At 30.6% G+C, this 72,089-nt stretch overlaps 5 protein-coding genes across 5 annotated transcripts; 3 read left to right on the plus strand and 2 right to left on the minus strand.

Annotated features, from left to right (window-relative positions):
* Positions 1-1,767: 1,767 nt before the first annotated feature.
* ColSpa_09001 (uncharacterized protein) lies at positions 1,768-4,143 on the plus strand (the record flags this gene model as incomplete). Its single annotated transcript, XM_049275213.1, has 1 exon — positions 1,768-4,143. The coding sequence occupies one exon, from the start codon at positions 1,768-1,770 to the stop codon at positions 4,141-4,143; it is 2,376 nt and encodes a 791-aa protein (XP_049131170.1).
* A 2,015-nt stretch (positions 4,144-6,158) lies between these two features.
* On the plus strand, positions 6,159-7,217 carry ColSpa_09002 (tRNA(His) guanylyltransferase; the record flags this gene model as incomplete). Its single annotated transcript, XM_049275214.1, has 3 exons — positions 6,159-6,179; positions 6,248-6,983; positions 7,036-7,217. 3 exons carry the CDS (start codon positions 6,159-6,161, stop codon positions 7,215-7,217), a joined length of 939 nt encoding a protein of 312 aa, XP_049131171.1.
* A 241-nt stretch (positions 7,218-7,458) lies between these two features.
* Positions 7,459-9,347, minus strand: ColSpa_09003 (putative xanthine/uracil permease; the record flags this gene model as incomplete). The annotated part of the gene is made up of 2 exons (XM_049275215.1): positions 7,459-9,129; positions 9,267-9,347. The coding sequence occupies 2 exons, from the start codon at positions 9,345-9,347 to the stop codon at positions 7,459-7,461; spliced, it is 1,752 nt and encodes a 583-aa protein (XP_049131172.1).
* An 8,576-nt stretch (positions 9,348-17,923) lies between these two features.
* On the plus strand, positions 17,924-19,186 carry ColSpa_09004 (uncharacterized protein; the record flags this gene model as incomplete). Its single annotated transcript, XM_049275216.1, has 1 exon — positions 17,924-19,186. One exon carries the CDS (start codon positions 17,924-17,926, stop codon positions 19,184-19,186), a length of 1,263 nt encoding a protein of 420 aa, XP_049131173.1.
* Positions 19,187-19,767: 581 nt separating this feature from the next.
* ColSpa_09005 (K(+)/H(+) antiporter 1) lies at positions 19,768-22,678 on the minus strand (the record flags this gene model as incomplete). The annotated part of the gene is made up of 4 exons (XM_049275217.1): positions 19,768-21,821; positions 21,881-21,980; positions 22,043-22,459; positions 22,517-22,678. 4 exons carry the CDS (start codon positions 22,676-22,678, stop codon positions 19,768-19,770), a joined length of 2,733 nt encoding a protein of 910 aa, XP_049131174.1.
* Positions 22,679-72,089: the final 49,411 nt, after the last annotated feature.

The following is a 72,089-nucleotide window of genomic DNA, read 5'->3' on the forward strand; positions in this document are numbered from 1 at the left end:
TATGCCTTTGGTACGGGAAAGTACCGTGCTTGGCCTAGTTATGGATGAAAATGTCCAGTTGAGGTTAGCTTCCTGGTTGCCTTGCGCCAGCATAGCCTGCTACCTTTTTTCACAATGCGGGCAGGTTCCGTTACATTTGTGGCGGTCTCAGCAAGTGTAAGCAGTGGCAGGGAGAGATGCAAAGCTTCTGGTTGAGCGGTAGATACCGACGCAAACCACCGCTCCGCCCAGCCGCATACAAATGGCGTAACAATACTTGCGCCTTATTCAGGCTGATGCGTGTACTCTGTAGTACTCATGGGTTTGCGCTACGCCCTATGTGCTCGCACGCTTGGCACAAGGAAGACGAAGCTTGACGGGCTGGAGGCGGGGCTAACCAGAGTGAGGTGGGCTGCGTGCGGGGTTGGCGGCGCATCATCACACCCAAAAGACCCAAAGGATCCATCGTTCCATATCGTTCAGGTCTGGGAAGGTCTGACTGAAGGCGGAAATGGTCCTACATCAAGTTCTTGAAGTTTTGCCATCATGGAGGGGGGCGCTCCATCCCATCCTTCTCCCTCAAGATATTTTGGTACAGTCAAGGAGTGGTACGTATGTAAGGATACGTTACTTGCGGAGAACTCACAAGTCGCTCAAGGGTGAGATGGTGTCAGCAAAGCCATCTACAAAGAGCAGGTTAAGATAGGTGACTGATGAAGAGAGACTTCAAACGGACTATGACTGGTCGTCTGAATTAGTAGGCGACCGCTATTGGCTGCATGTTGACTCACTTATATCACGTGATAGCTACTCAGCCTTCCATTGACCAATAAGGCCCGAGAACACTCGCCGAAAACCAGCAGGTCTGGCTCGCAGTATGTGGGTCCCACGAACCAATAGCACTGACTATAGTGGGTCTTTCTACTCTCAGAAGCATTGTTGATTGGCTGTAGTACGAAACGACGTTAAAGGTACGCTAAGCCGTTTTCATCTCGCCGACGAGCTCAATCAAAACCACCTGCTGCGCCATGCTGGGGGTACCGACGCGCAGCCATCAGCGGCCTCACAAGGTGAAATAACATCCATGACTCCCGCCCGACCATCCCGCCCGCGTTCCTCCTGACTTTTTCTCTTTTTCTCTCCCAACCAACATCACAATATCAGACACGCCGAGTGACAGATTCGACCGAAGCTACTCCAAAGCTGGAGCAACTTCCCCTCGTCCCATCTCCAGTCATCCGCGAACTCTCCCCCCATCGACACTGGTCAGTTCACCAACGAAACCAGTTGCTGACAACTTTCTGCTCGCTGCATACAACTTATCCTCTGAGGCAGCAGCTACGTCTTGCCTGAACACGATCCTCGCTATCTTGCGTTGTAACTCAAGACTGCCAAAAGTTGCTTCTTGTCAAGGTAGGCTTTGCCTCCGTCTTGCATAGTTTCCCTATCACCTTCAGCCCCAAGTAGCTCTTGAACGTACAAGTCTGGGGCATAAAGTAATCTTCCTCGTTCATTGGATGCATCTTTCTACCTCTACCTCTCCCATGTACACGCAACCCCTTATCCCCTATCCCTCTCTCTCTACTTCTGCTTCATCAACCGACAAATGCGAGAGTCATGGACATACTGAGATAGAAAACAACATATACTCACTATCAACAGCAGTAGAAATCAATCACAAACATCCACCATTAACATCCTACAATTGGCCGCCACAGGGACTCGATCCCCGTCATCATATCCTTCACCTTCCGCCGCATTCCTTCAGTGATCAACATCGTAAACGCAATGTCCGGTGTAATACACAACAACACGGCTGCGGCCTTCCAAGGCTTCTCAATCTCGCAGCCCTTCCTCGGCGCTGCTCTGCAGTTCTACCCGGAGATGGGTACTCAGCAACTGGACGACCTCATTAATGCTTACGTCCCGGGCTCTGCCTCCATCTTGGAGAAGCGTGCTACTGTTTCCATGGACTTCTTCGCCTACTCCCAGCTCACAGGAGAGACCTTCAAGTACTACGCCATCGCTGGCCAGTCCTTCAGCTCCACGACTTCGTCCGCCGGGTCCAGCCCCATGCAGGACTCCAGCTATAGCTCCAGCTTCGTCTCCCCCGTCATCTCCGACTGGAGCTGGTCTCAGTCGACCCCCAGCTCGGCTTCCGCATCAACTCCAGCCTCGGTAACCCACGAGGCAATGTCTTCCAAGCCCTCGAAGAAGGCTGCCTCGTCGGCGGCAAAGTCTCAAGCCGGCGACTTCTCTCATCTCCCTGGCATGAAGATCATGACCAAGGATGGCCGCGATGTCACGAACTCTGCCTCCCGTGGTTGCAAGACCAAGGAGCAGCGTGATCACGCCCATCTGATGCGCATTATCAAGGCTTGCGACGCTTGTAAGAAGAAGAAAGTCCGCTGCGACCCCAGCCATAAGAAGCGCAATGCCACTCAGTCTCAGGGTACCAGTACTAGTGCCACTCCGGCGCGTTTGGCGAAGAAGTTTAAGAAGTCTGCAAAGGATTCACAGGCTGTTACTGAAAAGTCACCACAACGGAACACAGTATCTACAGCACTATCGTTGGTTTCAGAACAGCCATTTGCCGGTCTTGAGATTCCTGACATGTCAATCGACCTTCCCGAGTCATGGGAGTCTTTCGTTCAGTTTGATGAAGAGTCTATCGACTTTGCATCTAGCAACTACGATTTCTTCTTCGACCCAGCTGGCCACCTCAGTCCCAACTCGAACCAATCTCCCACCACGCCCTCAAAGGAATTCGCCCAGCCGCAGGGTAGCCTCAACACCCAGCCGAACCCCGATGTCAGCAAACCATTCCCCGACGAGCTCGATGCTCGGCCTCCCACTCTCCCGTACCTGGAGTACTCTGTGCCTGCGAACAACTACGTCGACTTCAATCTTTACTCGCCGGAGCCAAGCTTCTTGGATGACGATGTCGCGCTGCTTACCGATATTGGTTCTGCCTTCGGCAGGGACCAGGACACTCTTTCTCCGCGTAGTCGCCTGGCTCAAGGTCGCCAGTCATCATCCTCACCGGAAGCGCATATCGATCCTTCGCCTGTGGCACCATATGATCAGCTGGTTGACTACGGTGCAACATCGAGTGGAAGCTTCCTGGGAGGACCCAACCTTGAGGGTAGTCATCGTCGTTCGATTCCACGTAGCGGTGTACGTCTGGCTTCAACGGCATTCCTTGGAGGGTCAGAGAACTTAGATCCATCCACTGGTGAACAGAGCGTCTCACAGGTGCGTTTCGTTTGGTTGACGCAGCAACAACTTATATTGACCATCGAACAGAGCGATTCCGTGTCTCAGACCAGTGTTTTCAACAGCTTCTCATCGGCCCAAACCGTTCGCTTATCACACGGGACGGATGGAAACCTTCAACCAACCCAATCCCATGTACCACTTCCACATGTCACATCTTCCCCAGATGGCGTACGGCAAGGGGCAACTGCAACACATGCGATTATATCCGGAGCAACTAGTCGCATACCAGCGTCCTCGGTATCCGCACCTTCAGGCTTCTCGAGCTCGCTCGAGGAGCTGTCTTATTACGCGCAGACTACAATGACAGCAACTGGTAGCGGCGATTGCGGAGTTACCGAAAGTGGAGCGACTGGCACTTCATCGACTGTCCACCTACAGGCATCTGCCCCGAGGTTGTCAGGAAGCCGTAACACTGCCGCGCCACTCAGCTTTGAGTACTACGTCTCTCCAGTCTTCGGACTAAGCGGAGTGCAATCCCTCGCAGCATTTGTAACGGGCGAGAGCTTCGACTGGAAGCGCCACGCCCGTGTCAACAAGTCGTCCAACTCGCAGTTACTCATTTGTACGGTATTGCTTGTGGCGACGTTCGGCATGTTTGCCAGTTGGCTTGAGGCGCAAGCAGCTGTATACGGATTCCTCCAAATCGCTCTTGGTTTGGCCATTTACAAGGCCTACCAATTCACCTCTAGTCATCCTGACTCGAGACCGCAACAGAGCCGTCTCAGTACCACGCCAGAGCCGCAGGGCTTTAGCGACGGCGCGAGGCTACTCTCCTGTGTCAGCACGAGATTGCGACATACCTGTCGCCAGAACCAGGGCACCCATTGCTGGGTTATACCGGCAAGGATGCCAAGGATTCTGGGCCTCGCACAAGGGTTCGTATGAGCTCTTGCGTCGACCTGCAGCTTGGGATTGATGGTCCTGGCCTGTATGGATGGGAAAATGTGTTGTAATTTTCTTTGCTGATGTTTTGGGAGCGTTGGTTACTGAGATACCCCTCTGTTTTGTTGATAAGATGCGCAATCCCCGGCGATGGGAGGCGTGTCGGCTATATCATCGGGTAAGGTTTTGTTGTGTGCTGCGCAAGCAGGGACAAGACACTGGGATTTCTGCAAATGCGTCCGATTGTAGATCAGCCAAATTTCTCTCTAGTGTTGCTCTTGTGCACGTACAATACACTGCCTTGCTCACATATTCGTGCCACCTTGACTACGTGGTATTCTGTGTAGAATGAAATACGTAGAGTGCTTTAAGTGTTCATGGGAGATCGAGTTTGTCCCATATCTAGAGAAATGGCCCCTATCATGATGTCACTGCGCCCACGACTTATAAAGCGTCCCTTTAATATGGTCTATGCCAAACTTCGATTTCAAACATAAGGGGTAGCCTTTGAGGATGTAGACACACTGTATACGTTACCTACCGACTTGATCTCTGGGATGGCTGACGTGGTCAGTGCCACCACATGGTGGGTGGTGTCACGTGATGGGGCATATTCCCACTCAAATGCAAACTTCACTCCAGCACATGCTGAACAAGACATCTCTATCTTCCCTCCAAGGCCCAAGAAGACACGTGGTTGACACTCTTCATAATAGTGAGTAATACAAAGATGAACACTTGCAAGCAGGCCTTTTTTTATTACACGCAATCGATTTGAGCTGACAATGCTGAGTCATTGCTGTCTCTCTTGGATTCTACGTGGTCTTCGTGATCCATTGTATAAGGCCATAGTTTCAGCAATCTTCGGCAACTCTCTTTTTCTTTTTTCTTTTTTTGCACTAAACTGCAAGCTCTTTGTTTGTTTGTTTTTGGTTTGGGGCTAATGTTCTGCGATTTCTGGCAAGGCGGCCGATTAGTTAGAATCTTGTCCTGACTGTGAGCAAACGACACTCAGACAGATCAGAGACAGATCATAGACAGTGTCAAAGCACAGTGACTCTGTTAGAGCCCCGAGATAACTACAGATCTGAAAACGAAACTCAGAGTCTTCAGTAAAAGTAAACTAGAAAATCTTCTCTTCTGAAACCCGCACGGTTTGGCAACAGCAAAGAGACTAGCGACAACAAACGACATTCGAGCCAGCGAAGTTCTCTACAAGAGAAATTAACGGATCTTCGCAAGTTTCGCTCAGAAGCAGCGAAACAATTTATTGTGCCTTCCGCTGTACTAATGCCAACGTCCAACCATTCGTCACAAGACTTATCACTCCAGGCAACCATTCTACGGAAGTGATCCGGAGAAGGAAGAGTCGCCTCTCGTTCCAGAAGGATCTCAATCACTCAGAAGACGAAGGAAGGCTCAAAGTCGTACTCCTCTCAGGTGAAGTGTACCGAATGGCGAGCACCGAGGAGGCTCCTTCCAGCCCAGTCAATATGAAGGCACCTGCCCCTTCAGATCCGCTCGCAGGCGGGTCTAAATCTGAGTCTGGGCATGCGTCTCAAGGGAAGGAGGAAGCAAAGCGGCTTTCCTCAACAAGCAGGTTTCTACAGAACATCTTCTGCCGCCTCATCCCCCCAATCTCTCTTAACTCCAAACACTCTTCCTCCTCTCCCACATCGCCACCAATCGCCGACACCACGACTACTCCAACGTTTCCGCAACCTAGGCAGCCACCTCAGCAACCACAGTCACCGTCTTTACCAAAAGACCCAGAAATGACTGCCGCTCCTGCTCAGTCCAGGGAGTCCGTTGTTCCCTTGGCGCATGCTTCCATTCCCGTGGCATCGGAAAACAACAAGCAAAAGAACCAACCCCAAGATCCCATTAGTATCGCTGCTACCCCAGCGGTGACTCCGGGCCGAATAAGTCTTGAATCCACTGGTCGACCACGGTCATCGACTTCTATCCCACAGGCATCTCTGACACCTCCTGGCGAGAGGCCTATGCATCAAGCCTTCATGGACCAGGCCTTGGACATGGTAAGCTGAATCCGTGGGCTGTCTTGTTCCAAAGACGAAATGGAAAGGTATTCTAACCGCCTATCCAGGCTCGTCTCGCCCTGAGAACCAATGAAACGCCGGTAGGCTGTGTTCTCGTCTACAACGGATCTGTCATCGCGAGAGGCATGAACGCGACCAACGTGACGCGGAATGGCACCCGACACGCCGAATTCATGGCATTATCTGCTCTACTGTCCTATCGACCCAACAATAGCGAAGAGGCAATCGATGCTCAGCTTCGCCAGCAAGCCAGCGAACGGTCTAAAGGAGACGTGCCAGACGACGAATCGGACTTGTTCCCTATGGACGATGACTATGTCAGAAAGGGTCATTTGTATCCCTATGGACAGAAGCTCCATCGTGCCACGCGAGTTGACCGCTCTGTTGTGAGGGAGTGCACTCTCTACGTCACGGTCGAACCTTGTGTCATGTGCGCCGGTCTCCTTCGACAACTCGGTATCAAGAAGGTCTACTTTGGTGCCGTCAACGACAAGTTTGGCGGCACGGGAGGTGTCTTTAGCATCCATAAGAACTCGACAGACACTCGCCAGGATCCCAACCCCGTCACTGTTCTTAGACCCCTCCAGACTTCCACAAACGCTTGCAACTTGCCCCGACCGGTAAGCTCGTCATCTGGCAAGAGTTCGTTGAATAACGGTCGCCCAACAAGCCAAAGGGGCGATGGCGGCAATGTCGAGCCGGGCTTCGAAGCAGAGGGTGGCTGGGGTCGAGACGAAGCTGTTAGCTTGCTTCGACGTTTCTATGTCCAGGAAAACGGCAGAGGTACGTCGAAGTAGTATCACCCCTCCGATACATGTCGCTAACATTTGCCTAGCACCTGTGCCTCGTAAAAAAGAGGGTCGTGCCGCCAGACTTGCCGCGATGGAACAGGGTGACAGCGACGCCGGAACACCCATGCCTCCTCAGTCTTCCGACGGCGATGCTAATGAGGGAACTGAAGCCCACAATAATGATATCGCTGCTCCTAATGAGGATGATGACACTGTCAAGACTTGAGAGTAACACATCCCTTGTGGACAAAAACACATCCCATATTGCCACCTACTTCATCATCATAAGCAACACTGGTGGGCGAGACTGTTCACGTTTTCCATTAAACTGCCTTTACTGTAAATCCAACGCAAAGCAAATAAATGGACCTGCTTTCTCACTCGGGTATCCTTTCCAATTCCTTTTAGAGTAACATGTGATAGTAATAACCCGCCAAACCCACTTCTCGACCATGCTCTTGCTCTGGTTATGATGATCTGTCGCCGTGGGGAGTGATAGTCTCACCAACGCCCTTGTCCTTGCCGTTCACAGAGCCGCCCTGCTCGGAGCTGACAGTCTTCTCCAGGGGCCGAGACTCGGCATTGCTGATAGATTTCTGCTCGTCGGCGCGCCAGAAGTCCTTCTTGCCCTTGAGAAGACGGCGAACCCAAGGAGGGAGAATACCGCCAGGGATACGCCAGGTCCAGGGGTCCTTCTCGTGCTTGTTGTGGGGAACAATGCGGCCGCCGGAGGCCTTCTCAATGACCCAAACAAGAGTGTTGATGAGGATGTAGCTGCACACGCCACCGATAAGACCATCGGCAATAGAGTAGGTGAAAGGCATAAGAGCCAAAGTGATAAAGGCGGGAATAGCATCACCCATGTATCTCCAGTTGATTTCGGTAACGGCGCGAACCATCATGGATCCAACAAGGATCAGTACGCAACCAGTGGCCCATGGGGGAATGGAAGCGAAGATGGGAGCAAAGAAGATCGAGATGAAGAAGCAGAGTCCCGTAGCCATGGCGGTCAAGCCTGTCTTGCCTCCCTCGGAGATTCCAGCTCCAGACTCGACAAAGGCTGTAACAGGAGGGGTTCCGAAGATAGCGCCAATAGAGATGCTGAGAGCATCAACCATGTAGGCGACAGATGATCCCTCAAAATCCTGGGTTTCCTCATCGATGAGGTTCGCGAAGCGGGCCATGGAGTAGAGAGTGCCGGTGCAATCGAGAATGTCGACGTACAAGAAGGTGATAAGAGCGAGACCAAAGGCGCCGCTGTATCCTCCAACATTCCACTCCTGAACATTGAGGGTCCTCTGAATGGGGTGGAAGTCGACAACCTTCTTGAAGAAGTCAAAGTTGGAGTCCCCAACAGGGGTGTATGGGAAGTAGGTGACGTCGGTACCGCGAGGCCAGGAGATGATGCTGACGAGAATAATACCGGCGAGGATTGCGCCCTTGAAGCGGTACATCATCAGCATGACGGTTAGGATACCGCCGCAGAAGATACCGATCCACATCATCGGGCTGCGCATTTTGGTAGATGAAGGGCACAGGCCATCGACGAGCTCACTCTGCAAGCAACCGGCCAGCTCAAGGGGGGTCGAAGTGGCACCAACGATCAGGCCAATACCTTCACTGTAGGTCAACCCGATCAGGGTAAGGAAGAGGCCGATACCGACACCGGTGGCAAGCTTAATGCAACGGGGTATGGCACGGGCAAGCCACTGGCGCATGCCGAGGAGGGCAAGCCCGAAGAAAATGAAGCCCTCGATGAAGATGGCGGTAAGGGCGACCTGATAGGGCACGGCGCCGGTTCCATGATACCCGACGACGGTGTAGGCAAAGTAAGCGTTCAAGCCCATACCCGGGGCGACACCAACGGGCATGTTGGCGAGGAGTCCCATGAAGAAGGTGGCCAGTGCGGAAATGGCTGCGGTGGCAGTTACGATGTCGCGCTTGACCTCATTGAGGCACAACAGATAGTCCTGATCCTTGTCGCAAGTGAAGTCCTCCTCGGTACGCGGGCAGACGCAGGTTCCGCCCGAATCGGCCACGATGGACGAGTTGACGGCGATAATGTAGGCCATGGCAAAGAAGGCGACGAGGCCGGCGCGGAGCTCGGTGAAGAAGAGTGATCCCTTGCGCTCACGGGGCTTAATTCCGGCTGATTGTCAGTGAACTGAGCATCATACATGGTGCCTCTTCATCGCCTGCATTTGCGCATGCCGTTTGAATGGGCATGCCGTGTGAGGGCTTCCGGGACGCGGGGCGGGACGGGACCTGGACTTACATGGCCGGAGCCTTCGAGCTGGAACCATCGGCCAACCGGGCCGGCGGCGATCTTAGCGTTCCAGGTTTGGACGAACCCCATTTTTGCACAATTTTTTTCCTCTTTCCCTCTGTAAAATAGCTCGTGTTCAAATTCAGACAATGATAAGTATGTCCAGATGAGGAGGGACACGACCAAAAGATTCGAGAAAAGTGTAGCCCGAAAGAAGTGGTCGGCTTGATGGATATGAGAGAGGTTATGTAACTCAATCGGCACCAAAAAGCAAGGCCGAGACCGGATCAGGATGTTGACGATGAACCGCAAAAGCAAGTACAAGGACGACTAGGCAAGCCTCAACTTGGTTTTGTGACAGCAACAAGAAACAAGGGACAATATAGGGATGGGTTGGATAGAAAGGCCAATGCGGCGCCGATAGGCATATGGCGACAGCGGCAGCGACGACGGAGAACGACGACGAGGGATGTACGGAGGGCAAGCCTAGAGGAACGACATCGCGACCGAGGGAGCGGAACGGTGGATGGTTTTTATCGATGGCCGGGGGACCAGCGACTGGTTACGGGCAAGGCAACCCAAAAAAAAAAGGGCAACGGGCCAAAAGGCGAATGACAATGGCCAGTCGCGTTATCAGAGAAAATCTCGAGCCATTATTTATTAGTGTGAAGGGTTATCATTTGCCTAGATTTCTTCGGGGGGGCGTGGAATGGGCTTCTGGTGGATGAACAAGGGTGGGCCGGAGGAGGGACTCAGAACGGCCGGGGCCAGTCCGACGATGATGGATGGGAGGGTCCATGGTTGTTCCACTTAGGATTGGTGGATCACGCCGGCGGCATGGCAACTGCACCATTTTTTGGGACTGGACTGCGTGAGTGGGCGTGTGTGTGCTGCGTGCGTCTCTCTCTCTCCCCCTCTTGCTAGGGCGACTTGGTCGCTTGGCTGGGAGCTGGGATGAGGGATCAGAGTGACCGGAAAGCGTGAGCAAGTGAGATGGGACGGGAGGCCAATGGGGTTCCAGGGTGACTTTGTGAGAGGTGCATCGATGGGCAAGGCGAGGCTAAGAGCCCCAAAGGTGTCCAGGCCCCCAGGACTAGCGCGAAGCCCTTATCCTGGTCTCCATATTTATTTTCTCTCTTTGGTACTGTACCATATATGTACTCTTGCATGTGGTGGTGCTTCGTACGGGGAGTAATTAGTGCGTAGTCTCGAACAAGAAAAAGATACATTAACTGAATATGCATTGGCGATGGAACCCTTTGCAGCAAGCCCCCCTCTGCCGAAGAAGCCAGCTGCCGAAGAAGTGGGAGGAGGGGAGCCAAGCTGAGTAGGCCAGGCCGGGTCGCTTTCACACGCTCAATGATTCTGCCTCTATGGCCGCCCAGCTGCCTAGCTGTTGATCGAGGTCAACACCTTGTGAGCCACATTTGAAGAAGCTGCCCTCCCCCAGGCGGATGTGGATGCGCCGAGAGGTGATGGATGGGGTGGTAATGGCGAAAGAAAAAACAGAGGAAACGGCGCTGGGGCTGACTAACAGGCATCTGGCACCTCAGTCTAGTTCACCGTAGTCGATACCTTTACTCGGCTCAAAGCCCGAGCACTCGGTAACCATCCATATGGTCGATTGAGAGAGCCTGTAGGTAGAGATACAGTAGAATGAGCTCAAGCGGACCGCTTACGGAGTGGAGAAGTGATCGGTGTGGCCTCTTAGAGATTGAGACGGTCCGTCAGTGATTCTCGTCTACTCGTCCCAGGGTTTGATCTCGTGCCATGTCACGTCAGGAATGTCCTGTGCCGGACGCCGGGGAGGTGTCATGCAAGGACCAGCAAGCAAGCCTACAATGCTTGATGTGTGAGATGGTGATACACAAAGGAGGCAGGCGGCGCTTAAGCACAACGTTGGCCAATGCAATGGGGGTCGGAATACAGGCACCACAGGTAGAAGCCGCATGTTACGCAGGCACGGGCATGGATTGAGGTCGGTATGGAGAGGTTGTCCAGAGTGAGCAGCTGGGCAACATGGTTCATAATGGCTGTGACGGGATGATCTTACCACATAAAATCCCCATAAAACGGACCGGAAAAAGACGCGTCGTAACAAAAGTGCGTGCAGCCGGGGGTGAGTTATGGGTCCTGGTAGGGCAGGGGCATATGTCAAATTAAGACGATAGAGGCAAGATGCGTCGATGGGGAACAGGACCAAGGCAGTGTAATAAAGTTGCGGATGCACTCCGGCTACTCTAACAGGCGGAAACGCATTGGACTGAGCTAGACTGACCAGTGCTAAGGCAAGGAGCCTTGGATTTGGTTTGGGATGTCGGTGAGAACAGCTGCAAATGCAAATGCAACCTGCAACATGCAACTGCAATGGCAACCGTAACAGCCAATACAGCCGACCGACCGCGCATTTGGTTTCAACCAAAGGGACTTTGCCTGTCTCTAATTACTTGTGCCTTGCAAGCCCTGGCCTGGCCTGCCTCAGCTAGGCTGGCTTCGGTGGCGACATGCATACCCGTTGACTGAAGGTGCCTTAGCCTGTCTAGGTCGTTGCAATTGCGACAGTTTATTTCCTCTACTCATGCATCCAAGCCCAAGATGGAAACACCTCAACGTTACAGGCTCTTTTCTTATTCCTCCTCAGCTGTCTATTTCTGTCCATTTCCCCTCTTCTCCTTTCCATCCTTTGCCTCCATGTCATCATGCCTCTTCCCGCTGTCGTCTTTGCAGAGAAGGTGGGGCTGGGCGGCTTGATCACCGGCTGCACTATCGAACTTGGAGTCTCCCCTCTCGCAGTGTGGGAAGCTAGACACGTTCCGTGAGACCTTCCCAAACCGGACCCCGACTGTCAGCTTCGGAAATGGGTGCAATTGGCGACTCTGATTGGTCAACAGTCTTCCGAAGCTAGGCCCTTCTCGGGGCGACCGGCCGTGGCCGAGTGGGGCCGTATCTGCCACTTGCGATAACACTGATCTCACAGGCCCTCAAGGGTCTGGCTTTTTGCATTCGCAACCTCATGCTCACTCACCTCACTTCTCTTGCTTACCCTGCCTAGTAACCACAACCCGCTGAATCCCTCCGGATTCCTCCTCCCCCCCCGGATCTAGCCTGGGTTCTTTCTTGGGTTTTTAGGGCATACCACTAATAAGTGCCTATCGCTCCTGGAAATTCTTCTTCGCCGCGTTTGCCTTTGGGAACTGCAAACCGCCATACCATCACAGTATTCGCGCCCTGCCCGACTGATGAACGCAACTCAGCCTCCCACCCCAGACTAGCATAGAGATATCTAATGACCAAAGGCCACGTCCCGATTTCCGCCAAGCCGGCTGCATCCACCGCTGCAAGATGTCTTGCCCAGGACGCTTCAGCTCTTAGCCTCGTTCCAGCCTGTACTCACCTGTGGCGGTGTTGGCTCCCGAAGATCACCGCTCCTCAAGGGGGGGCCCTAGCTTGTCCTAGTCGTTGTCACTGTTCGCACCCCGCCGCCGGCCGCTGCCTCAGTTCGGACAGCGGCGTCTCTCCCCACCAAAGACAATATCGCCGGCAATACAGTTATCTTTGTCAGAGCTCTCACGCATCCCAGCCGTAATCTGACGAATCCAGGACCATGCATAAGGTCTACTCCACTGATCGGTCAGATGCGCGTGTAGCTTGCTTTGGCCGGTAGCCAATCTGTCACCTGTCATTCGTCTGGGCGATAGGAATCCTCCGACTCCCCGGGCTTCTGCGATTCCTACTATCATTTCCAGCGCAATCCACAGTGTCCCACCCCCGCGAAATCGGGGTAAGGGGGATTGCGGACGATGGCACTAGTGCTCTACAACCATTGTAAGAACCATCCGCCTGGCATACCCACACCAGATCATGTCTGTGCCACAGAAAGCCAGCCTAATTGTCGAAAACAAACAATTGCCGTTGCAGGGACCCTTAAGAATGCCAATCTCGACTCTGGTGCAGCCAGTTGTAAGTTGGTCACCTGTCTGATGTGCCGGTTTATTGACCTGCCATTGATATCCCATCCATGTACTTTTATGGTGTGACAGGTGACAATGTAGCAGCAGTTTTCATTCTCGCACGGCTTGTTACAACGACATCTGCCACACAATATCATATGACTCGTTCGTAGCTAACTGATATGGCTTCTCCTCAAGCGGGTGATCTAGAGTGCTTCTGTCGAAATGGGCGAGGCTTATAGGGTGACTTCACTGATAATGGCAAATATCGAGCACTGGCGTCGTCTCGATCCAGGAATGGATTCATGAGCACAGATCAGTGAGGCCCTTCGCGGATTAAGACATGCCGTAGGACGTGGGTCTCGAGCTCGTGGAAACAGACTTTAGGCTACGGTCTGTTTCCTATAGACGGTTCATCTCAGCCCAATGCAGCTCAGCTCAATGCAGCATTACAGTCGTGCCTCGGAGCACAGCTTATGTGCAACTTGTAGGAGTGTGGCTGCATGATAGTGTTGTAATGTCCCTTAGGACCGCATGAGGCATGATTGGATGCTATTCCAGGGGCTGTGGCGCTCTTCAAAGGACGACAATGCGATTCGGAAGCTGCTACTCCCCGCGATCACACATCAGCAGGCACCCCAATCCAGACAGATGGAACCAATCGGAATGGGAAAGTCTAAGCTTGGGTTGGCAACGGAACAGCTGGAGCGAGTACGACAGAACAGCTACTGTAATTTCAGGACACAGTTTACGTATCCCAAATAGACCTTTCTTACCTTCCGTCCAGTCCCAAGTAAATAACCGTTGGAGGGAAGGAGATGGTTGAATAGATCTACTAGCTTTAGGAGATGTTAGAATGCGCTTTCCGGGACCAACATTGGGCACCCGACCAAGGTCACATACCACTGTTTGACCCTGGAATTCCCGAGGTCAAGAAAAGAAAAGCCACCCGCCAACTTGGTCCGTGGCGCGATCGGGACGACTGCTGAACAGCGATAAGGGACTGACCGGCGGTATCTTTTTATTGAGCCACAACTGAACTGAGGCGCACTTTGCCCCCTCACACAACGTTGGGCATGGGTTCATATTGTCTTAGACATCAAAACGGCAGCAACCCTACCAGTTGTGTTCACCATCATCCCACGCCCACAACGTCTAGATCATCTCTTCATGTCACACCTGCGTTCTACTTTGTTTGTTCTGGCGGGTTGGTTCCATAGCGCAGGAAAGCGAAAGTGACAGCGACTGTACCCCAACATTTGAGAAATGAGTGCTGTATGATACGCGGAAGGTAAAAGCGGGTCACGGGAGGAGCCGAACCCCCTTCTCTCTCAATTGGGTAGAGCCGCTCCGCGAGATGAACGACGGTACAGGATGAGCGATAACTTTCACAACTCACGAATTTTGTAGGTATTTTCCAACTACCAACGAAGAACGATAAGTCAAGGGAGTTAATGGCTGGAGCTGCTTGATGACACGGATTCTCATCCCGTAAGAGCCGATGGCTGCTCGTGGCCATTTATCTCTCTGTATATCTCTTGCAAGCGGAGGCTTACCCACGACTGGCGCTCAGCTGTTACATGTCAGCATGCACGAGGAAACTGTTGGTGCCGAGACCCTGCCGCGATCGCAGCAAGTGTTGAACCCTTGCGGACAACCCATGTGATTGTCCGGGAAAGTCAGCAATGGGCTCTCTCTTCTCGTCGGAGTGGGAGAAAGCCTTTCATGTTTATGATTAACGTGAGGCGCCACTGCACGAACCACACGAACTGAGTTTTATTCGTCAGACGGCAGCCGAACTCTCCATTTCCTAGGACAACCAAGTCCGCCATGGGGAAATGGTATGGTCCAATCGCTTCTCAACTGTTGTGAAGTGAGACCATCGCAGTTTCTTGTCCACTTGGAAATTCTCAACATCTTAGCTTGCCATTGTCATCGCAATGTCACCGAGCGCAATCCCGCAATCCCGCAAGCACGCCAGCAATGACAGGACTAAAGTACCCCTCGTATAACATGGGCAACCTCGATTGCAAGTCGAATGGGCTAGATGCTACTATACCCCCCAAGCTCTACATTATTGGCCCACAGTTTGGCTTGGGCATGTCGACGGCGATTAAGTCGTGTACTGCGTTACTCGCGAGGTTTGGGCCACTACAAGGCGAGTCTCCCCCTGTCGCAAACATACAGAGACGATGATGGAACCTCAAGCCCTAAAAAATCGCATTGCGCCGGAGCCTTTTAGATCCCAGATTTCCATCGGCCAGCATGCTGCGCCTCGGTTCGTCTCCCTTCGTGTGTGGAAAGTCTGTTATGGCAAAGAAGCCGCAAGTCGAAAACAGGGGAGGATACAGGATGAACAGCGCCATCGTGACGACAATAGCCGTGCAAACACGTTATCAGCCGACCCGCTGGAATGGGAGTGGCTTCTGTGGTCGCCCTTTCCGGGCAGCCAACCGGAATCCAGTTCTTCTCATATCAGGGGAAAAGCCAGTCGGCTGGGGCCAGGTCAATAGCGACAACATTGCGGAGTACAATGAGACCCATCAACCTGTCTGTTGCCTCTCAACTTCAGAGCCACAACAATGCAACAGGCACTGCGACGCGGGGAAGTCACGATAGCTACAATGGGGCAGCCTGGGGCAGGACTAGATGTTCGAGTAGCATCGGAGGCGACCCATTGATAGCACACATCACGACAAGGAGATAGGAATATGAGTACTACGGAATTTCATCCTTAGGTTGATATAGAAGAAAAAAGGAGACGGGAATCCGTTGGGCACCAACCTGGCACGGTCGTAGGGCATCATCCGCAGCACATGAGCAAACAGAGGCGACGGACATAGGTCATCGGCCACTGTAAACAACGTAGATAGGACAGTGATGTATAAACTACCTGGGATTTGCGGTGATGGAGCAGGTCTTTCCGAATTTCTCAACTCCAGGCCATCAAAAAAAAGGGTGCAACATCGGCTGATGGGTCGGTAATAGTATCAAATTGCATGCGAGGCCAAGGGAGAGGGAGAGGGTTGGCTCTAGCTAGTTGGATAAATGGGCAGGCTGTTACATGGGTAAAACGACTGAAGGGGACAGGATCGGATGCCGACACCGCCTCGAAGGGTGTTGGAGAGCCTCAATGCAACGTCCAACGGGCGAATGCATACAACAGACAAGGCATTTCACGTGAGGTTGTTAGTATCAAAGTATGGCGCATGGACAAGGCATGAGAGGTATACTGTGAGGTGCATCTGTAAACTAGAGAGACGATGCTGCACTACTTTGTGTCGGGAAGGTAAGGAGGCAAAGTGTGCGTAGCGCGTACGTGAGAGAGCGATGGCGATGGCGATGGCGAAGAGTAGTGATGGCAAAGGTGGGTGGATACACGAAATCCCTCCATTTGGAGAGAGACGCACTGGAGTTTTTGGACTCGAATTTACCTCATCTGACGTCACAGCCCGGACCCTGCATCCGGTACGTACCGCCGGCAATGGAGCCGAGCCCAGTAGGTAGTCATACCAGAGTGGTCATTTGAATGGTTAGGTGAGGGATGTAGGACTTTTTGTTGGCTCCCACGGCCGACCAACGCATCTAGCGTCTGCTGGTGCCGCTGCTGCAATCACTCACTACTAGACTCCACTGGGTGGCCAAGCGGTGCAGGACCCCAGGACTGGATTCTTCAGCACACTTTTGATGCACCTTCGCCTCACCTAAGGAGGGTCGACAAACCAGAACTAATCATCATCAAGACAAAGACGAGACAAAGTACCGACGTGTGGCAGGCCCTGGCTGGGCAGAGTCTCGATCCGTCCAACGTCCAACGGTCGGACTAGCCCCCTTCTGATCAGACTCGGGCCAAGGCAAGGTGTCATTCCATATTCAATCTTATTTTCATATCCTGGATCGAAGTGTTGTTGGCGGACAACCAGCCATTCCCATGCCCTTTGTATCCCCACCGTACAAGGGTCCCCCCATTTGACGGCTCTCAGCGGATGAGGGGCGCTCCCAGTGACGTGAAGAGCCCCCAACACACAGCGAATGCATCCAACGAGAGAAGGAGAGAGAGAGGAGAGGGTGACGGACACCCCCCCCCCCCCGCAACTGCCTACTGCAGGAAATGGACTGGAGACACTTCAGCGGTCAGCCGATCGCCATGTGCGTGTGACGCTACCTATCTTCGACCCTCTGTCTTCCCCCCCGGTCCGCTTGTCAAACGCAGCCGTCACAGTCTGATGTCGCCCTCCAAGCTTCCTGCCACTCTCCATCGTCTCGTCTCTCGGTTGTTTATGACTTTTGACACTTCGATTTGCTTGCTTTGACACTTCGATTTGCTTGCTTTGACATTCTTTGCCAATGGGTGTCCTCTTTCCCCTCCTTCCGCTAACCAGGGCCTGTACTCCTCACTAACCAAGTCCTCAGACTGGCTCTCCCTCCCAACTTTGTCCATCGTCCCGCTACTACCACATCATCACACACCCCCCGTGTCCGTCACCCCCCCTTCCCCTCTGCCCATCATGGCCACCTTTGTGACTTCGATTATATACACTACCTAGGCTCCCCTCCTTCCTCGATACTGTTCTTCTACTTTTTCTTGACATGGCTCAGTCCTAGGCCTGACATCTACCAACCACCCACTAACAACACCTCTTTGACGCCACCACATTACATCCTCACCCATCATCTGCCCTTTCTGGTCCGACGGACGACGATCTTTGAACAATAATGGGGCGCCCTCACCGCCGAGGAACTGATATCGAGCAGGACCCCTATGAGTCCTATGGACGACCTTACGAGCCTGCCGCCGAACATTACGACCAATATCCTCCTCGCGGCCGCAGCCCCGGTATCCGGCGTCGTAACAGATCAGAGTCCGCCGCCGCTGCCGCTGCCTACAACGACTTTCAACGCGACCCCGACCCCAGGGATCATCGCGACAGCCGTGGGCATCGTAAAGACACAGATATAGACGCCTACGCCGCCCAGTCTGAGCCGAGGCAGGATCGCAAAAGCCACAAGAATCACTACTACGATGAAGATGAAGCCTTCCCCAGCCGCGCTCTGAGCCACGGTCGCTCTGTCCGTGAAAATCCAAATGCCGGTCCCTACCGTGCTGCCGACGACAACCGATATGATTTTGATGCTTACGCGCCGGCCTCTCGTCACGGCCGCGAGCGACAACATGCCTACCACCCACCCCGGACAAGCGATACGAGGCGCACGAAGTATTCAGACTTTGAGGCAGATCCTCGTCAGACTGAAAAGCGTCGCTCCCGCTACGCCGACTACGAAGACGCAGACCCCCGTGTCGCTGAACCACGACACTCCCGATACCAACAGTACGATGCTGATTCGCGTGAGAGTGACAGGCGACGTTCTCGCAACGCCGACTATGAGAGAGTCCCTCGCGGTGGTGGGGAGTCAAACCGCGGCCGCTACGCCGACTACGAGGCTGATCCCCGTCCACCGCAGAGGGCTCATGCTTCCCAGGGCCGCGGTCGCTTCAGAAATGATTCGCCCGACAGGTATGCTCAGCCTGGCGGCAAGCAGCGCTCTTCCAGAGGTCGGTCGATGCCCAGAAAAGGAGCGATAGGGGGTGGTGCCGTTGGGGGCCCTCGCCCTCGAGCCAAATCAGCCGTTGGTTATGCCGCCCTCGGCGAAGCCGCCCAGACAGCTTTTAGGGTTGGCAGTCAAGCGGCTCTGCAGATGCGGAGCGAGCCTGGCCCCTGGATCGGCGAGAAAGGTACACGGGTGGCCACGGCTGCTCTGGGCGCCGCCCTCGTTGATACCTTCGTCGGCCACAAAGCTACCGGCATGAAGGGCGGCATGCGCCATCAGGCGCTTCGTCAAGCATGTGAAATGGGCATCCGCAACTTTGTCATACAACCTACTGTCAATACGGCGACCCGTCGCAGTGGCAGCGGCGGCGGTGGTGGTGGCGGCGGCGGCGGCGGGGGTCACAGTAGTGGCGGTCGTAGACGACACTGATCATGTTCTGATTGAATGAAGTCTATGCCTTCTCTCTTTCTTTTCCGTTTGTTTCTCATATGCTTTGGGCGTTAGACTCAATCTTATTTTCCAAAACTTGCGCAGTTCTTAGGCGTTGTGGTTGGGGAATGGGTATTTGGCTTTGGATCCCGGAAACCTCATCGAAGCATGTTATCGGCGGTCAGGTTTGGTCCAGGTTAATATTGGAAGGATTGGAAGGAATGATTTCGCACAAAGACAAGGCAGCGGGTATCTGCAGTCCATTCGGGACGTCAGGTGACTGACTGTATGTAGGAACCGCATCTTAGGATCCTGTAATCAATCTACGAGAAAAAGTATGAAAATAGAAAACTATACCACTCAGGACATTATTTATCAAATGAAAAAGATCGAATTATGTCAAACCTGGGTATTGTGCATAGAAAATGGACGCACTAACAACTTTGCCTCGCAAGTAAGAACTGGCCCTCAGTGCTGCTTCACGTAAAGGCACCAAGAATAATCCTAGTCAGCCCTGATTTGCATCGAGGCCCGGAGACGACAACGGCAAAAATCCCAGCTGAGGAACCAGTGGGTATGGTTTAGTTCGTCACTGTCTTGGCCTGTACGACGAGCAAATCCGCCTTGACGCCCGTGGCGATGAACACACTGGCAGCCAGGCCCAGGCAATCTCTGATCTCCTCCGAGACCCTAACGGGATTTTTACCCTCGGCTGGCTTTGCGGTAATACGACGACCCAGAACAATGAGATTGTGCCATGTGACTTCACGCGTGTCTGCCCGGATACCCGTTGCAGCATAGGTCGAAGCGGCCTCGAGAACGTCGCTGGCTGATGAGGTCTCAAACTTAACACGCGAGGCCACGCCAGCAGGCGCGTGGGTCGACATGAAGCCAAAGTAGTCAGCTTCCTGGGTCTGGGAGCCGACCCCAGTCGTTGGCTCGAAGTGAACCACTGTTGCCGTGGCGTTGTGCTTCTCACAAAGCTGCAGCACTAGCCTGAGAGCAAACTTGTCGTCGTTGCCACCAAAGTACGGCATAAAGATGTGATGCGACTTGTTTGTGACAGGAATCGTGGGGATGTCATGGTGGATGTCGCTGAAAGAGTACGCTCGCATCAGCTTACCACGGTCGTTTCCACTGTCTGTAGCAGGCTGAGGCGCGCTGCCCTTAGGAAAGAAGATGCCAACATTGTGCTCTGTGGAGACAAGGATGGACTTAGCGAAGCCCGTGTACGTCGACGCGAGCTTGTTGGCGCCATCCGTGGAAGGAACTTGTGAATCACTCAGACTACCGCTCTCGGTCCAGGGTACAAGAAGAAGATCGGAAGAGATATCCGAAGACTTGGATAGGAGAGCCTCGGCGAAGCGGGTTTCGGGCATGATGGACACTTCGCCCGAGACAGCGACCTTCAGAAACTGTCCGACAGTCCGGAAAATATTTACAACCGGATCGTTTCGGCTGAAGTCGTCGACCTGGGAGACCGTCATGACTGAAGAATCGCGGTCGGTGAGATGAAGCAAGCGAAAACCGTGAGCCCGTACAGCTCTGATGCCGCTTGACGAGCCCAAGGCAACCATACCCGCTTGCACCCCACCTTTCTCGTCGCTTTCAGCATACTGGCTTCCGGTAATCGACTGCTTGCCAAACAATGAAACAAGGTTGAGAAGAGCCGGCATGTTATCCAGACGGAGATAGACCAGCAAGCGCTGCACGCGATCAGTAGCTGGTTTGGTAAACTCCGTTTCATCAGCTGTGCCGCTGTGACTCGAAACGACTTCACCAGTGTCCCAGTCAATTTCACCACGCTTCCAGGCTTCAAGTTTCTTCTGGTACCAGCGAGGGTATAGGAACGAGGTCAGCGGAGTGGTGACAAAGGTGGTCAGAAGAGCCATGACTACGAAGATGGTGAATGTCCTTGTACTCAGAATGCGGGCTTGGAGGCCGATGTTCTGTGTTTTGGTTAGCAGCTGGTTGTTCCTTGGCTTTTTTCTTTTTGGAAAGGGGCGGAGAAGGGGACTACATTTCCCTAATTCCAGGTGGCCAGACAACAACACAGGAAAGGGAATTCTTACAAGGACGATCAGCTCGACAAGACCTTTGCAACTCATCAGGGCTCCAATCGAGAAGGATTCTCTCCATACCAGGCCGTTCAATCGAGCAGCGATACTAGCGCCAATTACCTTGGTCAAGAAGGCCGTGAAAGTAACGGCAATCACATATCCCCAGGTAATACCACTGTCAAGGAGTCCCAGATTGGTGTTCAGTCCGGAAAGGGTGAAGTACAAGGGCAGGAAGAGAGCGCCAATCAGATCCTCCAGCTTCTCCGTGACTTTGATGGCAAATCCGTTTTCTCGGGGTAGAATAAGGCCCACCATGAAGCCTCCGAAAATGGCATGGACGCCGATGATGCCGGTGAAGAAAGCAGATGCAAGAGCAATCAAGAGAATCAGCGCGATCATGCTCTGCGAGGGACCGTTCTCAATGCTCCCGGTTCGACGCAATAGCCAAACCAAAACTGGTCTGACAGCATAGAGGAGGAAGAGCATATAGCCAACACAGGCTAGAAGAATCCAGAGGGCGGAAAGACCTGTCCCTGCGTTGGCGAGAGCAACGCAAAGAGCAAGGAGGATCCAGCCTATAAGATGTTAGGATAGTTCTGTATGCCAAATACTTTGATTTGGGCGCAAGACTCACCAACAACATCATTTGCAACGCCAGCCGAAAGCACAATGACTCCAACTGACGTATCGAGAAGTTTCAGCTCTGTGAGGATACGGCAAAGAACAGGGAATGCCTACAGATCATACGTCAGTTAGGATTGTCCACAACGACCAGGATTTCGCGAATGTTTCTCACCGTAATTGCAATGGCGACACCAATGAACAGCATGTAGATAGGAAAGTCAATATGCGTGACACCCTCATCACTGGAAAACTGGTTGTATAACCCCCATGCAAGAGCACAACCAAGAGCGAAGGGAAGGGCCAGTCCAGCAAACGCGACTGAGGTTGCAACTCGCCAGTTGCTGAGAAGGAAGCGAACGTCTGTCTCAAGACCAATGAGAAAGAGATAGAGCACGAGACCAAGGTTGGCGACGAGGGTCAGGTTCGGGATGGACTCCGTGGGGAATATGGCAGCGCGAAAGCCCGGTATGCGGCCCATGACGGACGGGCCGAGGACAATGCCACCAATGACTTCGGCAATAACTCGAGGCTGTCGAATCTTGGATAATGGCCAGTGCAGAAGGTGACAGACGATGATGATGAGACCGGCCTGTAGCGAATGAATATTAGCTTACGGTGAGAACCTGAAAGGAGGGAACAGATGAACCTGGATGATAAACATCGTAATGGGGTCCTTGGGGTTGTAGTGGGAGGGATTTGCGCCTTCGATAACGCCGCCCTGAGAGGGAGCCCGATTTCCTCCAGTGCTCGATGTTGGGGCTGCCGACGACGTAGCCGTCACCGACAGCAATGAAGTAAGGGACGACATGTCGACTGTGATATTTTCTGTCGTCGTTGGTGACGGTAACGCGAAGGGACGATACAAAGGTGGCCAAAGAATGTCTTCTCAATACGGACAGTGACTATACGGTAGGGTTCGATCGCAATTGCAAGCCCATGCTCTGTTGTAGAGTAGAGCAGCTTTGCTGGTTGGCGGATGGAACAAGCAGTTCAAGGCTGTTGTGGGCTGTCTCTTGGTCTTATGAGGGGGTTCGCACGTCGAGCGAGGGCGACCGATCAGTTCAGTCCTTGTCAGCTGGTAGTGGTGCTGATGTAGTGGCCGCGACGGTGGGTTTATCTTTCGAGAGGGAGGTGCTCGAAGATGTATGTGACTGAGTGGAAGCCGAGTCACTTGGCGGTCGGTGTAAGTTGAGTACCGTTGTTGTTGTTATTACTATCGCATTTATGGTTGGTGCTCACAACGATGGCGGTGCTTTGTAGTGTAGAGTGCTGATGGCGTTGGAGATGGCGTCGAATTCTGGTCACTTGCCCACCTTCTCCATGGTGTGATTGACAGCACGTGAAGATGGGATGGAGGGGAATTGGCTTGGCCTGGCTTAGCCTGGCTTGGCTCGACCTAGCTAAACTGGGATGGTGAGGACTCAATACCTGCGTGAGAGTGTCAGACTAATTATTCCTACAGAATCATAGAAGGTATGTACACTTCTCACAGGGATACAACCATCGGTGAAAAGGCTTGGAGAAGTCTCCCGCCCGCGTTAGGCGGGGGGAGGAGGGTGGAGGCAGTCTAGTCAACCGAGAGGAATGAGTCGGAGGCCTGTCAGTGGTTTGATTGACATTGATAAACACGACCGCTTACTTTGGCGTTCAAACAGCCAGGACGCTACTAAACAAGGTGCATGCCTGGGTGGCACATGCCTACATCCCACTTGAATGTGGCCCGACGACCAGGCCAGGCCATGCTATCCTTGTCAAGGGCCGCAGAATAAACCTTGCAAGAGGAGACGCAATCGCATTTCGTTGAATAGACCCATCTGCATTCTTTTAGGTTTGCACGGGGAGCCACAATACGCACGTTAATCAAGGCAAGCACGCCGGTACTTACGTGCTGTATAAGTCGGGTCATTCAAGTAATCTTCCCTGTCAGTGAGACACGCTCAAGATCCATGCTGCCTCCAAAGTCGTCTTGGTCTTTTTCTCAGAACGGACGGATGGAGACAGACTGATGAGGGTGGGAGGAGACAGAGACATGGTAGATGTAGTGGGGCTGATGAGTTTAGGGAAAACATACGATATATTTAGCCCCCCTTCCCCGGCTGACTTGGGGAAATGCGGGGAGGCCGTTCGACTGATTGGACCTCTATTTAGAGACGGTGTGCACTATGTAAGACCTGCCTGGGGCCTGGCCCCTGCTGCCTGGTCTGGACGCAGCGTGTCTAGTGTGTCGCGAGATGCTACACAAATGCACTAGAGCCGTTGTAACATGATAGTAGCATGGCTTGGCGCTACTGCCTCCTATCAGCTCTGTATCTCTTAGCTCCTAACTGTTAAATGATTTTAATTATTTGTATATACGTGTTACTATGGGCTTATGGCCTTGTATCGTGCTTGTAGAGCTTTTGATGGCAATAATTCTCATTTAGGCCCCGGCGCCATACTAGCAGATAGCCTTCAGTTATATAACTACAGCAATTACAGAGGACCGGCTCAAAAGCTCTGGCCAGGGTGAAGTATAGAATCACCTCGCCAACACTATCAGTACTTAGGTACACGATATTCAGTTAATTCGCTGTGATACTTTCGGTTCAGCGGCTACATGGCCTTAAAAAATAAACAAATAGGGACTAATCCTTGACCCCTCTGATAACCCTTCATGCTAGCCTGTATAGTAGTTATTCAGGGTCCACAGCTACTTAGGAGCCTGGCCAAAACTTTTAAACCGGTCCTCTGTACTTACCTATAGACCCTAAACTGCCACCACAGCTTTCTACCTTGGCCGTCAATACAGAAGACACTTCGAATTCCGACTCATCCGCTAACCGCCTCTGAAATTAAAGTTAACCGTGACGCACCCTAGGCCAAGACGTTGCCCAAGCCGAGTGTTACGGCAGTGACAGTTAGTAGCGCTAGTAGCTATAGGAGCCTCTAGGGAGAATACTGTAGCTAAGAGTAAGACTAAGGCTAAGTTATATAACCTACTAGCTAAAGCGCTTATAAAGGTCTAGCTTTTTAGTATAGTATAGCTATAAAATTTAGTCTGTTTACTTTGAGTCTTTATATAACGTATAACGTACATGCATAGTGAGCGACGTATCATAGTGAGCGACGTACTTACTTATCGTACCTTAAAGAGCACTTTTTCAACTATTCTTTAAAAAATCGAAATCTTATTTAAAATTAATAAAACTCCACTTTTAGCTACTAATAAGAGTTATATATTACTAATTAATGTCCTTAAAATTACTACTATACCCTAACCCTTAACCTCCTTATTATAGCCTTATCTAGGGCTATAATAAGAATAAAAGTAATGATATAATAATAACTTCTAATATATTTTTACTAGTATATAACTCTTTTTAATAGCTAAGTATAAAGTTTTATTAATTTTACTTAGAATATACTGGTGATATTCTTAGATAGTCACAGGGAAGTAAAGAGACTTAGTGAAAGTAAAGGTAGAAAGATAAGGTTATTACATTGATGAGTACAATTCTGGTTGATGCTTTCTAAAAGGTAGGAATATCTTAGGTTTATATCTTTTCCTTAATATCTTATTAGTAATATGATTATCTAATAAAAATATCTTATCTGAAATCTAGGAGTTGGTTTTCTGGAATCTAGGGTTGACTAGATCTAAGACTAGAATTCTAGGGTTAACTTAATTCTTAGCTAGTCTTTTTTAGACTGCTTTTATTGTTATAAGTATATCTTATATATAAGTAAGTTATATATAGTTATAAGGCTCTTATTTTACTTAATCTAAATATAAATATAGTAAGTTTATATAGTTATTAGATATAAAGATATAATTAGATAAGATAAGAGTTCTTATAATAAATCTTATTCTTAGTATTTTAAATAAGATTTTAATTTTTTAAAAATAATTAAAAAAGTACTCTTTAAGGTAGTTATAATAAGTAAGTGTATTACTTACTATAATACGTTACTTACTATATATATACGTTATATATAGTAAGTAGGTTATTATATTAAGTAGACTATTTTCTTGTTATATATTTAAAAGGTATTATCTTACTATATTTTAAAAATTAAATTCTTATTTAAAACAAATATAACTTTATACTTAGATTTTAAAAAGACTTATATAGTAACATATATGCATAGCAAATAGCCTATCATAGCAAGTAGCCTACTTCTTCCTTTCTCCTTAAACTTTAACTTTATATTAATATTCCTCTATATATAATAATAAGTTCTTTTTTAAATAAAAGTTATATTATCTTTATAATTAAAGCTATTAAAAAAGACCTAAAACTATCTACATAAAAAATAGCCTTTATCTATAATATCCTAAGAATAATACTTTAACACTAATACACTAAATAATTACTATACTATAAGACTTATATAAAATCAATAAAAATAACTAAGCTAAAAAAAATAGTAATTCTTAAATAAGTTATTAACTTAATTAATTAAGGATTTCTATTATAACTTAATAATATATAAAATATAGCTAATTATTTTCTTAATAAACGTAATATAATATATATTAGACCTTAATAAGTAGAAAACTTTATATAATACTAACTATAACTAAAGATACGTTTTTAATATAAAATTAACTATTAAAAGGTATTAGCTAAAAATCCTGTAATTATATAGGCTTAGTTTATTTTTATATAAAATATAATTATAAAGTATAAAATCTATAATAATAATATTTATAATTTTAATAAAATAAACTTCTTAATAAGAATACTATTATATATAAAAGTTATTATAACCTCTAATTACTATAAAAGGCCTTATATAAAGCAGCCTAGTAATCAGGAATAAGTTTCTGTTATTTAGGGTATGTATATAGATAGCTAGGCGTTACCTTTATATATTATTATAAAAGGTAAATATTACCTCTTCTCTTAGTATACTAATAGCTAAATCCTAGTTATATAGTATATTTATTTAAGTAAAAATAAATAAATAATAAATAATATTAGCTTAGATTAATTAAAGTACTTTAATTAATATATAAGGACTTATATAAAAAGTTATTAGCTTTTAATCCTTAATAGCTATAATAACTATAAATTAATTAACTTTAATAAATACTATAAAAAACAAAATATTATTACTTTTTATATATTTATTTATTTATTATATAAGCTTTAGCCTCTTAATATTAAGTACTTTAACCTATTAAAGTACTTATATAACAAAAAAATTAAAAAAATAATATAAATATAAATTTTATATATTATAAAAAATAACTTTTTTTTTACTTTTAAAGTAATATTTTTTGCTTTAATAAATAAAAATAATATATAAGCTAGTTTTTAATAAATAAACTTTATACCTTTTAACCTTAAAATAGTTATTTTTTACTTAGACTTTAAGCTAAAGATATTAATACTATTTAGCTTATAGCTAAGTAGCTAAGACTCTTAGGACCTTAAGACACTAATTATAATACTAAATAGTATATAAAGTACTAGTTTTTTTAAAAAAAGGATCTAGTAATATTAAAGTAGCTTATTAATAATAATATATAAGATTATTAACTTCTAAGCTAAAGGTATTAGTAAGTTAATATATAAGTTTACTTTTACTAAAGCTAAGAAAAAAAAGTATTATATAGTAATAGAGATATTAAGTAAACGCTAAAGAGCTAAAAAGACTTAATTATATCTTAGAGAGTTACTTAATATTACTAAAGTAGAGGTACTATAAGTAGAAAAAGGTAGTATTAATGCTAAAGGAAAAAATAACCCTTAGAAAGAGAGTTATATAAAAAGTACTAAACTATATGTGTAATAATATAGTAATTATAAAAAGCCTAGATATAATGTATAAATATATAAAGTAGTTTAGAATAGTAATAAAAAAGAGGGTAATAAGTAGTTTTAACTAATTTTATATATTGTGGCTAAATTAACTTATATAAAAGGTAGAAGAGTAAAAGAAAGGTAGCGACTTGCTATGAGTAGCGACTCGCTATACAGATACGTTAAGTATAAATATTAATAATTTTTATTTAACTTAGTTAGCTAAGAATTAGTTATAAAACACTAAGGGGTTTTTATTTAAAGTCGTTTAAAGCATAAAGAAATTACTAGGAATCTACTAGGGATTTCTTAGTAGATTTCTAGTAGTTATAAAAGTAGGTCCTACTAAGTATTTATAGCGAATTCTTAGTAAATATACTATTACTTTATAAGTAAATCTACTGTTATAGCGTAATAGATTTACTATAATTTTTAAATAGTTTTTAAGGTTATTTTTATTAATATAAAAACTTTTTTTATAGATTTATTACCTTATAACTATTATATAATAGTTATTTATAACGTAGTCCACAAGCAAGCGGGCCATAAAAGCAAACAGGCCACTTTCTTATTATACCTTAAAGCCTAGTATTTTCTCTTTTTATATCTTTCTAAATGTAACAGCACAACTCCCTTAGCCAGATGGTTGTACGTCACAAGGGCATATAAGCAGTGTTGACAGCAGGGCTTGCACGCGTACAAGCACTGACGGATCTTTTGGGTCAATTGGGTCAATTGGTTAGGCCGTAGAGTCAAAGGGTCCTTGCGACCGACGTCACTGTCAGCGTCTGTTACACTAAAGATATAACTAAAATAACTAAGATTTTAAATACTTTATTTAATAAGATATTTAAATATAAAATAAAAGTTTAAAAATTCTTGGAAATTTATAAGAGGGGTAATATTAAGAAATAGCTTATTAAAGCCCTACTTTTAAAATATTCCAAGGTATAGCTTATAATAAAATTTAATAGATTTATTAATAAGTTAATAACCTAGTTTAATATAATACTATAAAGTTTTATTTATTTTAACTTTATTTTTGTAAAGATATTAAAAGAGAAAATATTAGGCTTTAAGGTACAATAAGAAAATAGCTTGTTTGCTTGTATAGCCTGCTTGCTTATAGACTATGTTATAGAAGATGTTTTTATTTTAAAGATTTTCTTTTATTTATATATTTATATAAATATATTTATTATAAAGTATTATAAAACTATTATTATAAGTAATATATATATATATAGTAAGTAGTATATTATAGTAAGTAATATATATCCTTTTAATTCTTTACTTTTCTTTTTTATAACTACTTTTCTTTAACGTACATACATAGTAAGTCGCTCATCATAGTAAGTCGCCTACTTCCACCTACCCTCCAGCCATTTATATAAGTCAATCAAGCAGCATTATACAAAATTAATTAAAACTACTTATTATCCTTTTCTTTAGAGGTCTCTTATACTACCTAATATATTTATTTATACATTATATCTAGTCTTTTTATAATTACTATATTATTAACTATATAATTTACTTTCTTTTATATAAGCCCCTTTTAACGCATATTTTTGCTTTTAGTATTAATAACTCTTTTCTTTACTTAAATTACTTTAGCTTTAGCTATATTAAGTAATTCTCTAAGATATAGTTAAGTTTTTTTAGCTTTTTAACGTTTACTTAATACTTTATTTACTATATAAAGCTTATAGTTTTTAGCTTTAAAAAAAACTAATTAATATATTAATTTAGTAATACTTTTAGTTTATAAATTAATTACTTTATATAAATATATTAATAAATTACATTAATAACTATAAATCTTTTTTTTAAGTAATATAAAGCTTTATATAACGTTATTTATTATAGTTAATATCTTTAGGTCTTAAGAGCTTTAACTACTTAGGTATAAGTTAAATAGTATTAATATTTTTAGCTTAAAATTTAAATAAAAAATAACTACTTTTAAGTTAAAAAGTATAAAATTAGTTTATTTAAAACTAAGTTATATATTTTATTTATTTATTAAAATAAAAAAAGTTATTTTAAAAGTAAAAAAAAAGCTATTTTTAGTAATATATATAATTTATACTTATATTACTTTTTTAATTTTTTTATTATATAATACTTTTAATAGACTAAAATAACTAATATTAAAAGGCTAAAGCTTATATAATAAATAAAGAAATATATAAAAAGTAATAATATTATATTCCTTATAGTAATTATTAAACTTAATAAACTTATAGTTATTATAGCTATTAAGAATTAAAAGCTACTTAATACCTTTTATATAAGACTTTATATACTTTTTAAAATACTATAACTAGTTAATCTAAACTAATCTTATTTATAGTTTATTTATTTTTATTAAAATAAATATATTATTAAAGTAAAAATTAACTATTAATATACTATAAAAAAATTAATATTTACTTTTAATAATAACATATAAAAGTAATACTTAGTTATTTATATATATACTTTAAATAATAAACACTTATTTATAATTATTAAGTTACTTTATATAAGGCCTTTTATAGTAATTAAAGGTTATAATAACTTTTATATATAATAGTATTTTTATTAAAAAGCTTATTTTATTAAAATTATAGATATTATTATTATAAATTTTATATTTTATAATTATATTTTATATAAAAGTAAACTAAGCCTATATAATTATTTGATCTTTAGCTAATACCCTTTAATAATCAATTTTATATTAAAAACGCGTTTTTAGTTATAGTTAACGTTATATAAAGTTCTTTACTTATTAAACTCTAATATATATTATATTATGTTTATTAAAGAAGTAATTAGCTATATCTTATATATTATTAAGTTATAATAGAAATCCTTAATTAATTAGGTTAATAACTTATTTAAGAATTACTATTTCTTTTAACTTAGTTATCTTTATTGATTTTAATTATATTTCTTGTTATAGTAGTTATTTAACGCGTTAATTATAAAGTGTTATTCTTAGGACGTTATAAATAAAAATAGCCTTTTATATAGATAATTTCAGGTCTTTTTTAATAGCTTAGAGTATAAAAAGAATATAGCTTCTATTTAAAGTAAAACTTATTATTATATATAAAGTAAAGCTAAGAGGAAAAGGGAAGGTATAAAAGGAAAGGGAAGTAGGTAACTTACTATAATAGGCGACTTACTATGCATGTACGTTATATAAGGTTAATTTCTAAAAGGAAATACTAATAAATACTTATTAGTAGTATATATTAGTATAAATTTATTTAGTAAATAGTTATTACACTTTAATATAAATAAGATAAGTATAAAGATCAATAATTTTTATTTTACTTAGTTAGCTAGGAATTAGTTATAAAATACTAAGGGGTTCTTGTTTAGAGCCGTCTAAAGTATAAGGAAATCACTAGGAATTCACTAAGGATTTCTTAGTAGATTCCTAGTAATTACAAAAGTAGGCCTTACTAGGAATTTATAGTAAATTCTTAGCAGATATACTATAATTATATAAGTAGACCTATTACTATAGCGTAATAGACTTATTATGATTTCCTAGTAATTTCTTAAGGTTATCTCTACTTATATAAAAAAACATTTATTTATAGATTTATTACTTTTACTTATAACTATTATATAATAATTATTAATATAAAAGACGTTTTTATTGTAAGGACTTTTTTATTAATTAACAATAATATATATAGTATAAATAGCTATAAAGACCTAAAATAACTATAAAATAACTATAAAATAATAAAATACTAAAATATAATTAATTAAACTAAATATAATTATAATTTCTAATAAAAGACTATTTATTATTATAGTATAACTAAGAATTTTTATATTATTATTTATATATTTATATAAATATATTAATTATAAAGTGTTATAAAACTATTATTATAAGTATATATAATCTTTTATAAATTACTTAATTAACTTCCTTACTTAGTGCTTAGACTTTTTTTATAGTTATTTAGTTATTTCTTTAAGTTACTAGTAATCTTATTGTAGTTAATAGGCTTCTTTATAAGGCTTATATTAATATCCTTTAATTACTTAAATTAATTTTAGTTATTCCTAGTTCCGTAAGCGATTTTTTTAATACCTTAGTATATTCTTTTAGCTATAACTTAGTTACTTAATATATTATAACAATTTTTTGGTTATAGATATAAAAGGTATATATACTAATATAAGATATAACTATAATAAGGGCTATTTTATAATATTACTTAGTAAGGTTTATTTATTAACTGTTACTTACTATAAAGGCTATATAACTATTAGTAACTATTATAGTTATAGTATAGACAAAAAGTTAAAGCTAGATTACTTAGAATAAGCTATAAAAGGATAATTAACTGTAGTTAATATACTTTATAAAATACTTATTAATAAGGTTTACTATTACTAATATAAGGTAAAGGTAAAAGATAATAAAGTGGCTATCTTAACATAAGTTAACGTATAAATTAACTTTTTTCTAAGTAATAATATATAAAGAATTTACTATAAGTTAATCAATAAAGTCCTTAATAATAATACTATTAAATATTATTTTAGCGTTTAAGGTAAGCTTGTTCTTAGTAACAGCTAGTTGCTTAAAAGTTAATTATGTAATTAGTAGAAGGTTTACTTTAGAGTTTATTCTTTTATAGTATAAAGTATTAGTATAAATTAATAAAGAAACTTTACTTTGTTTTTTACCTTTAATTATTACTTAAGCCTAAGCTAAAAGGTTATTTTTATAGTTAAGTCCTTATTAGTTACCTTAATAGCTAAGTACTTAAGGATAATTAGCGCTTATAGTATAAATGCTTAGAGAGCCTATATAAGAGTAATAGTCTATTAATTATTAGTTTTTATAAGATATAAAAGAAAATAAATACTTATTATTATAATAATATCAACCTAAATAGGTAATATTACCTTGATAGGTAGTATTACTATAATAAATAGGACCTAAAAAGTTAAAAAAGGGACTAAACCCTTCAAAATACCTAAAAGAAGGTATTTAATTAATAAGGTTAAAAGATAAAACTAGGTCTAAGATATCTGTAAAAGTAAATATTAAAATAAAACCGGATAATAAATATCCGTATAATAGGGTTACAATAAAACCGGACTACCTAAATACCGGTTTTATAATAGTTTCTAGTTAAACTATGGGAAAATTCCTTATTAAAGTATTTCTTACGTCTAAAGGAATTTAGTTATATAAGGAAGCCCTTTTTCTTACCTAAGAGCAAGATTTTAAAATATTATAAAACACAGTAATAAAAATACCAATTAATAAAGCTACCTTTTAACCTACTATTTACCTCTTTATTACCTTATTTCTGTTAGTCTTATAGGTTTATTATTCTTTTATTTAGTTAAAGCCTTATAAAAACCTTTAATAGTATTAATTATATTATTTATTTATTTTTTAGTAAAGTTATTATTAAGAATAATTAAGGTCTTAGTAGTCTTTTTTGTTTATTAAGCTATTACTAAGAGAATATGACTAGAAGTTTTCTTAAACTTACTAAAAAATGTATAATATTATTAACTACTTATGGTTTCTTAAGGGAGCTTTAAGTTATTATTTAAAAAAGTTATAAATACTTAATATATCTATAATAGTTTTATTGGTGTTTATTAATGTAGCTATAAGCACCTAGGTAAAAGATAGTTAAGTCTAACTATATTAAAAGCTAAAGGTATTAAATTATTTAGTAAAAAGCAATTAAATGTTTACCCTAAAGACTTATTTAGCTTTTACTTAGTTATTCATAAAAATAACTATATAATTAGTATAAAAATAATATAATTAAAAAAATTAACCTTAATGTTATTTAAACTAAGGTTATAAGCTCATTTACAGAAAAAATAAAAATAATAAAGTTATTAGTATAAAACTTTTTAAAAGTAGTAATATAACTTGTAGTTTTATTAATTAGCTAAGACTTTTTGTTATAGAATATAACTATATAGAGATATCTTTTAAAAAAAAAAGTAAAGCGTTATCTTAAGACTTAATAAAATAGATATGGAAATTACGCTTATAGTAAAAGCTATAAGATAGATTCTTGTTAATTAATTAAGGGATAAAAAAGAATTTTATAATATAGAATTAATAAAGGATTAAGATATAAGCCTTTAGGTATATAAAGGTTAATATATATGTTATGCTAGATAGTTATTAAAGAATAAGGGAATTATAAAAAGAAATATAAATAAATAAAAAGTAAGTAACTTTTGTTTATTTAGTAAAGGTAAAAGGGATAAGTAATAAGTTATACTAAGTTATCTATAACGTCTTAGGTAATATCTAATAGTGTATTTGCTTATTTTAGTTTATTAATAGTATATTTGTTATAAATAATATAACGTACTCGCTATGCGAGTACGTTAGCTATATTACCTAATTATCTAGTTATTTAATAGTTCTTTTACTAAGATTTCCTAAAGGCTATTAGTTTAAATCTAACTAATAAATAACACTTTATTAGTTTTCTCTTAGCTATTATTTAATAGTAGTCTCTTTTAATAATAATTATTATTATTTAGTAGTTTAAGGCTAAACCCTAGATACTTCTTTAGGATTCTATAGTATATATTAGTATATTAATAATACTTTTTTTACTTAAATCTTTACTTATTTATCTATTATTTTTTAGTAATTTCTTTTAAACTTCTAAATAGGTTTATTAGCTTTTATTATATTAGTATTTATCTAAGTGTTATAAATACTAAAAGATCTTTTTTACTTAATAAGATACTAAGTCTAAGGTCTTTTTTAACTGTAATAAGTAATTCTGTTTTCTAAAATATATTTTATTTTATAATGTTAGTAGTTAATTTTTTATTTTATTTACTAGGGGTTATTAGTTTTTACTAGTCCTACTAAAGCTAGTCTTTATTAATATAGATCTAACTACAGATTCTTAGCTACGATAAAATAGGCTATTAATACTACTAAATAAATATTTATTATTAATAATAACTTTAGCTTATAACCTAGTTTTTTAAACTTTTAAAAGACTTTTATTAGCTTAATATATTATAATAACGTTTTTTATAATAGATTTCTTGATAATTAATATCCCTTTTTTAATTATAAATAAATAAAGTCATTTAAAGTAAACAAAATATATTTATAGTAGTAATTAAAAACTTATTTTATATATATTTATATTACTATAATAAAAAGTTTATTTCTTTTTAAAGTATTTTATAGTTTATTTATATATTTATATTACTTAATAGGTCTAATACTTTATTAATCTTAAAACTATATAATACTTTGTTTAATAAAGCTTTAATAACTTTAAAATGTATATTATTTAGTTTAGCTTAGATTTGTACTATTACATCTATTTATCTCTCATTAAGAAATTTGAAATAAAAATACTTTAATAGATATTTCTATTATTTAGTTTTTTTTTCTAATAGTTTATTAATCTAAAGATAATAAAACATAAAAAATTAGAGTATAATATTTTTTTTAAAGTTTACTAAAAGTTAAAAAAAACCTTAGAATCCTTATCTAAAATAATACTTCTTAATATCCTTTAATTATAAAAAGATTAAAAATTAAAAAGAACTTTAGCCTAGCCTTTTACTATATATATTAAATACCTAGGGATTAATATAATTAATTTTATAAACTTATCTAATATTATTAATAAAAACTTAAGAAATAAAAATCCTTTCAGTTATTATAAGGTACTTTTAGATAACACCTCTAATAAACTTATAATAAAATCTATAGTAATAATATAAAAGGGAATTAGTACTATAATAATAGGTTATAATACTTTTAATAGTTTATATCTTCTTTTTCCTAAAAGACTATAAATAAGATAATATTTATAGTAAGTTTAGATTTTTATTCTTATATTATAAATAAGAAAATTCCCTTAAAGCTTATATTATATTTACTTGTCTTTAGTATAATAGTCTTTATTATAAGTAAATTTAATAAACTTATAAGCTACTAATTCTAAAATAGAATAAAAGATTTCAAGTACTTTATAAAATAAGATAAATAATATTTAAATTTAAATAAAAGTTTAAAATTATATTATAGTTATTAAAGTTAATCTTATATCTTATTAAGTTTTTCATTCTTTTTAAAGCTTTTCTAGATTTCTTTTTAAAATTTATAGTTTATTTTTGGGTTTATAGAAATATAAATTAAATTATTTAACTATGTTCTATGTAATTCTTTATAATCTTCTTAAAAAGGAATTATATTTTTCAGAAGTCTTAATAATATATTAGCTATTATATTTAAAGGTTCTAAAATATAAATATAAAACAAGTTAAATTAAAACAAATATTTAGCTATAAATATAAAGCATAAATTTACTTAACATCTATTTATTATAAATAAAGTTACTTATTATATTACTTTAAAATAAAAGTATACTCTATAAAAATCATAATAAGATTTACTTATATTAAAATGACTATAGCTTTAGTTCTATAAACTACCTAAACTAAATAAGCTACTTTAAGTTCTATAACCTAGTACTTTTATTCTATTAAGCTAGAAACTTTACTTAAGTATATGATTAATTAAATTAATATATAAAAGATTAGTTTTTTTAATAACTATTTAGTATTTTCTTTAAAATAAAATAAAAAAGCTTTAAATCTATAGTTAATATACTCGCATAGTAAGTAGACTAACATAGCAAGTAAGCCACCTTCCTTTACCCTTCTACCTTTTATATAAGTTAATTAAACTATAATATATAAAATCAATTAAAACTACTCCTTATCCTCTTTTTTACTATTAGCCTAAAGTACTTTATAGGTTTATATATTATATCTAGGCTTTTTATAATTACTATATTATTACCTAAATATTTTAAAACTTTTTATATAACCCTCTTTTAAGGGTTATTTTTACTTTTAGTATTAATATTAACTTTTTTTACTTATAGTACTTTTACTTTAGTAATATTAAATAACCCTTTAAAATATAATTAAGTCTTTTTTACCCTTTAACGTTTATTTAATACCTTTATTCTTATATAAAGCTTATAGTTCTTAGCCTTAATAATAATAAACCTATAAGTTAACTTATTAATGCTTTTAGCCTAAAAGTTAATTACTTTATATATTAATATTAATAAGCTACTTTAATAAACTTAGATCTTTTTTTAAAGGAAAAAGCACTTTATATACCCTTTAGTATTATAGTTAATATTTTTATGTCCTAAGAGCCTTAGCTATTTAGCTATAAGGTTAAGGGTATTAACGTCTTTACCTTAAAATCTAACTAAGAAATAAATACTTTAAGGTTAAAAGGTATAAAGCTTACTTATCTAAAATTTATTTATATATTATTTTTATTTATTAAAGTAAAAAATACTACTTTAAAAGTAAAAAAAATTATCTTTAGTAATAACTATATAAAATCTATATTTATATTATCTTTTTAATTTTTTATTATATAAATATTTTAATAGGCTAAAACACTTAATATTAAAAGCTAAAGTTTATATAATAAATAAAGAAATATATATAAAGTAATAATATTTTAATTTTTATAATATTTATTCAAGTTAATTAATTTATAGTTGTTATAACTATTAAAGATTAAAAGGTAATAAGAACCCTTTATATAAGACTTTATATATTAATTAAAGTAATTTAACTAATTTAAGCTAATTCTACTTATTATTTATCTATTTTTACTTAAGTAAATATGCTATATAGCTAAAGATTAGTTATTAATATATTAAAAAAAAAGTAGTGTTTACTTTTTATAATAATATATAAAGGTATTATTTAGCTATTTATATATATACTATAATAATAGAAACTTATTTTTAATTACTAAGCTTTTATATAAGGCCTTTTTTTAGTTAAATATTATAATAACTTTTATATATAATAGTATTTTTATTAAAAACTTAGCTTTATTAAAATTACAAATATCATTATTAGGTATTTTGTATTTTATAATTATATTTTATACAAGTATAAATTAGCCTTATATATTATAAGTTTCTTAGCTTATACCCTTTTATAATTAATTTAATATTAAAATTATATTTTTAATTAAAGGATATATTATATAAAGTTCTTTACTTATTAAGGTCTTATATATATCTTATTATATATATTCAAAAGTTAATTAACTATTTCTTATATATTTTCTTATTATAAAAATAACCCTTAATTAATTAAGTTAATAACTTATTTAAGAACTATCTTTTTTTTAGTTACAGTTATTTTTATTAAATTTAGTTATTTTTTAGGTTATATAATATATTTAATGTGTTAATATGAAAGTATAGTTTAAGGAACCTTAAAGGTTAAGGCTATTTTTTAGATAGATATTCTTAGGTCTTTTTTAATAGCTTAAATAGTAAAAATAATATGACTTTTAATTAAAGAGGATAGTATGTTTATACATAGAGGAAAGTTAATGTAAAGGTTAAAGAGATAGAAAGTTAGAAAAGTAGCCTACTTGCTATGTTAGCCCGCTTACTATACAAGTACGTTATAAGAAACGTCTAGCTAAATTAATAAAGTATAATTAGGATTATAATAAAATAATACGTTATTTACTATAAGAGTATACTTAACGTCTTTAAAGCTATTTATCTACTATTTAGTTAGAATAATTATTGTTTATTTATAATAGTTTTGCTTTTTTATTCCCTTAATAATCCCTTAAGACTAAGCCTCAGGTAAAAAAAGGGTTTTAAAGCCTATAACAGTTATATTTCGTTAATATAATATAAAATAAGATACTATAGATATCTAATAGACCTTATCTATTTTTCTAAGGCCTCTAACTTTAAAAAAAATTAAATCTATTATAATACTTTTATATAGTCTTTTATGTTATGTAGCCTAAATATATTAACTTTAAAGCTAAATAACTAGACCAACAAAAAACTAATAAAAGATTTATTCAAAGTAAAAATTAAATTCTTCTAATTAAATAGCTAAAATGTTATTTATAAATATTTCTTATATTCTTTATAAGTATTTAATACTATTATAATATTGCTAATTAATACTTAAGCAAAATCCTTAAATAGATATAACTAAGTAATTATTTATATACTATTAGACATGAACAAGCAAATTCTTAAATCTTATAAAAGCTTTTATAATTTTTATTTATTTATAATAGCTAATAATTATAAATTTATCTCAATAATCTTTTTTTACTAAGAACTAATAAAAAAAGGTTTAAGTATCTATAATAGTAATAAAAAAATTATTTCATTTTTTATATTACTTTTACTTATAAACTATTAAATAAGTATCTAAAATAGTTATATAGTTTAAAGGTTAAAAATTAATAACTATACGTCCCTTTAGTTTACTATTAAATATTCTCTATACTATATAAGCTAACACTTTAAATAAAGTTAAGCTAATTACTTATTTTAGCTTATTATTAATATATGTATATTATTTATAGTTTTATTTAAGAATTCTTAATCCTTAATACTTCTCAGATATAAACGTTAACTTAGCTAATATTTATAGTAGTTTTTAACTAAACAAAAGTTATTTTTTCTTTAAAAATAGTTTTAGTATAACTTATAAGCTTTTATTTATTTAAAAAGTCTTTTATAAGTTATTTTATCTAGTTAATAAATACATTATTAAGATTATAAATAGCTAATCTTTTACTTATAGTAATAAATCCTTTAAAATAGGCTTACTTAATTCTAACCTTCTAATTCTTTTTTAGTTTTTCTTAAAAGATATTACTACCTTCTAATTTATGATAATTAGTTAAAATTTAATTTAGTTTAATCTTTAAAAAAAAAATTGTATTTAAATAATAAAATAAACCTAATATTTTAATTCTTTTATACCTTTAATAAATATAAGCTATAATTAAAAATAATAATAAATAGCTTATAACTTATAATAAATTCTATTAAAGTTTTTTTATATAAGTTAAAAATAAAAATAACTTTATTTTAAACTATTTATATAATTAATTTAAACTAATACTTTAAAATAAAAGCTAACTATAATATTTTTAATATTTTTACTATATATTAATAAAAAGATCTCTTAGTATATATTTATACTAAGATTTTAGTTCTATTATATAAATACATCTTAATAATTCCTTTTAAATTAAATATTTTAAAACTATTAACAATATTAAATTCTTAGCTTATAAGAATTCTAGTAAACAGTTTTTCTATTACCTACCCTTTAAAATATAAGACAGCCTTTTTATATTGCTTATAGATTTTTCTAAAGTATTTTATAGTAAATTTAACAAATCTTAGAGTTAAGGATTCTTTTACTTCTTAAAAGTAAGTTTAATAGTTAACATCTAAGATATAATTTAGAATTTAATCTAAAAGATCTTTTTATATTAAGTATCTATTTACCTTAGTATTTATATAAGCTTTAGTAGTTATAATAGAATTTATGCTTATACCTATATAAATACATACATAAATATAGCTATAAGGAACATAATACTAACTAAAACTAGCCTATAATAAGCTTTTTATTTACTTATTACTTAAAAGCTTAATAATTATATTTTAATATAAAGAAAAATATTCTATTTAGGCCTTTTGGTTTTTAAGTAATAAGAAATTGTAAATAAAATAAGCTATAAACAGAAAAAATATTTATTTATATATTCTAATATTTATTAGTAGAATTTATTAATAGCTAGATCTAAGTAGAAGTTTATTAAGTCTAAAGAAGTTATAAAGTAAATTAACTACTATAAAACCTAAGTCTTATATATATAAATAAGGTTTTAAATTTAAAATATTATCTTTTTTTTAAATATTTATATTTATATAATTATTTCTAAAATTTATACTTATTTTTAGTATATATTATTATATAAGGTATACTAAGTAGAAATCCTATATTAGTTTATTAAGATTAAGTATTTAATATTAATTAAAAAAAATCCTAAAAGTATTTTTTATATTACTTAATTCTTTCTTTATTTAATCTTTTATAATATTAATATAATCTAGTTTTTAATAATTAAAGAAACTTTTTTTAAGTTATCTTGATATTATTTAATTTTATATCTAAAACCGTTTAGATTTTTAATAGTTTTTTTTATTATAAAAGTTAACTCTTAATTAAATATAGTTAATTTCAATATTTTTTTGTTTCAACTAAATATGTCTAGCTACCATATTTTTTATTATATCTTTTACCTTTTTAAATAAAAAGTTAAATATAAAAGCTAGTATACTTAATAATTATTTTTATTTAATTATAATAAACTAATAATAAAATTTAAGTTAATTTTATTATATATTAATTAAAAATACGTAGTTTTTAGTTTTTTAGTAGCTTTAACTAACTACATAACTTAGACTATAAAATAATAAATATCTATATAATCTTTAATATCCTTTAAAGTATAATAAGTTTATTAAGCTTTTATTTTATTTCTTTTCATAAAATCTTAAATTATTCTATAAATAAGTTTACCTACAATATACATGCATAACAAGTGGCCTATTATAGCAAGTAGCCTACTTCCTCCTTTCTCCTTAAACTTTAACTTTATATTAATATTCTTTTATATACAATAATAAGTTCTTCTTTAAAGAAAAGTTATATTATTTTTGTAATTAAAGCTATTAAAAAAGACCTAAAACTATCTACAAAAAAATAGCCTTTATTTATAATATCCTAAGAATAATACTTTAATACTAATATACTAAATAATTATTATATTATAAGACTTATCTAAAGTTAATAAAAATAACTAAGCTAAAAGAAATAGTAATTCTTAAATAAGTTATTAACTTAATTAATTAAAGATTTCTACTATAACTTAATAATATATAAGATATGGCTAATTACTTCCTTAATAAATATAATATAATATGTATTAGACCTTAATAAGTAAAGAACTTTATATAACGTTAACTTTAACTAAAGACGTATTTTTAATATAAAATTAATTATTAGAGGGTATTAGCTAAGGATCTTATAATTATATAGGCCTAGTTTACTTTTATATAAAATATAATTATAAAGTATAAAATCTATAATAATAATATCTATAATTTTAATAAAATAAGCTTCTTAATAAGAATACTATTATATATAAAAGTTATTATAACCTCTAATTACTATACAAAGCTTAATATAAAGTAGCCTAGTAATTATAAATAAGTTTTTATTATTTAAAGTATATATATAAATAGTTAAGTATTACCTTTTTATATTATTATTAAAAGTAAATATTACTTTTTCTTATAGTATATTAATAGCTAATTTTTACCTTAATACTATATTTACTTTAATAAAAATAAATAAACTATAAATAAGATTAGTTTAAATTAGCTATAGTATTATAAAAAGTATATAAAGTCTTATATAAAAAGTATTAAGTAGCTTTTAATCTTTAATAACTATAATAGCTATAAATCTACTAAGTTTAATAATTACTTTAAAGAATATAATATTATTACTTTTTATATATTTCTTTATTTATTATATAAGTTTTAGTTTCTTAATATTAGCTATTTTAGTCTACTAAAAGCATTATATAATAAAAATATTAAAAAACTAATATAATATGAATTATATATATTACTAAAAATAATTTCTTTTTTACTTTTAAAGTAACCTTTTTTATTTTAATAAGTAAAAAAATATATAAGTTAGCTTTAAATAAGCTAGTTTTATCCCTTTTAACCTAAAAGTAGTTATTTTTTAATTAAATTTTAAGCCAAAAACGCTAATACTATTTAATTTATGCTTAAGTAGCTAAGGCTTTTAGGACCTAAAGACACTAATTATAGTATATAACGTTATATAAAGCTTTATATTACTTAAAAAAAAGATTATTAGTTATTAATATAACTTATTAACCTATTTATATAAAGTAGTTAATTTATAAGCTAAAAGTATTAATAAGTTAATATATAAACTAGCTTTTATTAAAGCTAAGTATTATAAGCTTTATATAGTAAATAAGATATTAAGTAAACGTTAAAGGGCTAAAAAAACCTAATTATGTCTTAGAGGGTTACTTAATATAATTAAAGCAAAAGTAATCTAGGTAAAAAAAAGGGTTTTTAATACTAAAAGCAAAAATATATGTTAAAAGGAGGCTTATATAAAGTGAAATAAAATATATAAGTAATAATATAGTAATTATAGAAAGACTAGATATAACGTATAAATATATTAAGTAATATAAGAGACTTCTAAAGAAGAGGATAATAAGTAGTTTTAATTGATTTTATATAATACTACTTAATTAACTTATATAAATAGCTGGAGGGTAGGTAGAGGTAAGCTACTTGCTATGATAGGCCACTTGCTATATATATACATTAGATCTAATCTATTATTTAAATCCTATTTTTCTTCTAAGTTATTTTTATTTCAATTTTTAATATATTATTTATTAATTACTCTTTTTAAATAAGTATACAAGTTTAGATATATCGCTCTTATATATATAGTAGATATATAAATATATTTAAAAAAAATCAATAAATTAATAAACATTAATCTATATTATTTTTATTTATTTTTAAATAATTATCTTTATTATTCTTAATAAATTTTAATAAGTTAAATTATTCAATATCTTTTACTTTAAATTAAAACCTTAATTAATATTTATATATTCTAGAATTAACTAGCTCTCTTAGTTTATCTAATTTAAATCAATAATTAAGGTTTTTATTTAATAGATTTAGTAGGTTTTTATTCTAGTTTTTATTATTATTTCCTTAAAAAGGTTAAAAAAGCTTTTTTATTTTATTTATAATTTAGTCATTTTTTATATAAAAGTTATTAATATATAGACTTTCTTTAATATAATACTTTTAATAAACTATTATTAAAATAATCTATTGTAAAGTAAAAATTATAGTCTTTTATTAGTTTTTTTTATAAAAGAATGAATTCTTTAGTACTACTTTTTTTAATATAAATATTATAAAAAAGGTTTATAAAAACAAAATTAGCTTATTTAATAATAATAAAACTATTTAAAGAAATAAGGTTTTTATTTTAAAGTCTTTATTTATTATTTCTTTATAGAAAATACTTTTTTATTAAATATTAATAAAAGACTCTTAGTATACTAAAAGTAAAAACTAATATAATTTATTAAAAAATAAAAATAAAACTAAATTTATTTTTATAAATAATAAATATTATTATAAATTTTATAAATATATTTCTATTATATTTAAATATATATATTTAGTTATAAACTAAGTCTAAATAGCTTTTTTAAATCTTTAAAGATAAGTTACTTAAGTTAATAAGTACACTATTAATAAAAAGAAATATAAATATTAAGCTTTTAATAGTTATTAAGTAATTTAAAAATATATATATTTAGCTAATAAAAGTATTTATTTATATATTCTTTAGATAATATCAATATATAGTTATAAGTTTAGTTACTTAATACTAATTCATTAACAATAGAATTTAATTTAAAGTTAATAGTAATAATAATAATAATATAAATATATTTATTTATAATTAATCTAATAATAACAAGAGTTTTATTAAATATAATATAAGTATTAAAACTAATAAGATTTAAAAAAAAGCTTAAGCTTTCTTTATTTATTTTATTTACTAAAACTCTTATAAAAACTTAAACCTTTACTTTTCTTTTTATAATTATTATAAAATATTTAAAAAAGCTTAAACTTTTACTTTAGTATTTTCTTTTATTAGCTTAAATACTATAAAAATAGCTATTTTTAAATAGAAAATAGTTATATTATTATTTATTATACTCTAATATAAATAAAATAAATAAAAATATTAGTAATTCTTATTTTATTTAATTAATTAAAAATTAGTTATAAAATACTAAAAGGTTTTTATTTAAAGCTATTTAAAGTATAAAGAAATTACTAAGAATCTACTAAGGATTTCCTAGTAGATTCCTAGTAGTTATAAAAGTAGGCCTTACTAGGAATTTATAGTAAATTCTTAATAGATATATTACTACTACATAGATAAACCTGTAACTATAGCGTAATAGATCTACCATGATTTTCTGGTGATTTCCTAAGGCCATCTCTACTTGTGCAAGGAAACCTTTCTCTGTGGATTCACCGCCTTCGCTCACAACTATTACGTAATAATCGTACTAGTAATATACTTTGGAAAAGTAGTACTTTAGAAGACTAAAGGTATAAGTATAAATAAGCATATATTAAATAATTTTTCTTTTTCTATTTATAGACCTTTAGTCTAGCTATAAGTATAGCTAAACTAAAGGCTATTCTATTACTTTAGTATAGCTATTAGAATAGTTATAGTATTAGCTATAATAGTAGCTAATAAACTAGCTGTTCTATTAGCTAAGAGTAGGTTTATTAGTAGGCCTGTAATAGCTAATAGTGTAGCTATTTAGCTAGCTTATATTTATGCCTTAAGTAGGCTTAACATAGTCTAATTAAATAGCTATACTAAACTACTAGATTATCTGGTTACTAGCTATCTTAATAGCCTTATAATAGTTACTAGGACTATATCTTAAAGCGTATTAACTAGGCTATTTTACTAAAAAGCTATAAGAACTATTTATTTACTTATAGTGTTATTATAGTATTAAGATCTAGAGGTTTAGCTAGAGTTAAAGCTAAGAGTAACTTTAGTTATTTCCTAGGTTAATATTAGGTACTAAAGAATTAATAACTAACTATAAATAAATAACTTAGTAGTTTAGGAGATTACTATAAGTAAGTTAAGTGAGTCTAATAAATTAAATAAAAATTAGCTATTTTTATAAAAAAGGTTATAACAATAATACTCTTAGGTTTAGCTTTTTATTTTACTTTTTATAATAAGTAAGTTCTTATATACTATTAAGTTAAGGTAAGCTAATAAAACTATAACCTAGGCTTTTTTAATTAATTTTACTTTTAACTATAGCTTTAGTATACTCTAAGATATTATCCTTTTAGTTATTTATACTATAATAAAACTCTTTAATAATAATAGTTCTATTAAAGGCTATATTACATACCTAGAATATACTACTAATAATAATAACTATATTAAAGGGCTTTCTACTAGTTAATAAGTTAGCCTTATTACCTATTAGATCAATAAGCGTAATAGGCTTTATAGTATAAGTAAAGTTAATATACTTTATTATAGATAGCTTTTTTATCTAAGTAATAAGCTTAGTAATAGCTTTATTATCCTTATTATTAGACTTATCTTTATCCTTATTATTATTATTATTAATCTTATAAGCACTAAAATAAAGACTTTTCTTTTAACTTAGCTAAAGCCCTAGAGTATTATATATATTACTACTAAGCTTTTTATACTACTTAACTTAGCTTTATAAATATAAGTTAATATATTCAGTATTAGTAAAGTAAATACTACTATTAAGGGTAAGCTAATAGTTAAAGTCTTATATAAAGGCTATATTACTAGTCTATTTATAGTAAGGATTAAGCTTAATAAAAGTATAGTTATTATTAGCGTTAAGGATTAGGTTAGTATAGTGCTTAGCCTTTTTAGTAGAATAAGGTGTAGCTATATCTTTAGCTTTATATTTAGCTATTATAATAGTTATAAAAGGAGAATTCTTGTATTATTATAATTATTTAACTAATTAATAATAAAATAGCCTTTTAAAAAGCTATAACTATAGTTAAAATATAATCTATTTAAATAATGAATAAATAGCCTTATTAATAGCTAATATTATAGTTAAGGGCTAGTTAAGTTAAGTAGTAAGTAAATAGTTAAGAACTAAATAATAAATAGAGTTAAGTTTAGATATTTTAGTAATAAAAAAAAAGTAATAAGAATAATAAAAGAAAATAAAAATAAATAAAAAGGTAATAAATAATAGTATAACTAAGGTAAAATATATAAAAGGTAAATAAAAAGGTAATATAAGTATTTAGTTAACTATAGTTAACTAGGTATTAATTATCTTTATAAATTTTATTTACTTTTAACTAAGGCTCTTATTATTTATTATCATCCTCTAGTGTTATTCTACTTATTTTATGAGCTTATTTTAAGCTAAGTTATATTCCTTTTAGTAGCTTTTTACAATATTTATATATGAGTAGTTATTTATTTATATTAGCTAGTCTTTAATTAGCTATTATTAAGTTACTTTGTTTACTTTCTTTAAGTTATTATAAGATTATTAACTTATATCTCTTTAATTAGTAAATAAGCTAAAGTTCTCTTAGCTTTAAGGCTTTTATTACTTATTTTTTATTATTTATAAGAGTAATAGCTTTATTTTTAAGCTTTTGAAGATATAATTAAGTTACTTTAAAGTCTTAAATTATTTTATTAACTTTAATAGCTATTTTATTTATTTATATATTATTTTATATTAAGGATCTTGTTTATTTAATTAAGCATTTTGTTTTAGTCTTTTTATAAAGTCTTTTATAGACTTATTCTTTATTTAAAATCCTTTTAATTTCATAATACTAGTAAAGTTCTACTTATTTTATTTTTTCCTTTTATATATTTATTATATCTATTAGCCTGCTATAAGTATATTTTCTTATTTAAAAAGATTAGATCTTAAAAGTTTAGCTAGCAATGAATAGGTAATAGCTATTATAAAATATATATTTATAGTTAATAAAATATATAACTTATAAGCTAGTTTCTTAATACATTCTAAGACCTTAAATAAGCTTATACGCTATTACTTATACTTTAATAACAGTTTTTTAAGAAATTAGTATTTAGTATTTAACTATAAGTAAACATATTCCCCTAAAATAAATATTATTTATTTATATTTTTAATTATACTTAGCTTTAAAGTATATCTAGGCTAATATACTTAAAAGCTTAGTTTTTTCTTAAAGTATATTTCCATTAACTACTAGGTTAAAATCTCTAAGTAACTAAATAAAAATATTTATTTTTATATTATATAATAGCTTATTTAATAAATATTTAATAACGCTTAAGTAAACGTTATTTAAATTAGCTTATAAACTTACTAAAACTTATATTTATAGTGATTTTAAATATAATTTAATAAATATTCAAATACGTATTTTAATAGTTTAGTTCTTACGTTTAAATAGCCTATTAGTCTAGGGATAATATACTATAAAGTATAATAGGCTTATTTTAAGTTTTTTTGTAATATTTTTTATATTACTAATAAGAACTTAGTATTTTAGTCTAAGATTATTACTTTAAGTATACCTTAGTTAAAAAGCTATAATTATCTAAGAAGAACTTTAGCCTATTAGGTTATTATATATATTATATAGCCTAAAATAAAAAGTATACTTTTACTAAACTTATTTATTATTATAAAAAGTAAATTAAGGATTAAAAATCCTTTTACCTTTTATAGTATAAATCTTAACTATACTTTTAGTAATCTAATGATAAAGCCTATTATAATAATATAAAACAGTATACTAAGTATCTTTATTAGCTACTATATACTTAATATTAGTAATTATAGTATTAAATAAGTAGTATAAGGTAGTCTATAAGTAAGTAAGCTATATAAGTAAGTAAGCTACTTTCCTAGGACTTATATAATAATATATAGGAGATATTAACTATAGTACCTTAAATTAATTCAAACTATTTAAAATTCTTTTCTTTAGAAGTAAATTTAACTTATTAATGTATATAAGTATTATAACTAAGCTCTTTATAAATACTATATTATTATATACACGTTTCTTGCCTCTTTATACAACCACTATTTTAACTTATATTTACCCTTAATTACTTTATTATATCTATTTAGAACTTAAAATCTTTTACTTTACTAATTATAAGTAGTCCCTTTTACTATAGCTATTTTATATATATATAGTAAAAGTAGCTTAAGTAGTTATTTACTTTTAAAGTTTAGCTAAGTTACTTTATATTAAGGTCTATTTATATACTATTATTATTATCTTTTTCTTTAGTTATTATATACTTAAAAGAATTATTATTAAAAAGCTATTTTATTATTATATGCTATAATTATTAATATAATTAAATTATAAAGTAATTTTATTAAATTATTCAGTGTCTTTAAGACCTAAGCTAGTAGTAAGTTAATAGATAAACTAGGTAGTATTAGTGTATAAAGCTTAATATTTAGCTATGAAATTATATAATTAAGGTTATATAGTATAGTTAAGGCTAGTTACTTTAAAGCCTACCTAAATATATATAACTTAGTTATTGTAGTATTATATACCTCATAGAAGGCTAAGAAGAAGTCCTTTTTAGTATAATATATAATATATATTTATATAAGACCTTTAATTTCTTTATTATATACCTATTTTAAGAGACTAAAGTACTTAACATTAAGAGGCTAGAGCTTATATAATAAGTAAATAGGTATATAAAGCATAATAATCTTATAATTTTTATAGTATAGCTTAAAATTAATAAAACAGTTACTTTTATAGCTATTAAGGATAAAGAAATAATAAATACTATTTATATAATTCTTTATATAAAAATCAAAAGGTTTTGTTTATTTTAGGCTTTCTTATTTATTTTTAACTATTTTTTATAAATATAATTATTTACTTAAGTAAAAAGAGGCTATTGTATATCTAAGAGTTAAGATAAATTTTACTTATAAAGATAATATATAATAAAATAAAATAGCTATATAACCTAATACCTTAAATTACTATAACTTATTTTTAATTTTTTTATTATATTACTTTTAGCTTATTATATTAATTAAAGGTTATAATAACTATTTTAGTTAAAATTATATTTACTATAAACCTAATCTTATCAAAGCTATAGACATTATTATTATATATCTTATACTTTATAATTATATTTATATATAAAAAACTATATACAATATACGTCTAGATTTTAATAAAGGACTCTTTAATAGTTAATTCTTTAATTAAATGTGTTTAGAGCTTAGGTTATTATTATATAAAGTTTAAGGCCTAGTTTATCTTTACATGTTATATATTATATTTATAAAAGAGTTAATTAGCTATTTCTTAAATACCATTTAAGTGTAAAAGAAATAGTTATAAGTCTAAGTTAAGTATATATTATATAATATTACTTTCTTTATATAAGTTAAATTTTACTAAAGTAATTATATATTTTGTTTTATTAGTTAGCTATTATATTATCGTTAAATAATTATATAGGATATATTATAGAGTAATATAGTATCTTATATACTTAATTTTAGGTTTAAATAAAGTATATTAAGCGCTAGAACTAAATCGCTTTTAATTAAATGTTTTACTATAGTTATAAGTAGAGGAAAATAAAAATAAAAGTAATATATATAGAAGTCTAGAGAAGTAGCTTACTTACTTATATAGCTTATTTACTTATAGACTACGTTATATAAGATAATTAGTAATACATTTAGTGATGTTTTATTTTAAGTTCTGGATTTAAAACCAATAAACTAATTCTAATAATAACTATATGTTTTTATTTTAATAATAGTACTTATTATAAGCTATTATAATAAGCTACTTAATAACTAAGAATAAAATATATAGCCTTTTTCTTTTAGTTAACTCTTTATAGTATAATAGTTAGTTATACACTTTAAACAGAACTATTAAATTATCTTTTTTATTATAAAGATATTAATAACGTTTAACTATTTATTATCTACTATATAACCTTTGAGAGTGTAAGAGTTTACATCTAGTTCTATATTAACTTTTGTTATAGTATTAATAATATAGTTATTATAGATCTTATTAAGTTATTTTTCTTTTTTTAAAAGAACTTTTAAAATTAATAGCCTTAAAAGTATATAAACGTAGTTTATCTAAAACTAACTTAGGTATTCTAAGGCTAAAATAAGCCTTAAATTTATCTTTTATTTGTTTATTATAAATAAAAAAACTTAATTTATAATAATAAATATTATGTACGTACATGCATAGTGAGCGGATCACTTCCTTATCGTATATAAAACCCCTAGTTTTTAACTATTTATTAAAAGTCTATTTTAAGACTAAAAAATACTAGGTTTTAAGTATTAGTATTCGATAAGAGTTATATTATAGAAAATAATACTATTAAAATTCTTACTCTACTTATTATACTAGATTATATAAGCTAGCTTATCTAGCCTTTAGATAAGAGCTTTATAAGTTACACTTTATAAGACTAGAGTTAAAATTTATATAGTATTTATTCCTATAATATAACTCTTATCAATTACTAATACCTTAAATCTAGTATTTTTTAGGCTTAAAATAGATTTTTAATAAATAGTTAAAAACAAGGGGTTTTATATATGATAAGGAAGTGATCCGCTCACTATGTTGATCCGCTCACTATGCATGTACGTTAATCTATTAAGATAATAGTTAAGTTGATTTAGGCTAACTATATTAGTGTTCTAGTCTTATAAATAGTTTAAACTAAGCAAGCTATTTTTAGCTTTATTTACTAATAACATACCTGTATAGCGAGTCGCAGATCATAGCAAGTTACGCACATCCACTTCCTTTCTACCTCTTTAACCTTTATATATCTTTTACTCTATATATAAACATGTAATCTACCTTAATCAAAAGTTATATTTTTTTTGTTATCTAGCCTCTTAAAAAAGACCTAAAAATGCCTATATAAAGAACTACTTTTACCTTTAAGGTCCTTAAATTAACCCTTTACAACTAACGCATAGGACGTATTATATAAGGTAAAAGATAACTAAATTTAATAAAAATAACTATAACTAAAAAAAAAAAGCGATTCTTAAACGAGTTATTAACTTAGTTAATTAAGGGTTTTTTTATAATGAAAAGATATATAAGAAATAGCTAATTAATTCTTAAATGCATATAATAAGATATATATAAGACCTTAATAGGCAAAGAACTTTATATAATATGTCTTTAAATTAAAAATGTGATTTTAATATTAAATTAACTATTAAAGGGCCTTAACTAAGGATCTTATAATTATATAAGGCTAGTTTATACTTAAATAAAATATAATTCTAAAATATTAAATATTAAATTATAATATCTATAACTTTAATAAGACTAGTTTTTTAATAAAAATACTATAATATATAAAGGTTATTATAACTTTTAACTATAAAAGAAGGCCTTATATAAAATAGCCTAGTAATTATAAATAAGTTTCTATTATTTAGGGTATATATATAGATAGCTAAATAATACCTTTATATATCATTATAAAAAGCAAATATTACCTCTTCTCTTAATATATTAATAGCTAAGAATTAGCTATATAATATATCTATTTAAGTAAAAATAAATAAATAATAAATAATATTAACTTAAATTAACTAAAGTACTTTAATTAATATATAAGGACTTATATAAATAGTACTTATTACCTCTTAATCCTTAATAGTTATAATAGCTATAAATTAATTAACTTTTATAAATACTATAAAAAACAAAATATTATTACTTTTTATATATTTTCTTATTTATTATATAAGCTTTAGCCTTTTAATATTAAGTACTTTAACCTATTAAAGTACTTATATAACAAAAAAATTAAAAAAATAATATAAATATAAATTTTATATATTATAAAAAATAACTTTTTTTTTACTTTTAAAGTAATATTTTTTACTTTAATAAATAAAAATAATATATAAGTTAATTTTAGATAAATAGGCTTTATACCTTTTAACCTTAAAATAGTTATTTCTTAGTTAAATTTTAAGCTAAAAATACTAATACCTTTAACTTTATAGCTAAGTAGCTAAGGCTTTTAGGATATAAAAATATTAATTATAGTATTAAAAAGTATATAAAGTATTTTTTTTTAAAAAAAAAGATCTAAATATATTAAAATAGTTTATTAATACTAATATATAAAGTAATTAACTTCTAGGCTAAAGGTATTAATAAATTAGCTTATAAGCTTACTATTATTAAAGATAAGAACTATAAGCTTTATTTAAAAATAAAGGTATTAAGTAAATACTAAAGGGTAAAAAAGACCTAACTATATCTTAAAGGGTTACTTAATATTACTAAAGTAAAAGTACTATAAGTAAAAAAAGGTAATATTAATACTAAAAGAGAGAATAACCTTTAGAAGGAGAATTATACAAAAAGTATTAAACTATATATATAACAATATAGTAATTACAGAAAATCTAGATATAATATATAAACCTATAAAATAGTTTAGGATAGTAATAAAGAAGAGGGTAATAAGTAGTTTTAATTGATTTTATACGTTATAGTTTAATTGACTTATAAAAAGGTTAGAAGAGTAGGAAGAGTGTGTGACTTACTATGATCCGCGACTCGCTATGCGGGTACGTTACTTATATTTTATATGATTAATTAGTTTACTTAAATATATAACTAATAAAATATTAGTTTTAACTATAAGCGTTATCTTAAACTATTAAATATTGTTTTTTAGCTAAAGTAATATTACTTTAAAGCTAAGGTTATATAATATATTTAACTAAATAAAAAAAGTTTTATTTAGATAATAATAGTAAACAGTATTATTTACTATAAGTATAGACTTAATATCCTTAAACGCTTTTATTATAATTAATATAGATAAATAAGTATTATTCTATAAAAAACACTTAATGTATATGCATAGTAAGTGGCCTATTATAGTAAGTGGCTTACCTCTACCTACCCTCCAGCCATTTATGTAAGTCAATCAAGCAGCATCATACAAAATCAATTAAAACTACTCATTATCCTCTTCTTCAGAGGTCTCCCATACTACCTAAAATATTCATACATTATGTCCAGTCTTTCTACAATTGCCACATCGCTAACCACGCAATTTACCCCTCTCTGTACGAGCCCCCTCCTAACGCGTATTTTCGCCTCTAGCATTAACAACCCTCTTCTCTACCCAGATTACCTCTACTTTAGCTATATTAAGGGACCCTCTAAGACGTAGTTAGGTTTTTTTAGTCCTTTAATATTTACTTAGTATCTTATTTACTATATAAAGCTTATAGTACTTAACTTTAATAAGAGTTAATTTATATATTAACTTACTAATATTTTTGGCTTATAAGTTAATTACTTTATATAAATAAATTAGTAAGCTATATTAATAATTAGTAATTTTTTTTTAAGTAATATAAAGCTTTATATAGCGTTATATATTATAGTTAATATTTTTAGGTCCTAAAAGCCTTAGCTATTTAAGTATAAGTTAAATAGTATTAACGTCTTTAGCTTAAAATCTAAGCAAAAAATAACTACTTTTAGGTTAAAAAAAACAAAGCTAGCCTATCTAAAGCTAACTTATACATTTTCTTTACTTATTAAAATAAAAAAAGTTACTTTAAAGGTAAAAAAAAAGTTATTTTTAGTAATATATATAATCTATATTTATATTATTTTTTTAAATCTTTTATTATATAATGCCTTTAATAAACTAAAATAACTAATATTAAGAGGCTAAAGCTTATATAATAAATAAAAAAGTATATAAAAAGTAATAATACTATATTCCTTATAATAATTATTAAACTTAATAGACTTATAGCTATTATAGCTATTAAAAATTAAGAGTTACTTAATATTTTTTATAAAAAACTTTATATATTTTTTAAAATACTATAGCTAATTTAAGCTAATGTTATTTATAGTTTATTTATTTTTACTAAAATAAATATATTATTAAAGTAAAAATTAGTTATTAATATACTAAAAGAAAAAGTAATATTTACTTTTAATAATAATATATAAAAGTAATATTTAGTTATTTATATATATACCTTAAATAATAGAAACCTATTTATAATTACTAGGCTACTTTATATAAGGCCTTTTTTTATAATTAGAAGTTATAATAACTTTTATATATAACAATATTTTTATTAAAAAGCTTATCTTATTAAAATTATAAATATTATTATTATAGATTTTATATTTTATAATTATATTTTATATAAAGATAAACTAAGCCTATATAATTATAAGATCCTTAGCTAATACCCTCTAATAATTAATTTTATATTAAAAATATATCTTTAGTTATAATTAGCGTTATATAAAGTTCTCTACTTATTAAGGTTTAACATATATCATATTACGTTTATTAAAAAGGTAATTAGCTATATCTTATATATTATTAAGTTATAATAGAAATCCTTAATTAATTAAGTTAATAACTTATTTAAGAATTACTATTTTTTTTAGTTTAGTTATTTTTATTAATTTTATATAAGTCTTATAGTATAGTAATTATCCAGTGCATTAATATTAAAGTATTATTCTTAAGACATTATAGATAAAAGCTATTTTTTATATAAATAGTTTTAGGTCTTTTTTAATAGCTTTAATTATAAGGATAATATGACTTTTGTTTAAAAAAGAACTTATTATTGTATATAAAGGAATATTAATATAAAGTTGAAGTTTAAGGAGGAAGGAGAAAGTAGGCCACTTACTATGATAGGCCACTTGCTATGCATATACATTAATTATATATTAACTTAAAATATTTCTCTTAGGACTTTATAAAGACTAGTAAATTAGTCTCTTAATACTATAAAGTTATAATTTTATTAGTATATCTTATGGTTATATGTTATAAATACTTATTTATACTTATCTAATATTCTAAATTATATAGATTTAATAGTATCTTAATAGTAGCTAAGGAATTTATTTTTTAGTGTTTATAAAGAACAAAGTTAATAGGCTCTAGAAGAGCAGTGCTTTAGAAGACTAAAGGTATAGGTAAAAACGAGTATATATTTAATGATCCCCCTTTTCTATCTATAGGCCTTTAGTCTAGCTATTAGTATAGCTAGATTAAAGGCTATTCTATTACCTTAGCATAGCTATTAGAATAGTTATAGTATTAGCTATAATAGTAGCTAATAGACTAGCCTTTCTATTAGCTAAGAGTAGGTTTATTAGTAGGCCTATAATAGCTAATAGTACAGCTATTTAGCTAGCCTACATCTATACCCTAAGTATACCTAACATAGTCTAATAATATAACTATACCGGACTAACAGATTGTCTAGTCACCGGCTATCTTAATAGCCTTATAGTAGTTCCTAGGATTATACATAAAGGCATATTAAAAGTATTTACCTTAAAGCCTAATAGTTAAATAAAAGGAATTCTTATAAATAACTTAGCTATTAATGAAAAAAGTTTTACTTTAGTAAATAGTTTTAGAATATAATTTAAATGTTTTAAGTGTTTTCTTTTTGAATTTAAAGTAATAACTATATTATTTATAAAAGCTTTAGTATAGTAATTATAAGGTCTAAGTAAATTATTTATATATTATTATATATAAGCTAAAAGGGTTTAAAGTCTTATAAGTATTAGTTTAAATTATTTTAATTATAATAATTAATAATAATAAATTATTTTTTATATAATTTATAGAAGTTAAATTAATAAAAAAAACCTTTGTATTAATAACTATAATAACCTTCTTTTTATATAGTCTTTTTACTACTTTAGACTATAATAGTATTAAATATATATTAAGTATACTAACCTTATTTAAGGCTTATAGGTTAACAACTATTCTTCTTTTATGTTTTCTATTTACTATTTACTATACTATAAAGACTAGTACTTTAAAGGTAGTTAGTTAAGTAGAAAACTCTACTTAGTTCTACTAGTAAAGACTATCTATTTAATACGTCTTTGTATAAGATATAAAAGAAAATAAATACTTATTATTATAATTAACCTAAATAGGTAATATTACCTTAATAGGTAGTATTACTATAATAAATAGTTCCTAAAAAGTTAAAAAAAGAGACTAAACCCTTCAAAAAATACATAAAAGAAGGTATTTATTAATAAGGTTAAAAGATAAAACCGGGTCTAAGATATCTGTAAAAGTAAACATTAAAATAAAACCGGATAATAAATATCTGTATAATAGGGTTACAATAAAACCGGACTACCTAAATACCGGTTTTAAGATAGTTTCTAGTTAAACTAAACGAAAATTCCCTATTAAAGTATTTCTTACGTTTAAGGGAATTTATTTATATAAGAAAGCCCTTTTTCCTACCTAAGGGCAAGATTTTAATTATTATCAATCACATCAATAAAAATAACTATTAATAAAGCCACCTTTTAACTTACTATCTACCTCTTTATTACCCTGTTTCTGTTAGTCTAATAATTAATAACCTTCTTTTTTACCTAAATTGCTTTAGCTTTAACTATGTTAAGTAACCCTTTAAGACATAGTTAAGGTTTTTAAGCCTTTTAGTGTTTACTTAATACCTTATTTACTATATAAAGCTTATAGTTTTTAGCCTTAAATAGAACTAATTAATATATTAACTTAATAATACTCTTAGCTTATAAGTTAACTACTTTATATAAATATATTAATAAATTATAGTAATAACTATAAATCTTTTTATAAGTAATATAAGGCTTTATATAGTATTATATACTTTAATTAATGTTTTTAGGTCCTAAGAGCCTTAGTTATTTAAGTATAAATTAAATAGTATTAGCGTCTTTAGCTTAAAATCTAAACAAAAAATAACTATTTTTAAGTTAAAAGGTATAAAGTTAACTTATTTAAAACTAGCTTATATATTTTTTTAATTTTTTAAAGTAAAAAAGGTTACTTTAAAAGTAATAAAAAAGTTATTTTTAATAATATATATAATTTATATTTATATTACTTTTTTAATTTTTTTATTATATAATGCTTTTAATAAACTAAAATAGCTAATACTAAAAGGCTAAAGCTTATATAATAAATAGAAAAATATATAAAAAGTTATAATATTATATTCTTTATAGTAATTATTAAACTTAATAGACTTATAGTTAATATAGCTATTAAGGATTAAAAGCTATTTAATATTTTTAATATAAGACTTTATATATTTTTTAAAATATTATAGCTAATCTAAGCTAATCTTATTAATAGCTTATCTACTTTTACTAAAATAAATATATTATTATTAATATAAAAATTAAGTATTAATATATTAAGATAAAAAGTAATATTTACTTTTAATAATAATATATAAAAGTAATACTTAGCTATTTATATATATACCTTAAACAATAGAAACTTATTTATAATTACTAAGCTACTTTATATAAAGCCTTTTTTTATAGTTAAAAGTTATAATAACTTTTATATATAATAATTTTTTTTTTAAAAGCTTATTTTATTAAAATTATAAATATTATTATTATAAATTCTATACTTTATAATCATATTTTATATAAAAATAAACTAAGCTTATATAATTATAAGATCCTTAGCTAACACCTTTTAATAGTTAATTTTATATTAAAAACGTGTCTTTAGTTATAATTAATGTTATACAAAGTTCTCTACTTATCAGGGTCTAATACGTGTTATATCACGTTTATTAAGAAGGCAATTAGCTATATCTTATATATTATTAAGTCGCATTAAAAATCCTTAATCAATTAGGTTAATAACTTATTAAAGAATTACTATTTTTTTTAGCTTAGTTATTTTTATTAAATTTAATTATATTTCTTATTATAGTAGTTATCTAGTATATTAATAGTAAAGTGTTACTTTAGGGATATTATAAATAAAAATAGCCTTTTATATAGATAGTTTTAAGTCTATTTTAATAGCCTTAAGTGTAAAGAGAAGATAGCTTTTATTCAAAGTTAAACTTATAATTATATATAGAAAAAAGTAGTTATAAAAGGGAAAAGTAAAAATTTAGGAGGATATATATCGCTTACTATAAGATATAAAAGAAAATAAATATATATTATTAGAATATAATTAACCTAAATAGGTAATACTATTATAATAAGTAATATTACTTTAATAGGTAATACCTAAAAGGTCTAAAAAGACCTAATATCTGTTAAAAGACCTAAAAAAAAAAAAGACCTTAAAAGACGATATCTATTAGATAAGGTTAAAAGATAAAACCGGATCTAAGATATCCGTAAAAGTAAACACTAAAATAAAACCGGATAATAAATATCCGTACAATAAGGTTAAAATAAACCGGACTACCTGAATACCGGTTTTAGGATAGTTTCTAGTTAAACTAAGTATAAATTCTCTATTAGAGTATTTCTTGCGTCTAAAGGAATTTTATTATATAAGGAAGCCCTTTTTCCTACCTAAGGGCAAGAATTTAAAAAATCACAGTAATCTAAGCAACTATTAATAAAGCCACCTTTTAACCTACTATCTACCTCTTTATTACCCTATTTTATTAGTCTTACACTTACTATAATACGTCGCTTACTATGTATATATGTTATAATAATATTTTATTAAAAAGCTTATCTTATTAAAGTTATAAATATTATTATTATAGATTTTACATTTTATAACTATGCTTTATATAAAGGTAAACTAGGTCTATATAATTATTAGATCCTTAGTTAATACCCTTTAATAGTTAATTTTATATTAAAAACGTGTTTTTAGTTATAATTAGCGTTATATAAAGTTCTTTACTTATTAAGGTCTAACACATATTGTGTTATATTTATTGAAAAGGTAATTAGTTATATTTTATATATTATTAAGTTATAGTAAAAATCCCTAATTAATTAAGTTAATAACTTATTTAAGAATTACTATTTCTTTTAGCTTAGTTATCTTTATTAATTTTAATTATATTTCTTATTATAGTAATTATCTAATATATTAATTATAAAGTATTATTCTTAGGATATTATAGATAAAAGTAGCTCTTTATATAGATAGTTTTAGGTCTTTTTTAATAACTTAAAGTATAAAAAGAATGTAGCTTTTATTTAAATTAAAACTTATTGTTATATATAGAGTAAAGCTAAGAGGAAAACAGAAAGTGTAAAAGGAAAGAGAAGTAGGCGACTTACTATAATAGGCGACTTACTATTTATATATGTTATATCTTATTTAATAACTATTAATAAATATTTATTATTAAGAATATAATTAACTTAAAAAAATAATTATCTTCTAGGGAGATATAAGATATAAAAGAAAATAAATACTTATTGTTATAATATAATTAACTTAAATAGGTAATATTACCTTAATAGGTAGTATTACTATAACAAGTAGTACCTAAAAAGTTAAAAAAGGGACTAAACCCTTGAAAATACCTAAAAGAAGGTATTTATTAATAAGGTTAAAAGATAAAACTAGGTAGGTCTAAGATATCTATAAAAGTAAACATTAAAATAAAACCGGATAATAAATATCTGTATAATAGGGTTACAATAGAACCAGACTACCTAAATACCGGTTTTAAGATAGTTTCTAGTTAAACTACGAGAAAATTCCTTATTAGAGTATTTCTTATGTCTAAGGGAATTTAGTTATATAATGAAGCCCTTTTTCCTACCTAAGGGTAAGATTTTCAATATTATTAATTATAGTAATCTAAGCGACTATTAATAAAGCCACCTTTTAATCTACTATCTACCTCTTCATTACCTTATTTCTATTAGTCTTACACTTAATAATTATATTTTAATATGAAGAAAGATATTTATTTTAGGCTTTTTGTTTTTTAGGTAATAAAAAGTTATAAGTAAAATAAGCTATAAATAAGAAGTATTTATTTATATATTTTAGTATTTATTAGTAAAGCTTATTAATAGTTAAATCCAAGTACAAGTCTATTGAACTTAAAGAAGTTATAACTTTATTTAAAGTATTCAAACTATTTAACTATTTTTTATTAAATCTATTATATAAAGTAAATTAATTACTATAAAACCTAAATATTACGTATATAAATAGGTTTTTAAATTAAAGACATCATTCTTTTTTTAAGTATTGATGTTTATATAATTACTCGTAAAATTTATATTTAGTTTCAGTATATGTTAATATATAAGCTATATTAATTAAGAACCTTATATTAGTTTATTAAAATTAAGTTTCTAATATTAGTTATAAGATATTTCTTTTAGAGTATTCTTTATATTATTTGATTTTTTTTTAGTTAGCTTTTAGTTATATTAGTATAACTTAGCTTTCAGTACTTAAGGAAACTTCTTTTGGTTTATCTTAGTATTATTTAAGTTTATGTTTATAATAGTTTACAATTTTTAAGAGTTCTTTCTATTATAAGACTTAACTTTTATTTAGTTAAGGTTAATTTTAATAATATCTTTGCTTTAACTACATGTTCTTAGCTGTTATAATTTATATTATATCTTTAGTTTTCTTAATAAGAAGTTAAGTATTAAAGCTAATATACTTAATAAGTATTTTTACTTAGTTATAGGAATTAGTAATAAGATTTGAGTTTATTTTCTTATATATTAGCCAAATATATTTATTTCTTAGGTTTTTAGCGGCTTTAGCCACCTATTTAACTTAGGCTATAAAGTAGTAAATATCTATATAATCTTTAATATCCTTTAAGATTTAATAAAGCTTTTTAAGCTTTTATTTTATTACTTTCTATAGAATCTTAAATTATTCTATAAGTAATTTTACTTATAGATCTAATTTAGTCTCTAGATTCTATAATTCTCTTTAGTTATTTTTATTTAAATCTTTAGTATATTATTTATTAATTACTTTTTTTTTAATAAACGTATAAGTTTAAAGGTATAGCTTTAATAATAGTAACTAATATATAAGTATAACGTAGTTTATAAGTAAGTTAGCGATATAGGTAAGTAAGCTACTTCTTATTACTAAAGAAACCCTAGTTTCTAACTATTTATCTAAAAATAGCTTTTAAACTAAAAAAGAAACAAGCTTTTTTATTAGATTTTAATAAGACTTAAGATTATAAAAATAAAACTATAAAGATTATTATCTAACCTTAACCATTTATAATTCCTTATCTAGTTTTTTAAATAAGGACTTATCTTGATATATAAGGACTAAAGCTAACTATTAATTCTTAAAATATTACTTTTATAATCCTAAGTCTTATTAAAATCTAATATAAAAGACTATATCTTTTTTAGGTTAAGGGCTCTTTTTTAATAAATTATTAGAAATTAAGGTTTTTCTAGTAATAAGACGTAGCTTACTTACTTATAAACTACGTTATCTATAGAATAAACCAATAAATTAATAACTGTTATTTTATATTCTTTTTTAAATAGCTATTTTTATTATATTTAAAAGACTTTAGTAGGTTAAACTATTTAATATCTTTTGATTTAAATTAAAAGCTTAATTACTGTTTATATATCTTAGAACTAATTAGCTCCTTTAGTCTATCTAATTTAGATAAGTAACTAAGGTTTTAATTTAATAGATTTAGTAAAGTTTTATTTTAGCTTATATTCTTATTTCCTTAAGAAAGTTTAAAGATTTTATTTATACATTTATAGTATAAGTGTTACACTTTAGTACAGATAAGATAAGTATAAAGATCAATAATTCCTACTTTACTTGGCTAGCTAGGAATTAGTTATGAAATACTAAGGGGTTCCTATTTAGAGCTGTCTGAAGCGTAAAGAAATCACTAGGAATCTACTAAGGATTTCCTAGTGGATTCCCAGTAGTTACAAAAGTAGGTCTTACTAGGAATTTATAGTAAATTCTTAGTAGATATACTGCTACTATATAGGTAAACCTGTTACTATAGCGTAGTAGATCTACCATGATTTCCTAGAGATTTCCTAAGGCTATCTCTACCTATATAAAGAAACCTTTCTCTATAGATTTATTGCTTTTACTTATAACTATTATATAATAATTACTTATATAAAAGACGTTTTTATTTTAAGAACTTTTTTATTAATTAATAATAATATATATAATATAAATAACTATAAAAACCTAAAATAACTATAAAGTAATAAAAAAATAAAACATAATCAACTAAACTAAATATAATTATAATTTTTAATAGAAGACTATTTATTATTATAATATAACTAAAAATTCTTATATTATTATTTATATACTTATATAAATATAATAATTATAAAATATTATAAAACTATTATTATAAGTATATATAATCCTCTATAAACTATCTAACTATCTTATCTAATATCTAGACTTCTTCTATAATTATCTAGTTATTTCTTTAAGTAACTAGTAACCTTATTATAGTTAATAGGCTTATTTAAAGGGTCTACGTTAATATCCTTTAATTACGTAAATTAATCCTTAGTTATTCTTAGTTCTTTAAGCTACTCCTTTAATACCTTAGTATATTCCTTTAGCTATAACTTAGTCGCTTAATATATTATAATAATTTCTTTATTATAGATATAAAAGGTATATATATTAATATAGAATATAACTTTAATAAAAGTTATCTTTTAGTATTATTTAGTAAGCTTTACCTATTAATTATTACTTACTATAAAAGCTATATAACTATTAATAATTATTATAATTATAGTAGAAATAAGAAGCTAGAGCTAGATTGCTTAGAATAGGCTACAAAGGGATAATTAACTGTAGTTAATATACTTTATAAAATACTCATTAATAAGGGTTACTATTACTAGTATAAGGTATAAGTAAAAAATAATAAAATAGCTATTTTAATATAAGTTAATATATAAATTAACTTCTTTTTAAGTAATAATATATAAAAGATTTATTATAAGTTAATTAATAAAGTTTTTAATAATAATACTATTAAATATTATTTTAGCGTTTAAGGTAAGCTTATTCCTAGTAATAGCTAGTTACTTAAAGGTTAGTTATATAATTAGTAAAAAGTTTACTTTAAAATTTATTTTTTTATAGCATAAAATATTAGTATAAGTTAATAAAAAAACTTTACCTTATTTCTTATTTTTAATTATTACTTAAGCCTAAGCTTAAAGGTTATTTTTTATAATTAAGTCTTTATTAGTTGTTTTAGGAGCTAAGGATTTAAGGATAGTTAGTGCTTATAGTATAAGTACTTAGAGAGCTTATATAAGAGTAATAATCTATTAATTATTAGTCTTATTATTTTTTTATTTAGTTAAAGCTTTATAAAAGCCCTTAATAGTATTAACTATATTATTTATTTACTTTTTAGTAAAGTTGCTTTTAAAAATAATTAAAGTCTTAGTAGTTTTTTTTTGTTTACTAAGTTATTACTAAAAGATTATAACTAGGAGTCTTACTAAACTTACTAAAAAGTATATAATATTATTAACTACTTATGGTTTTTTAGGGGAGCTTTGAATTATTGTTAAAGGAGTTATAAATACTTAATATGTCTATAATAGTTTTACTAATACTTATTAATATAACTATAAGAACCTAAGTAAAAAATAGTTATATTTAATTATATTAAAAGCTAAGGGTATTAAATTACTTAGTAAAAAGTAATTAAACGTTTACTTTAAAGACTTATTTAGCTTTTATTTAGTTATTAATAAAAGTAATTAAATAATTATTATAAAAGATAATATAATTAAAGAAGTTAGCTTTAATGTTATTTAGGCTAAGGTTATAAGCCTATTTATAGTAAAAAGTAAAAATAATAAAGTTATTAGTATAAAACTTTGTAAAAGTAGTAATATAACTCTTAGTTTTATTAATTAGCTAAGACTCTTTATTATAAAATATAATTCTATAGAGATATTCTTTAAAAGAAAATAAGGCATTATTTTGAGACTTAGTAAAATAGGTATAAGAGTTATGCTTATAGTAAAAGTTATAAAATAGATTCTTATTAGTTAGTTAAGTGATAAAAAAGAATCTTATAATATAGAATTAATAAAGGATTAATAATAAGCCTTTAGGTGTATAAAGATTAATATATATACTATACTAAATAGTGACTAAAGAATAAGGGAATTATAAAAAAAATTATAAATAAACAAAAAGTAACATACATACATAGTAAGCAGGCTAACATAGTGAGCAGGCTATATTTCCTACCCTTTAACGATTTTTATAAGTCAATTAAGCAGCATCATACAAAATCAAATAAAACTACTTATTATCCTCTTCTTCAGAGGTCTCCTAAACTACTTAATATATTTATATGTTATATCTAGTCTTTCTGCAATTACTATATCATCGCCTACGTATTTCACCCCCCTTTATATAAGCCCCCTCTTAACACATATTTTTGCCTTTAGCATTAATAATCCCTTTCTTTACCTAAATTACTTCTACTTTAGCTATATTAAGTAACTTTCTAAAATATAATTAGGTTTTTTTAGCCTTTTAGCTTTACTTAATATCTTATTTATTATATAAAGTTTATAATACTTAGCTTTAATAAAAGCTAGTTTATATATTAATTTATTAATACTTTTAGCTTATAAGTTAATTACTTTATATAAGCATATTAATAAATTATGTTAATAATTATAAATCTTTTTTTTAAATAATATAAAACTTTATATAATATTATATACTATAGTTAATAACTTTAGGTCTTAAGAGCCTTAGTTACTTAGGTATAAATTAAATAATATTAGTATTTTTAGCTTAAAATTTAAATAAAAAATAACTACTTTTAAGTTAAAAGGTATAAAGTTAATATATTTAAAACTAGTTTATATATTATTTTTATTTATTAAAATAAAAAAAGTTACTTTAAAAATAAAAAAAAAGTTATTTTTAGTAATATATATAATTTATATTTATATTACTTTTTTAATTTTTTATTATTATATAATACTTTTAATAGACTAAAATAGCTAATATTAAGAGGCTAAAGCTTATATAATAAATAAAGAAGTATATAAAAAGTAATAATATTATATTCTTTATAGTAATTATTAATCTTAGTAAACTTATAGTTATTATAGCTATTAAGAATTAAGAGCTATTTAATATCTTTTATATAAGACTTTATATACTTTTTAAAATACTATAGCTAATCTAAGCTAATCTTTTTTATAGTTTACTTATTTTTATTAAAGTAAATATATTATTAAAGTAAAAATTAGCTATTAGTATATTAAAAAAAAATATTTACTTTGATAATAATATATAGAGATAATACTTAGCTATTTATATATATACTTTAAATAATAAAAACTTATTTATAATTACTAAGTTACTTTATATAAGGCCTTTTATAGTAATTAAAGGTTATAATAACTTTTATATATAATAATATTTTTATTAAAAAGCTTATTTTATTAAAATTATAAATATTATTATTATAAATTTTATATTTTATAATTATATTTTATATAAAAATAAACTAAGCTTATATAATTATAAGATCTTTAGCTAATACCCTCTAATAGTTAATTTTATATTAAAAACGTATCTTTAGTTATAGTTAATGTTATATAAAGTTCTTTACTTATTAAAGTTTATTATATATTATATTACGTTTATTAAAAAGGTAATTAGCTATATCTTATATATTATTAAGTTATAATAGAAATCCTTAATTAATTAGCTTTATAACTTATTCAAGAATTACTATTTCTTTTAGTTTAGTTATTTTTATTAATTTTTATTGCGTTTCTTATTATAGTTGTTGTCTAATGCGTTAATATTAAAGTGTTATTTATAGGATATTATAGATTAAGGTTATTTTTTATATAGAAAGCTTTAGGTCTTTTTTTATAGCTTAAAGTACAAGGATTATGTAGTTTTTATTTGAAAAAGAACTTATTATTATATATAAAAGAAACTTAGTATAAAGGTAAAGAGGGTAGAAAAGAGGAAATGTGGCCCACTCACTATGTTAGCCCGCTCACTATACATATATGTTAAATAACTTTTGTTTATTAAGTACAAGTAAAAAGGACAAGTAATAAGTTATATTAAGTTATTTATAATATCCTAGGTAATGTCTAATAATATATTTACTTATTTTCGTTTATTAATAGTATATTTGTCATAAATAGTGTAACTATATCATTTAATTATTTAGTTACTTAATAGTTCTTTTACTAAGAATTCTTAGAGGCTACTAGTTTAAATTTAACTTATAAATAATATTTTATTAATTCTCTTTTAGCTATTATTTAATAGTAGTCTTTTTTAATAATAACTATTATTATTTAGTAGTTTAAGGCTAAACCCTAGATACTTCTTTAGGATTTTATAGTATATATTAGTATATTAGTAGTACCTTTTTTGCTTAAATCTTTACTTATTTATCTATTATTTTTTAGTAATTTCTTTTAAACTCTTAAAAATGTTTATTAACTTCTATTATATTAGTATTTATCTAAGCGTTATAGATATTAAAAAACTTTTTTTTTATTTAATAAAATACTAAGTCTAAGGTCTTTTTTAACTTTAATAAGTAATTCCCTTTTCTAGGATATATTCTACTTTATAGTATTAATAGTTATTTCTTTATTCTATTTACTAAAGGTTATTAGTTTTTGTTAGTCCTACTAAAGCTAATCTCTGTTAATATAGATCTAACTATAGATCCTTAGCTAGAATAAAATAAGTTACTAATACTAACGTACATACATAGCAAGTGGCCTACCTCTACCTACCCTCTAGCTATTTATATAAGTTAATCAAGTAGCATTATATAAAATTAATTAAAACTACTTATTATCCTCTTCTTTAGAAGTCTCTTATATTACTTAATATATTTATATGTTATATCTAGTCTTTTTATAATTATTATATTACTAACTACATAATTTACTTCCCTTTATATAAGCCTTCTCTTAATATATATTTTTACCTCTAATATTAATAACCTTTTTTTTTACTTAGATTACTTCTACTTTAGCTATATTAAAGGACCCTTTAAGACATAGTTAAGTTTTTTTAGCTCTTTAACGTTTACTTAATATCTTATTTATTATATAAAGCTTATAATACTTAGCTTAAATAAAATCTAATTTATATATTAACTTATTAATACTTTTAGCCTATAAATTAACTACTTTATATAAATAAGGTAATAAGCTAAATTAATAACTAATAATCTTTTTTTTAAGTAATATAAAGCTTTATATAGTATTATATACTATAGTTAATATTTTTAGGTCCTAAAAGCTTTAGCTATTTAAGTATAAGTTAAATAGTATTAATATTTTTAGCTTAAAATTTAAATAAAAAATAACTATTTTTAAGTTAAAAGGAATAAAGTTAGCTTATTTAAAGTTAACTTATATTTTTTTTTACTTATTAAAGTAAAAAAGGTTACCTTAAAAGTAAAAAAAAAGTTATTCTTAATAATATATATAATTTATATTTATATCATTTTCTTAATTTCTTTATTATATAATGCCTTTAATAAATTAAAATAGTTAATATTAAAAAGCTAAAGTTTATATAATAAATAAAGAAGTATATAAAAAGTAATAATATTATATTTTTATAGTAATTATTAAACTTAATAAACTTATAATTATTATAGCTATTAAAAATTAAAAGCTACTTAATATTTTTATATAAGACTTTATATACTTTTTAAAATACTATAGCTAATTTAAGCTAATCTTATTTATAGTTTATTTATTTTTATTAAAGTAAGCATATTATTAAAGTAAGAATTAGCTATTAGTATACTATAAGAGAAAGTAATATTTACTTTTAATAATAATATATAAAGGGAACGCTTAGTTATTTATATATATACTCTAAATAATAAAAACCTATTTGTTAAATGGATTCTCTCTTTCTAAGAGAACCTATTTGTATAATTATACTTAGGTTAAAGTTAAGGTGAACCAAAGATATATTTTCTATAATTATCTTCCTAACTACAAGACTTGGCTTTTATACATAAGATATATAATCTTATATATCCCTAAGTTAGTTTAATATGAATATACTTTTAATCCTCTTAATAAATAACCAAGAGCCAAATATCTAGTCTATACCCTTTGCTATAATATGTGTCCCTGAGTCGTGTATATTATACAACCAGCTAGTACTATTATTCTAATACTTACAACTTTTTCTTTTATAACTACATAACTCCTTATAGTATTTAATCAGGTTATACTGATTGTAATATTAATAACCTTATTATATAACCCTATAAGTTAAGCTATTTACGTTATATAATAAATCACTAATATTAAAACTCTAGGCAATTATTTATTCTCTTTTTACTTAGTTAAGCAGGTAAGTCACATGTTAATAAAGTTTCTTCTTTCCTTATTAACTTTACTTCTGCTTTTACTATTAATCTACTTTTTTTCTTTTATATAATAACCTTAGGTATTTAAAACCCTTCTTACTTATTTTTCTTTTTCTCTTTTTCTTTTCTTTTTTACCCTTTATACATATTATTTTCTTATATAATTAATTAATAATAAATTTCTTTTTTTTCTTTAATTAACTCTAATAATAACTACTTATATATAAGATTTACTCTTATATATTTCCTCTTACTAATTCATTAATAACACCTTATACAATTAATCTATTATGTCTCTTATTACCCTTAGTAATTTGATTTTTAGTAATATTAGTATATATACTAATACATCTAGTAGTTATTAGCTTTATCTTTTAACTAGTAACACTAATAATTGTGCTCTTTTACTGGCTTTAGCTATTAATATATATTACTTTTATCTTTACCTTGTCTTTATATATTAACCTTGACTGTAGGATAAGAAGTATCTTATTATCAATATACCGTTACATAATATCAAGATCTACATCACTAGCAACACTTCTATCCAGTAGTTTATTACCAGTATTATCTACTACTAAGGCTACTTTTTTATAGTCTTGGTTCAGTCTTATAGTCATGTAGCTATTGCCTATAGCAATAAATACATAACTACTAACTCCCTACGCTTCCGCCAATGTATCTACATTCCCACCTTTCAGGGTAGCGCCTACGCCAAGTACATCTAGCAGTCACATAGTGCTTACTACACCTACTACAATCAAGATATTAATTCATCTAATAACCTAGGTAATAATAATAACAATAATAATAGCAGCCCTAGTAACTACAAGGCTCCTAACATCACTAATGCTCATAAGCCTTATACACCTAACAACAAGCTTAGCAAGAATATTAACAAAGGCAGTCACTTCCTTAGCACTTCTGTTAACCCTATAGTTATTAATAAAGAGTAATTATATAACTTTTTTTTCCTAAAATCTTATATAATAATTAAATAGATTATATAATATAGTAATTTAAGAAAATTATAAATATAATAAAAATATAATTTAATATTAAGATTAGTATTAGTAGTAGTTAAGTATATTAAATACCTTCTTAAAATTATACTTTATTTTTAGATAATTAATAATATATAATAGTAAAGTTATATAAATTAATTATTAAGTATTTTCTCTTAATCTTTTAATATACACCTTAATTTAAATCCTTAATATATTTATTATAATTAATTATCTAAGTATTAAGTTTAGTAATTTTTTAATAAAGATATTAATAAGGTTATCTTTCCTATTAATTTATCTTACTTTTAAGATCTTTTTCTTTTTATATAACTTATATAGACTTATAATATTAATTATAAGCCTCTTTTTATTTATTATACTTAGTTATATAAGGCACTTATATAGAGATTATAAGTCTAAATAGATAATAACTAGAATTCTTAGGAGTTATAATATATAAAAGATCTTAGTAAGTATTATATTAAGAAATATTTTACTATTAAATCCTATAATTATCCTATATAACTCACTTATAAGTATACTTTATATAACTCTCTTATACTTTATTAAACTCTAGTATATAATATTTCTTTTAATCTAAAAGTCTATTATTATATAAGCTATTTCCTTAGCTAATATAATAATAAATCTAAGTTATAACAATAAATCTAAGTTATTTACAAATAATCCATCTATAAAGATATATATCTTTGCATAATAAAGATCAAGAGAAATATATATAAGACCTTATATAAAGTTATTAATTTACTACTAAAGTTATATATTCAAAGCTTTAATATCTTTCTTATTAAGTTCCTTAGTTTAAGCTGTAGTTAATAGGTTATATAATACCTCTAGTTAATAGATAGATATAAGGTATACTCCTCTTACCCTTTAGGAAACATACTACTAATATATATTATATACATTAAGATTAACAAGTTTTAAGTACTTTACTTAGCCTTTTTAAGTAAAAGTAATATAGTCATTATATAATTAAATCTTTTCCCTATTAAAGTTAATTTCACTATTAGGTAATAAAGTAGTCTTTAGTTTTATATAAAGTCCTTTCCTTCTTAGCTTTTTTTCTTTTCTCTAGGAAAAAGTAAATATAGTAAAGCTAAGTATATTATCTATCTATATAGCTATAATCCTAAAGGTATCTAGTCCTTCTATTATATATAGTAAATATAGATTATATATTAACTTTATTATTTTTAGATCTTTTTTATAATACTTAGAATAAGTTTTATACTAGTATAGGCTTAACTTTATTAAGCTATATAATAGTTTTAAGATATAAAGAAGTATATTCTTAAGGTATTTATCTTCTAACTCCTTAGATAATTATATAATAATTATCTTAGTTAAATAATTATCTAATTATATATATACCTAGGTTATATCTCTAAGTTCCCTTTTATATTTATAGTCTTATATAAAAGTAAGTCTAATTATAAGTATAAGCCTTTAGCTTATCTATTAAATAGTAGATATTTAGGTTAAGAGTTCTTTTTTCTCTTAGTCCCTATACCTTTATATAATAAGTCTTAACTTCTTATATAGCTTAAATAACAAGTTCTTAATCTCTTATATTATTTATATCTTATAAATATAAAAGTAATTATACTCTTTTAGATTATATAGTATAAAAGTAAAAACTCTTTAGTTAATAAGGTTATTTATCTCTATTTAGTTTAACTCTTTATATAGAGCACTTAGTGTTATAATTATATTATTAAGCTATAACTTTTCTATTAACTCCTTATAGTCTTTTTTTTTCTAAAATAAAAATACTTAATTAGTATATAGTAATTATTATATAGCCCTTTTCTAGCCTTTCTTTAGTCTTCTTCTCTTATTTAGCTGTTTTTAAGGAATAAGTTATATAATATCTAAATCTAACTATACTATATCTTAATAATATAGTTTAATATATATTACATAAAACTATATAAAACTATTAACTATTTTAACTATTACTATATAGCCTTCTATAGCCTAGACTTCATATAGTCCAGTCTATCCCTTATTTTCCCTCTATACTAGAACCTTACTTTAGATTAGTAGTAATAATATACTTTAAAGGTTAAGGCTATTTCTAGTATTAATTATATAATTAATCTCTACTTCTATATAAATACTTTAAAACATTTTTATTACCTTTTAGATTACTTTTACCTTTTAAGTAATTTTAAGTAATAAAAGTAAGTCCTTATTAATCCTTAAATATATCTTAAAGATAAGTAGTATAAGTATAATACTATATAGACTAGCTATATCGTTCAATACCTTTATAGCTATCTAGAGAATAGTTTCTTTATTTATATTATACCTAAGCTTAGCATATAAGATATTATATATATACCTTAAAAGAGTATAAGCTCTTTTTATCTTACCTATTACCTAGTAGGCTTTTACTAGCATTTTTTTATATAATATACTTATAATATTAATATAGTTCTTAAATTCTATTAATATGAAGTTTATACCTGGGTTATATATAATATAGTCTAATAGACTA

The sequence above is a fragment of the Colletotrichum spaethianum genome (assembly GCF_022836535.1).
Source record: "Colletotrichum spaethianum MAFF 239500 DNA, contig26, whole genome shotgun sequence".
Classification (NCBI taxonomy): Eukaryota; Fungi; Ascomycota; class Sordariomycetes; order Glomerellales; family Glomerellaceae; genus Colletotrichum; species Colletotrichum spaethianum.